The 72,089-nt window shown below is 44.9% G+C and overlaps 1 long non-coding RNA gene across 1 annotated transcript; it reads right to left on the bottom strand.

Annotated features, from left to right (window-relative positions):
• Positions 1-46,056: 46,056 nt before the first annotated feature.
• Positions 46,057-63,054, bottom strand: LOC120991441. Its single transcript, XR_005776669.1, has 3 exons — positions 63,017-63,054; positions 57,887-57,892; positions 46,057-46,176 (listed from the first exon to the last, which is right to left on the bottom strand). It is a non-coding gene; the product is annotated as an uncharacterized LOC120991441 (long non-coding RNA).
• Positions 63,055-72,089: the final 9,035 nt, after the last annotated feature.

Genomic DNA, 72,089 nt, shown 5'->3' with positions numbered 1-72,089 from the left:
GCAGCCATTTTATGCAACGATAGTGCACCAGCATAGGCTATCTGCAAGTCCAGAAATACAGCTTTGGCATACTGGGGTGAAAAAACCCTCTAATATACTGCAAATCTGGGATTAGACAAGCATAAGTGACTGTCACATTTAGGACAGAAATACAGCTTTTTGGTTAGGGTGAAAAAAGCCTCTAATATACTGCACATCTGTGATTACACGTGCATAAGTGACTGTCATATTTAGGACACAAATACAGCTTTTGGGTTACATACTGCACATCTGTGATTACACGTGCATAAGTCACTGTCACATTTAGGACAGAAATACAGCTTTTTGGTTACTGGGGTGAAAAAAGCCTGTAATATACTGCACATCTGTGATTACACATGTATAAGTCACTGTCACATTTAGGACAGAAATACAGCTTTTTGGTTAGGGTGAAAAAACCCTCTGATATACTGCACATCTGTGATTACACGTGCATAAGTCACTGTCACATTTAGAACAGAAATACAGCTTTTTGGTTAGGGTGAAAAAACCCTCTGATATACTGCACATCTGTGATTACACGTGCATAAGTGATTGTCACATTAAGGCCAGAAATCCTGCTTTGGCATACTGGGGTGAAAAAACCCTCTGATATACTGCACATCTGGGATAAGACTTGCATAAGTGAGTGTCACATTTAGGCCACAAATACCGCTGTCATATAGAGTTCAAAAATATATATTTGTGCAATACCCTACATCAGGTTTTTATTGGCGGTTAATTATTTTTAACAGACTTAACCACTTTTTACTTTGCTTTGTAAACGCTAACTATGAGGCTAACATCTAATAAGGGACGCGGTCATGGTCGTAGTGGTGGTGGTGTTGGTGGAGCCTCTGGTGCAGGGAGAGGACGTGGCCGTTCTGCCACAGCTACACGTCCTACTGAACCTACTACCTTAGGTCCCAGTAGCCACCAGAATCTACAGCGATATTTGGTCGGGCCTAATGCCGTTCTAAGGATGGTAAGGCCTGAGCAAGTACAGGCGCTAGTCAATTGGGTGGCCGACAGTGGATCCAGCACGTTCACATTATCTCCCACCCAGTCTTCTGCAGAAAGCGCACAGGTGGCGCCTGAAACCCATGCCCATCCATTTGTCACATCACCCCCGTGCATATCGGGGAACCTGTCTGAGCCTCAAGTCATGCAGCAGTCTCTTATGCTGTTTGAAGACTCTGCTGGCAGGGTTTCCCAAGGGCATCCACCTAGCCCTTCCCAGGGGTGGAAGACATAGAATGCACGGACGCACAACCACTTATGTTTCCTGACTTTCAGAGTTCGGAGGAAGAGGCAGTGGTGAGACCGAGCCAACAAAGTAGCAAAAGCGGGAGCAGGGTGCAAAAGCAGAGCAGCCATCGCCAAAACAGTTCGCCTGCTACTGGCCACCGTCACCAGGGACCGAGCACACCAAAGGCAGCATCAAGGAGTTCCCTGGCATGGCACTTCTTCACACAATGTGCTGACGACAAGACCCGAGTGGTTTGCACGCTGGGCCATCAGAGCCTGAAGTGAGGTATTAACGTTCTGAACCTTAGCACAACCTGCATGACCAGGCATCTACATGCGAGACACGGGCTGCAGTGGAGTAAGCACCTTCAAAACCAAGAAAGGGCTCAGGCCCCTCCTGCTCCCTCTTCTGCTGCTGCCACGGCTTCTTCCTCCGCCTCTGGAGGAACGTTGGCACCTGCCGCCCAGCAAACAGAGGATGTGCCACCAACAACACCACCTCCGTCACCAAGCATCTCCACCATGTCACACAGAAGCGTTCAGCTCTCCATCTCACAAACCTTTAAGAGAAAGCGTAAAATTCCCACCTAGCCACCCTCGATCCCTGGCCCTGAATGCCAGCAATAAGCACCCACACAGTACAGAACCCACACAGTACAGGTAGGATGGGCTTGAACCGGACAACTTTGCATAAAGGGGCGGCACACTGGTTTCCCGCTCTGCAGGGGGTGTCGCCAATTTGCACAGCGATGGCACAGTATTATTTTTTTTAAATCGGAGCTCCGGCGGCCATATTAGTTTCACAGTAACAGTCTATTCACTGACAGCAAGCAGTTATAGTGACACACAAATGTTGAATTTTTCCACTTTTGACACTGCGGTTTTGATGCTGGGGACTATTATAGCACATCCATATACTTTGCAATCAGTTTGAACAGTTCAGGACCCCAAAACAGTGCACAATAAGCAAAAGTCTCTCAAGCAAATAAAGGGGCTTATTCACATGCGACAGTCTCTCAAGTTTGGCGCAAGGGTTAATTGTCCTGTTCGCGATGCCAATAAAAAGTTATGCAGCCAGCCAGTCGCAGGGTGAACATGTGAGGTTCACGGTGGACAGATGAGGGGCCAAATAGTATAACACACAGTTCATAAGTTTACTCACGGTTAGCAGATAGCCTCCCTGGGCTGGCTGCACAGTGTTGAGGTGGACAGCACGAAATCCTCCGGGGCACGCTCTGTGGTAGGAAGCATCAGCCAAGATGGTGGTGGAGGTGCCCTTGATGTTAAGGGTGCTTAGGGTGCTTGTTGCGGCTGAGTCCCTTGATGGTTTTTGTCGTGACGCCAGTACCGTTAATGTTGGTACAACCATAGGTAGTAATAATGAGGTAGACAGTGGTAAGATGCAACTCACAACTTTTACTTTGGATGTTTTTTGGTTGCAGCAGTACAATTATGCAGTCTTTAGATGGTACTGAGGTAATTCTGAAAATCCACAGTTTTAGGCTTGTCAGGTTTTCTTGGTTTTGGAGCAGTGGGTTAGGTGTACCTGGTTCCTTTAGATGCTTTGGATCCTATTCCTTGTCTTTCCCTACAAGCTAAGTATTTTAGACAGGAAAACTCAACTGTCCCTTAGAAGGTTGGTGTGGCTGCCTGAAGCTATAAAACCTCCACCATGCAAAGGTGTCTGTGGCCCTCAGTAATGGCTCTTATCACCGATGAATTCCTAGGATTGCTTGTTTCTTTTCCAGGGAGGCAAACTCTTCTCCTACTGGTCATGGATGCAAGTCTATAGTCCAGCTACAGAAGGAAAACGCTCTTCTGCGCCTAACATCTGAGTAAACACCTCCTAGCAAAGTTGGCTCCACTCACTAATCTGTGTTGCGAAGTCTTCACTCTATCTTTCCTCCCGCTAATTTGATCTGACTACCTCAGATCTGCTCACTTCGTACTACATCCTGGTCTCAACTTCTCTCATCTCAACTCCCTCCATTTCCCAACTGACTAACGAGGCCTGACCTAGGTATTTATAGTACCTGAACTTTATCCCCATCTAGTGGCGGGATGTATAAATTACACCTAATAGGCCTGTTAACAGGGATTTTGCAGTTACACAAATGCAAAGTTATACATTACAACCTAGTGCTCTCAATAATGTAAAAAGTGCTTTTAAGCAGTGCCAATTGTTCCAGATGTATACCCTACACATGTAGAGGCACTTATAACTCTATTTTCATATAGTACTAGACTACTGGTTGCCTACTCTTGACATGTGTATACTAGATTATGGCATTAAAATATATAGATAGAATTATTTAAGATTTAATAAGTGATCAATAAAAGTTATATTTTAATGCCATAATCTAGTATATACATGTCAAGAGTAGGCAACCAGTAGTCTAGTACAGTGGTCAGCAACCCGCGGCTCCGGAGCCGCATGCGGCTCTTTTGAACCTTTGCCGCGGCTCCGGCATGGGCATGAGCAGTGTGTGTGCGGCATGAGCAGTGTGTGTGGCGGGGCAGGCACTGTGCGGCGGCGGCTGGGCAGGCACTGAGATGAGCTCTTCCATTGTGGAAGCGAAGCGCTCATCTCCATAGTGATCTGTTTGCATTGCCGTCCTCAGGACAGCAATACAAACAGAAGGCTGTGCGGATGAGCAGGGCAGGGAGGTGTGTCCCTTTCCTGTTCCTCTGATAGGCTGCCGGCACTACTAGGCCGGCAGCCTATCAGAGGCCGGGCTAGTCGGCGCGATGACTTCATCGCGCCACCGGAGCCGTACAACGCATCGCTCCAAAGAGGTAAGTATAAGTGTTAATTTTTTTTTTTTTTAACTGGCAGTCTGGCACATAATGGTATTATACTGGCACATGATTGGGGAATTTGGGGGGGCCCCTGGAATTACTGGCACATGATTGGGGGGGGTCTGGTATTACTACTGGCACATGATTGGGGGGGTCTGGTATTACTACTGGCACATGATTGGGGGGGTCTGGTATTACTACTGGCACATGATTGGGGGGGTCTGGTATTACTACTGGCACATGATTGGGGGGGTCTGGTATTACTACTGGCACATGATTGGGTAGGTCTGGTATTACTGGCACATGATTGGAGGGGGGTCTGGTATTACTGGCACATGATTGGAGGGGGGTCTGGTATTACTGGCACATGATTGCAGGGGGGTCTGGTATTACTGGCACATGATTGGAGGGGGGTCTGGTATTACTGACACATGATTAGGGGGGTCTGGTATTACTGGCACATGATTGGGGGTGGTCTGGTAAAGGTAAATTAAATATTTTAATTAGCTATTAATTTGCAAAAATATATTTTACATTGTTAAGTGAAAAAGTGGTTTTGCGGCTCCCATTTTTTTTTTTCCTTCGGAAACGGGTCCAAGTGGCTCTTTATGTCTTAAAGGTTGCAGACCCCTGGTCTAGTACTATATGAAAATAGAGTTTAAGCAGTGCCCACACACACGTAGTGGGACGCTGCACTACTTCTCCAGGAGAGCCGTGCCCTCCCTGCACAACCAATTATCGGATAAAATCAGGTGTGCACTGCGCAACGCCATCTGTGGCAGGGTCCACCTAACCACAGATACGTGGACCAGTAAGCACGGCCAGGGACGCTATATCTCCCTAACTGCACACTGGGTAAATGTAGTGGCGGCTGGGCCCCAGGCGGAGAGCTGTTTGGCGCACGTCCTTCCGCCGCCAAGGATCGCACGGCATCATTCTTTGCCTCCTGTGGCCTCCTCTTCCTAATCGGCTTCCTCCTCCTCTTCTACCACCTCCTCATCCGGTCAGCGACAGACCTTCACCACCAACTTCAGCACAGCCAGGGGTAAATGTCAGCAGGCCATTCTGAAACTAATGTGTTTGGGGGACAGGCCCCACACCGCGCAGGAGTTTTGGCGGGGTATAGAACAACAGACGACGAGTGGTTGCTGCCAGTGGGCCTCAAGCCCGTCCTGGTGGTGTGCGATAATGGGCGAAATCTCATTGCAGCTCTGGGACTAGCCGGTTTGACGCACATCCCTTGCCTGGCGCATGTGCTGAATTTGGTGGTGCAGAAATTCATTCACAACTACCCCGACATGTCTGAGCTGCTGCATAAAGTGTCTGCTCTACAGCGTAACTTCGGCCTTCCCGCTCACCGCCTCATATGCGACTTGCCCACCAGGTGGAACTCCACCTTGCACATGCTGGAGAGACTGTGCGAGCAGCAGCAGGCCATAGTGGAGTTTCAGCTGCAGCACGCACGGGTGAGTCACACTGCGGAACAGCACCACTTCACCACCAGTGACTAGGCCTCCATGCGAGACCTGTGTGCCCTGTTTCGCTGTTTCAAGTACTCCACCAACATGGCCAGTGGCGATGACGCCGTTATCAGCATTACAATACCACTTCTATGTCTCCTTGAGAAAACACTTAGGGCGATGATGGAAGAGGATGTGGCCCAGGACGAGGAGGAGGAAGAGGGGTCATCTCTAACACTTTCAGGCCAGTCTTTTAGAAGTGGCTCAGAAAGAGGATTTTTGCAACAGCAGAGGCCAGGTACAAATTTGGCCAGCCAGGGCCTACTACTGGAGGACGAGGAAGAGGAGGATGAGGAGGAGGATGGGGATGAAGCAAGTTCACAGCGGGGTGGTATCCAACGCAGCTCGGGCCTATCACTGGTGCGTGGCTGGGGGGCTACGGAGGACGGAGACGATACGCCACCCACAGAGGACAGCTTGTCCTTACCTCTGGGCAGCCTGGCACACATGAGCGACTACATGCTGCAGTGCCTGCGCAACGACTGCAGAGTTGCCCACATTTTAACGTGTGCTGACTACTAAGTGGCCTACCTGCTGGATCCCTATTGCAAAGACAATGTGCCGTCCTTAATTCCCTCACTGGAGCGTGATCGGAAGATGCGCGACTACAGGCGCACGTTGGTAGACGCGCTCCTGAGAGCATTCCCGACTGGCGCTGGGGGACAAGTGGAAGCACAAGGCGAAGGCAGAGGAGGAGGAAGAGGTCACCAACGCAGCTGTGTCAGCGCCAGCACCTCAGAAGGCAGGGATAGCATGTGGAAAAGATTTTTCACCTCGCCGCAACAACCGGCCCCAACTGCTGATATGGAGCGTGTTAGCAGGAGGCAGCATTTGAACAACAGAGTGGAACAGTACCTGTACACATGCCTACACATACTGACTGATGGTTCTGCCCCATTCAACTTCTGGGTCTCCAAATTGTCCACATGGCCAGAGCTTGCCCTGTATGCCTTGGAGGTGCTGGCCTGCCCTGCAGCCAGTGTACTCTCTGAACGTGTATTTAGCACGGCAGAAGGCGTCATTACAGACAGACGCAGCCGCCTGTCCACAGCCAATGTGGACAAGCTCACGTTCATTAAAATGAACCAGGCTTGGATCCCACAAGACTTGTCTGTACCTTGTGCAGAATAGACATTTATGCCACAATCAAACATACATTCTTGTACTCAAGTCAAGTGCAATGATTCTTTGTTTTCTATTTCTTTATTTGTCCCAATATTTTGGGGGCTACCTACCCCAATAAAAAATAAAAAATAATATTGTTGGCTACCTGTTCCTCCTCCATTGCTGCCTACACCTACAACACCACATTCACCGTTTCCTCAACCTCCGACTCCATATCTACCTCCTTCTCTGAGTTGCAGGTTAATAATTTGTAATTTTTAGCTATTTTATTTCATTTTAAGTTATTTCCCTATCCACATTTGCTTGCAGAGCAGTTGCCATGCTCTTAAGTACATTTTACTGCCTTTTACATCCCTCTAGCCTTTTCAAGGACTATTTTAGAGCCATTTTAATAAAAAAAAAGTGCCAATTTTAGTGCCCTAAATTGAAAAAATACTTATTTTCAATTGTCGGGTGACATTTTATAATTTTTGGCGTATACAAACCCCTGCTGTGCCTGGGTGACAAGGGCCTAAATCTCTCAAAATACTCTGTTCTATTGCTGGGTGACAAGATCCCCCTTTTGAAGTGAATGAACCCCTGTTGTGCCTGGGTGACAGGGGCCTAAATCTCTCAAAATACTCTGTTCTATTGCTAGGTGACATGAACCCCCTTTTGCCATGAATAAACCCCTGCTCTGCATTGCTGACAGGGGCCTAAATCTCTCAAAATCCTCTGTTTTATTGCTAGGTGACGTGAACCCCCTATTGCCGTAAATGAACCCCTGCTCTGCATTGCTGACAGGGGCCTAAATCTTTTAAAATCCTCTTTTCTATTGCTAGGTGACATAAACCCCCTTTTGCCGTGAATGAACCCCTGCTCTGCATTGCTGACAGCGGTCTAAATCTCTCCAAATCCTCTGTTCTATTGCTGGGTGACATGATCCCCCTTTTGCCGTGAATGAACCCCTGCTATGCCTGGGTGGCAGGGGCCTAAATCTCTCAAAATCTTCTGTTCTATTGATGGGTGACATGAACCCCCTTTTGCCGTGAATGAACCCCTGCTCTGCATTGCTGACAGGGGCCTAAATCTCTCAAAATCCTCAGTTGTATAGGTGGGTGACATGAACCCCCCTTTTGCCGTGAATTAACCCCTGCTCTGCATTGCTGACAGGGGCCTAAATCTCTCAAAATCCTCTGTTCTATTGCTGGGTGACATGATCCCTCTTTTGCCGTGAATGAACCCCTGCTATGCCTGGGTGGCAGGGGCCTAAATCTCTCAAAATCCTCTGTTCTGTCGCTGGGTGACATGAACCGTCTTTTGCCGTGAATGAACCCCTGCTCTGCATTGCTGACAGGGGCCTAAATCTCTCAAAATCTTCTGTTCTATTGATGGGTGACATGAACCCCCTTTTGCCGTTAATGAACCCCTGCTCTGCATTGCTGACAGGGGCCTAAATCTCTCAAAATCCTCTGTTGTATTGCTGGGTGACATGAACCCCCCTTTTGCCGTGAATTAACCCCTGCTCTGCATTGCTGACAGGGGCCTAAATCTCTCAAAATCTTCTGTTCTATTGCTGGGTGACATCATCCCCCTTTTGCCGTGAATGAACCCCTGCTGTGCCTGGGTGACAGGGGCCTAAATCTCTCAAAATCCTCTCTTCTGTTGCTGGGTGACATGAACCGCCTTTTGCCGTGAATGAACCCCTGCTCTGCATTGCTGACAAAGGCATAAATCTTTCAAAATCCTCTGTTCTATTGCTGGGTGACATGAACCCCCTTTTGCCGTGAATGAACCCCTGCTCTGCATTGCTGACAGCGGTCTAAATCTCTCCAAATCCTCTGTTCTATTGCTGGGTGACATGAACCCCCTTTTGCCGTGAATGAACCCCTGCTCTGCATTGCTGACAGGGGCCTAAATCTCTCAAAATCCTCTGTTGTATTGCTGGGTGACATGAACCCCCTTTTGCCGTGAATGATTCCCTGCTCTGCATTGCTAACAAAGGCCTAAATCTGTCAAAATCCTCTGTTCTATTGCTGGGTGACATGATCCCCCTTTTTCCGTGAATGAACCCCTGCTGTGCCTGGGTAACAGGGGCCTAAATCTCTCAAAATCCTCTGTTGTATTGCTGGGTGACATGATTCCCCTTTCGCCGTGAATGAACCCCTGCTCTGCATTGCTGACAGGGGCCTAAATCTCTCAAAATCCTCTGTTCTATTGCTGGGTGACATGATCCCCCTTTTGCCGTGAATGAACCCCTGCTGTGCCTGGGTGACAAGGGCCTAAATCTCTCAAAATTCTCTGTTCTATTGCTGGGGGACATAACCCCCTTTTGCCGTGAATGAACCCCTGCTCTGCATTGCTGACAGGGAACAAAATTTAGTGAAAATATCTGTTACTGATCGGAAGATGCGCGACTACATGCGCACGCTGATGATTGCATTCCCACCTGACAGCGGGGCCACAGTGGAAGCACAAGGCGAAGACAGAGGAGGAGGAAGAGGTCGCCAACGCAGCTGGAGCACCACCAGCACATGAGAAGGCAGGGTTAGCATGGCCAAAATGTGGAAAAGCTTTGTCACCCTTGGTGGTGCTGACCTGCCCTGCAGCCAGTGTATAATGTGAACGTGTGTTTAGCATAGCAGAGAGCATTATCACAGGCCGCAGCCAATGTGGACAAGCTTACATTTATTAAAATGAACCAGGCATGTATCCCACAGGACTTGTCCGTACCTTGTGCAGAATAGACATTTATACCAGCCTCAACCATCCATTCTTGTACTCAAGTGCACTTATTCTTTGTTTTATTTTGTTATATGTCCCAATATTTTGGGGGATACTCCAATTTAAAAATAAAAAATAACACAAATCAGTGTTGGCTACCTATTCCTCCTTCACCGCCGCTTCCACCTACACCGCCACGTCAACCTACACCGCCACATCCACCCATCCACCGCCTATTCAACCTCCTACTCCTAGATCCAGATTGTTATTTTTAATTTTTCTGTATTTTATGTTATTTTAGGTAATTTCCCCATCCACATTTGTTTGCAGAACAGTTGTCATGCTCTTAAGTAGAGTTGAGCGAACACCTGGATGTTCGGGTTCGAGAAGTTCGGCCGAACTTCCCGGAAATGTTCGGGTTCGGGATCCGAACCCGATCCGAACTTCGTCCCGAACCCGAACCCCATTGAAGTCAATGGGGACCCGAACTTTTCGGCACTAAAAAGGCTGTAAAACAGCCCAGGAAAGAGCTAGAGGGCTGCAAAAGGCAGCAACATGTAGGTAAATCCCCTGCAAACAAATGTGGATAGGGAAATGAATTAAAATAAAAAAATAAATAAAAAAAATGACCCAATATCAATTGGACAGAGGTTCCATAGCAGAGAATCTGGTATCACGTCAGCAGAGAATCAGTCTCTTCATGCCATAGCAAAGAATCTGGCTTCATGTCAGCACAGAATCAGTCTCTTCATGCCATAGCAAAGAATCTGGCTTCATGTCAGCACAGAATCTGTCTTCATGTCATAGCAGAGAATAAGGCTTCACGTCACCCACCACTGGAACAGGCCACTGTCACACATTTAGGCCCCGGCACCCAGACAGAGGAGAGCGGTCCCGTAACAGAGAATCTGGCCTTATGTCAGCGCAGAATCTGTCTTCATGTCATAGCAGAGAATCAAGCTTCACGTCACCCACCACTGGAACAGGCCACTGTCACGCATTTAGGCCCAGGCACCCAGTCAGAGGAGAGAGGACCCGTAACAGAGAATTTGGCTTGATGTCAGCACAGAATCTGTCTTCATGTCATAGCAGAGAATCAGGCTTCATGTCACCCACCACTGGAACAGGCCACTGTCACACATTTAGGCCCAGGCACCCAGGCAGAGGAGAGAGGTCCCGTAACAGAGAATCTGGCCTTATGTCAGCGCAGAATCAGTCTTCATGTCATAGCAGAGAATCAGGCTTCACGTCACCCACCACTGGAACAGGCCATTGTCACACATTTAGGCCCCGGCACCCAGACAGAGGAGAGCGGTCCCGTAACAGAGAATCTGGCCTTATGTCAGCGCAGAATCTGTATTCATGTCATAGCAGAGAATCAGGCTTCACGTCACCCACCACTGGAACAGGCCACTGTCACACATTTAGGCCCAGGCACCCAGGCAGAGGAGAGAGGTCCCGTAACAGAGAATCTGGCCTGATGTCAGCACAGAATCTGTCTTCATGTCATAGCAGAGAATCAGGCTTCACGTCACCCACCACTGGAACAGGCCACTGTCACACATTTAGGCCCAGGCACCCAGCCAGAGGAGAGAGGTCCCGTAACAGAGAATCTGGCCTTATGTCAGCGCAGAATCTGTCTTCATGTCATAGCAGAGAATCAGGCTTCACGTCACCCACCACTGGAACAGGCCACTGTCACACATTTAGGCCCAGGTACCCAGGCAGAGGAGAGAGGTCCCGTAACAGAGAATCTGGCCTTATGTCAGCGCAGAATCTGTCTTCATGTCATAGCAGAGAATCAGGCTTCACGTCACCCACCACTGGAACAGGCCACTGTCACACATTTAGGCCCAGGTACCCAGGCAGAGGAGAGAGGTCCCGTAACAGAGAATCTGGCCTGATGTCAGCGCAGAATCTGTCTTCATGTCATAGCAGAGAATCAGGCTTCACGTCACCCACCACTGGAACAGGCCACTGTCACACATTTAGGCCCAGGCACCCAGGCAGAGGAGAGAGGTCCCGTAACAGAGAATCTGGCCTGATGTCAGCGCAGAATCTGTCTTCATGTCATAGCAGAGAATCAGGCTTCACGTCACCCACCACTGGAACAGGCCACTGTCACATATTTAGGCCCAGGCACCCAGGCACCCAGGCAGAGGAGAGAGGTCGCGTAACAGAGAATCTGGCTTCATGTCAGCACAGAATAAGTCTTCATGTCATAGCAGAGAATCAGGCTTCACGTCACCCACCACTGGAACAGGCCACTGTCACACATTTAGGCCCCGGCACCCAGACAGAGGAGAGGTTCATTCAACTTTGGGTTGCCCCGCAATATAATGGTAAAATGAAATTAAAAATAGTATTGAATGAGGAAGTGCCCTGGAGTAGAATAATATATTGTTAAGGGGAGGTAGTTAATATCTAATCTGCACAAGGGATGGACAGGTCCTTGTGATCCATGCCTGGTTCATTTTTATGAACGTCAGCTTGTCCACATTGGCTGTAGACAGGCGGCTGCGTTTGTCTGTAATGACGCCCCCTGCCGTGCTGAATACACGTTCAGACAAAACGCTGGCCGCCGGGTAGGCCAGCACCTCCAAGGCATAAAAGGCTAGCTCTGGCCACGTGGACAATTTGGAGACCCAGAAGTTGAATGGGGCCAAACCATCAGTCAGTACGTGGAGGGGTGTGCACAGGTACTGTTCCACTATGTTAGTGAAATGTTGCCTCCTGCTAACACGTTCCGTATCAGATGGTGGTGCACTTAGCTGTGGCGTGGTGACAAAACTTTTCCACATCTCTGCCATGCTAACCCTGCCCTCAGAGGAGCTGGCCGTGACACAGCTGCGTTGGCGACCTCTTGCTCCTCCTCTGCCTTTGCCTTGGGCTTCCACTTGTTCCCCTGTGACATTTGGGAATGCTCTCAGGAGCGCGTCTACCAACGTGCGTTTGTACTCGCGCATCTTCCTATCACGCTCCAGTGTAGGAAGTAAGGTGGGCACATTGTCTTTGTACCGGAGATCCAGCAAGGTGGCAACCCAGTAGTCCGCACACGTTAAAATGTGGGCAACTCTGCTGTCGTTGCGCAGGCACTGCAGCATGTAGTCGCTCTTGTGTGCCAGGCTGCCCAGAGGTAAGGACAAGCTGTCCTCTGTGGCAGGCGTATCGTCATCGTCCTGTGTTTCCCCCCAGCCACGCACCAGTGATGGGCCCGAGCTGCTTTGGGTGCCACCCCGCTGTGAACATGCTTCATCCTCATCCTCCTCCACCTCCTCCTCATCCTCGTCCTCCTCCAGTAGTGGGCCCTGTCTGGCCACATTTGTACCTGGCCTCTGGTGTTGCAAAAAACCTCCCTCTGAGTCACTTTGAAGAGACTGGCCTGAAAGTGCTAACAATGACCCCTCTTCCTCCTCTTCCTCCTGGGCCACCTCCTCTTCCATCATCGCCCTAAGTGTTTTCTCAAGGAGACATAGAAGTGGTATTGTAACGCTGATAACGGCGTCATCGCCACTGGCCATGTTGGTGGAGTACTCGAAACAGCGCAACAGGGCACACAGGTCTCGCATGGAGGCCCAGTCATTGGTGGTGAAGTGTGTCTGATCCGCAGTGCGACTGACCCGTGCGTGCTGCAGCTGAAACTCCACTATGGCCTGCTGCTGCTCGCACAATCTGTCCAGCATATGCAAGGTGGAGTTCCACCTGGTGGGTACGTCGCATATGAGGCGGTGAGCGGGAAGGCCGAAGTTACGCTGTAGCGCAGACAGGCGAGCAGCGGCAGGGTGTGAACGCCGGAAGCGCGAACAGACGGCCCGCACTTTATGCAGCAGCTCTGACATGTCGGGGTAGTTGCGAATGAACTTCTGCACCACCAAATTCAGCACATGCGCCAGGCAAGGGATGTGCGTCAAACCGGCTAGTCCCAGAGCTGCAACGAGATTTCGCCCATTATCGCACACCACCAGGCCGGGCTTGAGGCTCACCGGCAGCAACCACTCGTCGGTCTGTTGTTCTATACCCCGCCACAACTCCTGTGCGGTGTGGGGCCTGTCCCCCAAACATATGAGTTTCAAAATGGCCTGCTGACGTTTACCCCGGGCTGTGCTGAAGTTGGTGGTGAAGGTGTGTGGCTGACTGGATGAGCAGGTGGAAGAAGAGGAGGAGGAAGCTGAGTAGGAGGAGGAGGAGACAGGAGGCAAAGAATGTTGCCCTGCGATCCTTGGCGGCGGAAGGACGTGCGCCAAACAGCTCTCCGCCTGGGGCCCAGCCGCCACTACATTTACCCAGTGTGCAGTTAGGGAGATATAGCGTCCCTGGCCGTGCTTACTGGTCCACGTATCTGTGGTTAGGTAGACCTTGCCACAGATGGCGTTGCGCAGTGCACACTTGATTTTATCGGACACTTGGTTGTGCAGGGAAGGCACGGCTCTCTTGGAGAAGTAGTGGCGGCTGGGAACAACATACTGTGGGACAGCAAGTGACATGAGCTGTTTGAAGCTGTGTGTGTCCACCAGCCTAAATGACAGCATTTCATAGGCCAGTAGTTTAGAAATGCTGGCATTCAGGGCCAGGGATCGAGGGTGGCTAGGTGGGAATTTACGCTTTCTCTCAAATGTTTGTGAGATGGAGAGCTGAACGCTGCCGTGTGACATGGTTGAGATGCTTGGTGACGCAGGTGGTGGTGTTGGTGGTACATCCCATGTTTGTTGGGCGGCAGGTGCCAACGTTCCTCCAGAGGCAGAGGAAGAGGCCGAGGCGGCGGCAGCAGCAGCAGAAGAGGCCGAGGCAGCAGCAGAAGAGGCCGAGGCGGCAGCAGCAGAAGGGGCAGCAGGGGGAGCCTGAGTGACTTCCTTGTTTTTAAGGTGTTTACTCCACTGCAGTTCATGCTTTGCATGCAGGTGCCTGGTCATGCAGGTTGTGCTAAGGTTCAGAACGTTAATGCCTCGCTTCAGGCTCTGATGGCACAGCGTGCAAACCACTCGGGTCTTGTCGTCAGCACATTGTTTGAAGAAGTGCCATGCCAGGGAACTCCTTGAAGCTGCCTTTGGGGTGCTCGGTCCCAGATGGCGGCGGTCAGTAGCAGGCGAAGTCTCTTGGCGGCGGGTGTTCTGATTTTGCCCACTGCTCCCTCTTTTGCTACGCTGTTGGCTCGGTCTCACCACTGCCTCTTCCTCCGAACTGTGAAAGTCAGTGGCACGACCTTCATTCCATGTGGGGTCTAGGACCTCATCGTCCCCTGCATCGTCTTCCACCCAGTCTTGACCCCTGACCTCCTGTTCAGTCTGCACACTGCAGAAAGACGCAGCAGTTGGCACCTGTGTTTCGTCATCATCAGAGACGTGCTGAGGTGGTATTCCCCTGTCCTCATCATCAGGAAAAATAAGTGGTTGTGCGTTAGTGCATTCTATCTCTTCCACTCCTGGGGAAGGGCTAGGTGGATGCCCTTGGGAAACCCTGGCAGCAGAGTCTTCAAACAGCATAAGAGACTGCTGCATAACTTGAGGCTCAGACAGTTTCCCTGATATGCATGGGGGTGATGTGACCGACCGATGGGCTTGGTTTTCATGCGCCATCTGTGCGCTTTCTGCAGAAGACTGGGTGGGAGATAATGTGAACGTGCTGGATCCACTGTCGGCCACCCAATTGACTAATGCCTGCACCTGCTCAGGCCTTACCATCCTTAGAACGGCATTGGGCCCCACCAAATATCGCTGTAAATTCTGCTGGCTATTGGGACCTGAGGTAGTTGGTTCACTAGGACGTGTGGCTGTGGCAGAACGGCCACGTCCTCTCCCAGCACCAGAGGGTACACTAACACCACCACGACCATTTCCACGTCCGCGTCCCTTATTAGATGTTTTCCTCATTGTTCCCGTTCACAACAATTTTGAGAATGGCAAATTTGGGAATGCTTTTTCAACCCAGAACAAAAAGTCTGCTTTTACGGTCACTACAAATAACTTGACCAGCTAAAACTGTGCAGATTTGGTTGAATAGAGATGTGAGACCTGTTTTTTTTTTGCGCTGTGTGACAGTTATAGGTTTAATCACAGAATGACACTTCTATCAGCACGCTAGCGTGTGTCTTAGGTTTTTCTGAATCACACTATCAATACCTTCAATGTAAGATTTTCTTTTTGGGATAGATTTCAAGTAGGCCTCAAATACCACAAACTAGTAATTTTGAGAATGGCAAATTTGGGAATGCTTTTTCAACCCAGAACAAAAAGTCTGCTTTTACGGTCACTACAAATAACTTGACCAGCTAAAACTGTGCAGATTTGGTTGAATAGAGATGTGAGACCTATTTTTTTTTTGCGCTGTGTGACAGTTATAGGTTTAATCACAGAATGACACTTCTATCAGCACGCTAGCGTGTGTCTTAGGTTTTTCTGAATCACACTATCAATACCTTCAATGTAAGATTTTCTTTTTTGGGATAGATTTCAAGTAGGCCTCAAATACCACAAACTAGTAATTTTGAGAATGGCAAATTTGGGAATGCTTTTTCAACCCAGAACAAAAAGTCTGCTTTTACGGTCACTACAAATAACTTGACCAGCTAAAACTGTGCAGATTTGGTTGAATATAGATGTGAGACCTGTTTTTTTTGTTGCGCTGTGTGACAGTTATAGGTTTAATCACAGAATGACACTTCTATCAGCACGCTAGCATGTGTCTTAGGTTTTTCTGAATCACACTATCAATACCTTCAATGTAAGATTTTCTTTTTGGGATAGATTTCAAGTAGGCCTCAAATACCATAAACTAGTAATTTTGAGAATGGCAAATTTGGGAATGCTTTTTCAACCCAGAACAAAAAGTCTGCTTTTACGGTCACTACAAATAACTTGACCAGCTAAAACTGTGCAGATTTGGTTGAATAGAGATGTGAGACCTGTTTTTTTTTTGCGCTGTGTGACAGTTATAGGTTTAATCACAGAATGACACTTCTATCAGCACGCTAGCGTGTGTCTTAGGTTTTTCTGAATCACACTATCAATACCTTCAATGTAAGATTTTCTTTTTGGGATAGATTTCAAGTAGGCCTCAAATACCACAAACTAGTTATTTTCAGAATGGCAAATTTGGGAATGCTTTTTCAACCCAGAACAAAAAGTCTGCTTTTACGGTCACTGCAAATAACTTGACCAGCTAAAACTGTGCAGATTTGGTTGAATAGATATGTGAGACCTGTTTTTTTTTGCGCTGTGTGACAGTTATAGGTTTAATCACAGAATGACACTTCTATCAGCACGCTAGCGTGTGTCTTAGGTTTTTCTGAATCACACTATCAATACCTTCAATGTAAGATTTTCTTTTTGGGATAGATTTCAAGTAGGCCTCAAATACCACAAACTAGTAATTTTGAGAATGGCAAATTTGGGAATGCTTTTTCAACCCAGAACAAAAAGTCTGCTTTTACGGTCACTACAAATAACTTGACCAGCTAAAACTGTGCAGATTTGGTTGAATAGAGATGTGAGACCTGGTTTTTTTTTTGCGCTGTGTGACAGTTATAGGTTTAATCACAGAATGACACTTCTATCAGCACGCTAGCGTGTGTCTTAGGTTTTTCTGAATCACACTATCAATACCTTCAATGTAAGATTTTCTTTTTTGGGATAGATTTCAAGTAGGCCTCAAATACCACAAACTAGTAATTTTGAGAATGGCAAATTTGGGAATGCTTTTTCAACCCAGAACAAAAAGTCTGCTTTTACGGTCACTACAAATAACTTGACCAGCTAAAACTGTGCAGATTTGGTTGAATATAGATGTGAGACCTGTTTTTTTTGTTGCGCTGTGTGACAGTTATAGGTTTAATCACAGAATGACACTTCTATCAGCACGCTAGCATGTGTCTTAGGTTTTTCTGAATCACACTATCAATACCTTCAATGTAAGATTTTCTTTTTGGGATAGATTTCAAGTAGGCCTCAAATACCATAAACTAGTAATTTTGAGAATGGCAAATTTGGGAATGCTTTTTCAACCCAGAACAAAAAGTCTGCTTTTACGGTCACTACAAATAACTTGACCAGCTAAAACTGTGCAGATTTGGTTGAATAGAGATGTGAGACCTGTTTTTTTTTTGCGCTGTGTGACAGTTATAGGTTTAATCACAGAATGACACTTCTATCAGCACGCTAGCGTGTGTCTTAGGTTTTTCTGAATCACACTATCAATACCTTCAATGTAAGATTTTCTTTTTGGGATAGATTTCAAGTAGGCCTCAAATACCACAAACTAGTAATTTTGAGAATGGCAAATTTGGGAATGCTTTTTCAACCCAGAACAAAAAGTCTGCTTTTACGGTCACTACAAATAACTTGACCAGCTAAAACTGTGCAGATTTGGTTGAATAGAGATGTGAGACCTGTTTTTTTTTTTGCGCTGTGTGACAGTTATAGGTTTAATCACAGAATGACACTTCTATCAGCACGCTAGCGTGTGTCTTAGGTTTTTCTGAATCACACTATCAATACCTTCAATGTAAGATTTTCTTTTTTGGGATAGATTTCAAGTAGGCCTCAAATACCACAAACTAGTAATTTTGAGAATGGCAAATTTGGGAATGCTTTTTCAACCCAGAACAAAAAGTCTGCTTTTACGGTCACTACAAATAACTTGACCAGCTAAAACTGTGCAGATTTGGTTGAATATAGATGTGAGACCTGTTTTTTTTGTTGCGCTGTGTGACAGTTATAGGTTTAATCACAGAATGACACTTCTATCAGCACGCTAGCATGTGTCTTAGGTTTTTCTGAATCACACTATCAATACCTTCAATGTAAGATTTTCTTTTTTGGGATAGATTTCAAGTAGGCCTCAAATACCACAAACTAGTAATTTTGAGAATGGCAAATTTGGGAATGCTTTTTCAACCCAGAACAAAAAGTCTGCTTTTACGGTCACTACAAATAACTTGACCAGCTAAAACTGTGCAGATTTGGTTGAATATAGATGTGAGACCTGTTTTTTTTGTTGCGCTGTGTGACAGTTATAGGTTTAATCACAGAATGACACTTCTATCAGCACGCTAGCGTGTGTCTTAGGTTTTTCTGAATCACACTATCAATACCTTCAATGTAAGATTTTCTTTTTGGGATAGATTTCAAGTAGGCCTCAAATACCATAAACTAGTAATTTTGAGAATGGCAAATTTGGGAATGCTTTTTCAACCCAGAACAAAAAGTCTGCTTTTACGGTCACTACAAATAACTTGACCAGCTAAAACTGTGCAGATTTGGTTGAATAGAGATGTGAGACCTGTTTTTTTTTTTGCGCTGTGTGACAGTTATAGGTTTAATCACAGAATGACACTTCTATCAGCACGCTAGCGTGTGTCTTAGGTTTTTCTGAATCACACTATCAATACCTTCAATGTAAGATTTTCTTTTTGGGATAGATTTCAAGTAGGCCTCAAATACCACAAACTAGTTATTTTCAGAATGGCAAATTTGGGAATGCTTTTTCAACCCAGAACAAAAAGTCTGCTTTTACGGTCACTGCAAATAACTTGACCAGCTAAAACTGTGCAGATTTGGTTGAATAGATATGTGAGACCTGTTTTTTTTTGCGCTGTGTGACAGTTATAGGTTTAATCACAGAATGACACTTCTATCAGCACGCTAGCGTGTGTCTTAGGTTTTTCTGAATCACACTATCAATACCTTCAATGTAAGATTTTCTTTTTGGGATAGATTTCAAGTAGGCCTCAAATACCACAAACTAGTAATTTTGAGAATGGCAAATTTGGGAATGCTTTTTCAACCCAGAACAAAAAGTCTGCTTTTACGGTCACTACAAATAACTTGACCAGCTAAAACTGTGCAGATTTGGTTGAATAGAGATGTGAGACCTGGTTTTTTTTTTGCGCTGTGTGACAGTTATAGGTTTAATCACAGAATGACACTTCTATCAGCACGCTAGCGTGTGTCTTAGGTTTTTCTGAATCACACTATCAATACCTTCAATGTAAGATTTTCTTTTTTGGGATAGATTTCAAGTAGGCCTCAAATACCACAAACTAGTAATTTTGAGAATGGCAAATTTGGGAATGCTTTTTCAACCCAGAACAAAAAGTCTGCTTTTACGGTCACTACAAATAACTTGACCAGCTAAAACTGTGCAGATTTGGTTGAATATAGATGTGAGACCTGTTTTTTTTGTTGCGCTGTGTGACAGTTATAGGTTTAATCACAGAATGACACTTCTATCAGCACGCTAGCATGTGTCTTAGGTTTTTCTGAATCACACTATCAATACCTTCAATGTAAGATTTTCTTTTTGGGATAGATTTCAAGTAGGCCTCAAATACCATAAACTAGTAATTTTGAGAATGGCAAATTTGGGAATGCTTTTTCAACCCAGAACAAAAAGTCTGCTTTTACGGTCACTACAAATAACTTGACCAGCTAAAACTGTGCAGATTTGGTTGAATAGAGATGTGAGACCTGTTTTTTTTTTTGCGCTGTGTGACAGTTATAGGTTTAATCACAGAATGACACTTCTATCAGCACGCTAGCGTGTGTCTTAGGTTTTTCTGAATCACACTATCAATACCTTCAATGTAAGATTTTCTTTTTGGGATAGATTTCAAGTAGGCCTCAAATACCACAAACTAGTTATTTTCAGAATGGCAAATTTGGGAATGCTTTTTCAACCCAGAACAAAAAGTCTGCTTTTACGGTCACTACAAATAACTTGACCAGCTAAAACTGTGCAGATTTGGTTGAATAGAAATGTCAGGTCTATTTTTTAGGCGCTGGGTGACAGGCTCAACTTGCCCCTGATGTAATATATGGCCAAAAAATAACCACACTGTTGATGGTTAAATGCACTTGGGTGACACAGGCTCAGCCTGCACCAGATGTAGTATACGGCCAAAAAATAACCAGACTGTTGATGGTTAAATGCACTTCTTTGACACAGGCTCAGCCTGCAGCTAATGTAGTATATGGCCAAAAAATAACCAGACTGTTGATGGTTAAATGCACTTCGGTTACACAGGCTCAGCCTGCAGCTGATGTAGGATATAGCACAAAATAACCACACTATCGATGGTTAAATACACTTGGTGATAGCTCGTGCTGGCGCACCACAAGTCACAAAATGGCCGCCGATCACCCCAGAAAAAAAGTGATCTAAAAACGCTCTGGGCAGCCTCAAAAAAGTGAGCAAGTCAATAATAGCACTTCAATGATCCACAGCTGCAGATCGATCACAGAATGAAGTCTTTTGGAGGAGTTAATCTGCCTAATCTCGCCCTAACGTCGCAGCTGCAACCTCTCCCTATACTGATCATAGCAGAGTGACGTGCGGCGCTACGTGACTCCAGCTTAAATAGAGGCTGGGTCACATGGTGCACTGGCCAATCACAGCCATGCCAATAGTAGGCATGGCTGTGATGGCCTCTTGGGCCAAGTAGTATGACGCTTGTTGATTGGCTGCTTTGCAGCCTTTCAAAAAGCGCCAAGAAAGCGCCGAACACCGAACCCGAACCCGGACTTTTATGAAAATGTTCGGGTTCGGGTCCGTGTCACGGACACCCCAAAATTCGGTACGAACCCGAACTATACAGTTCGGGTTCGCTCATCCCTACTCTTAAGCAAATTTTGATGCCTTTTGCAGCCCTCTAGCCCTTTCCAGGACAATTTTAGAGCCATTTTAGTGTCCAAATGTTCGGGTCCCCATTGACTTCAATGTGGTTCGGGTTCGTGGTAAAGTTCGGGTCAAGTTCGGGTCCCGAACCCTAACTTTTTTTTCAAGTTCGGCCGAACCTGCTGAACCCGAACATCCAGGTGTCCGCTCAACTCTAATTGTTAACACTGTACTATAATGCAGACACATAACTTGGCAGGATTAGGCCAGACAGTAGCAGGTAAATAGTAAAGCAACAATATAAGGCCTACAAATCGAAGGCCCAAACTCTGCAGGATCATTACAGACAGCAGCATGTAAATGGAAACTCTGTAGTATAAGGGTCACACATTGCTCGCCTCAACTCTGCAGGATCAGAACAGACCAAAGCAGGTAAATGGTAACACCATAGTATAAGGTCTACAGCTAGCTCGCCTAACTCAGCAGGACAGGCAGCAGCATCGGAAACTAAAGGTAATGGTTTAGTATAAGGCCTGGACAAATCACAGCATGATCAGGACAGGCAGAAGCAGGTATATGATAACGGTCTAGTATAAGGCCTACACAGAGCTCTGCGTAACTCATCAAGATAGACACCAGCAGCAGCAGGTTATAGTGTAGTATAAGGCCTAGACATATCTCAGCATGATCCGGACAGTCAGTAGCAGATGATAATGGTCTAGTACAGGGATCAGCAACCTCCGGCACTCTAGATGTTCTGAAACTACAACTCCCAGAATGCTCCATTCACTTCCATGGGAGTTGTGAGAACAGCCGAACATGTTTGCATGCTGGGAGTTGTAGTTTCACAGCAGCTGGAGTGCCGAAGGTTGCTGTTCCCTGGTCTAGTATAAGGCCTACACAAAGCTCGGCCCAACACTGCAAGAAGGACAGCAGCAGGTAATGGTGTAGTGTAAGTCCTAGACATATCTCAGCATGATCATGACAGAAAGCAGTAGCAGGTATATGATAACGGTGTAGTATGAGGCCTACAGAGAGCTAGCCCAAACTCTGCAATACAGACAGCAGCAGGTTCTAAGTTTGCAGCAGGAATGTGTTCCTAGGAATGGCCCCCCCACCAGACGGGAGCAACACCAAAACTAAATGAAGACACCTCTGACCGCAGCAGGTTTTAAGTTTGCAGCAGGAATGTGTTCCCAGGAATGCCCCCCACCCCCCTCACCAGACCGGGCAACACCAAAAATAAATGAAGACACCTCTGACTGCAGCAGGTTTTAAGTTTGAAGCAGGAAAGTGTTCCCAGAAATGGCCCCCCAACCTGACCGGGGCAACACCAAAAATAAACGAAGACACCTCTGACTGCAGCAGGTTCTAAGTTTGAAGCAGGAAAGTGTTCCCAGGAATGGCCCCCCAACCTGACCGGGGCAACACCAAAAATAAACAAAGACACCTCTGACCGCAGAAGGTTCTAAGTTTACAGCAGGAATGTATTCCCAGGAATTGCCCCCCCCCCCCCCAGAGCAACACTAAAAATAAAATAAAACACATGTAACAACAGCAGGTTCATTATGTACAGCAGTAATGTGATTGCATGGATAGTGAATGCAATGTTTATAGTTGAAATTATTTTAGGGAAAGTTATTTTACATTTTGAATGCACTATAAAAATGAGTAACAAATAAACTATACACGCCGCCCGCACCCTTCTGCTCTCAGTTTCCATATCAGGCAAACCTAGTCTGTAGCAGAACACTGATGTAACACAGTCTGCCTCACCATTTGCTAATTCCTCCGAGCCAGAGGGCAGCATGAGTGGCGTGGTTTTAGCAGCGGCTCTGTCATCCTCCTTTTGTCTGTGAAGAGGCATAGTTACTGTGGATCACACGACCCATACACAATCAGCACCGCAGACACGCTGGGCTCCAGCCATCGACAGCACCCAGCAGTCCTCTGCCCGTCAGAGCACAGAAGCCAGTGAGGAATTTGCTTGCCTTGAATTTGCTTGCCTTGGGCCGGGTGTGGAAGTATCCCCGCCTCTGCCCCCGGGGTCATTTCCCCTTCCCCTCGGTAATGACTCTGTCACGGTCCCCGGCTACTGTTGGGGTCCTCAGCGGCTGCCTCTAGTACGTAGCAGGGTTCGTCTATCGCAGGTCATGCTGCAGAATAAGCCTTTAGCTGAGAGGCTTGGCTACACACGGGGAGTAGTGTCACACAGCCCGGGGCAGACTTCACCAGGAAGAAGTTGAAAGGCACAGGGGAGCACCTATACTGTCATCCAGCACAGCGGATTTTGTAGTCTGTTTGGAAGGCATCATGTGTTCTGGAGTTACAGAGAACTGCCAGTAAACTTACCCCACATAACGAATGCAGCTGTGGACCAAGGGGAACTGACCCTGGTGGCAGAGCCAGGGACACTTCCGCACCCGGGCCAAGGCAAGCAAATTCTTCACTGGCATCTGGGCTCTGACGGGCTGGGTGGTGCCGATGTCCTAAGCCCAGAGTGTGTGCAGCACCAATTGTGTATGGGTGGGGCGAGCAGAGGTACACATGCCTCCTCACAGACAAAAGGAGGATTAGAGAGCCGCTGCTAAACCCCCCCACTCCTACTGCCCAGTGGCTTGGAGGAATCAGCACACGGTGAGGCCGGCCACGTTAACGTAGTGTTCTGTTACAGACTAGATGTGCCTGATATGGAAACTGAGAGCAGACTAGTTTACATATCGAGCGCAGTGTCCTGAGATTACAGAGGAATATAAGGTACACTATACTAGGGCTTAAAAAATTTATCAATTGAATAGAGTCATCTAAATAACAAAGACAATGTGCTTAAGTTCACTTGACATGTAATATAGACTGTTTATTATAATGTTTAGCCACAATTTTCTGTCGCCCGTTACTGTAAAAACACCAGATTTAAAAAAATGAAAAAGTCTAAATACATGATATATAACAAATAATCAATATAGAAAGTAATTGAAACATAAATACGTAAAATTAAAAAAAAACATTCAATAAGTAATTAAATTAATCTACATATACATGATTACACCAATTCATCAGTACATAAAAATGACAATAAATAAATAAAAAATTTAACATACTACAAATTATAAAATTTCATTAAATTAATATATTATTATCCAAATACATGATTAAAATAATTAGTTTAAATATAAATATATATACACACAAATCCCTGCAGAAAATGCACCAAAATGATACGCAACTGACAATACTAGCTAATTCCTCAAGCCGATGTTAAAAGCTGAGAACTTTGCCAATATCTCCCAGTCAGGAACATATCAGAGCCCCTCATCCACCTGTTTAGGCCTTTTTTCAGTGAGTTTTTTGTCTTTATGTGTATAGAATGTGCCACTTCATTTTGTTGGTAACATTCTTTTGCACCTGGTAGCTTCTGTGTCACATGGTCTGTTGTGGGTGCGGCTCACAGCTATATCCTACCTCACAGTGCATTGGTGATATCACTATGGAGGCGTGTGAGAGTCTGACTGTGAGTTAATTTCTAGCATGGTTCAGACCCTGTTCACACACCACGGGCAGTTGAGTAGTAGGACCCCATGCGTGCTGAGACACCATGACGTGGTGGTAGGGTGGTCATCGACAAGACGGGTTCGCTTGTCGGTGACCACCCTACCTGCCGCGCTGAATGTCTGCTCAGACAGTACATTGGAGGGTCAAGAAAGTAACTCCAGCGCATACTAAGCGAGCTCACGCATGTGTTCAGCCTGGCAACCCAGTACTCCATGTGGTCATCGGTGTTCATGCTGTCGGTATAACCAACGGACCCCATGTAGTCTGCCACCATGCATGCCAGCCGCTGGTGGTGACTGCTGCTGCTGGTACTGGGTCGCGTAGACTGGTAGAACAACCTCATCTCACCCATAAGGTCACCTGCTTGGCTGGTGCTGCTGGGGCCAGCCACCTGTGTGGTGAGATGGCGGGGATAACTGGAGCATTAGGCTGAGGGTCTGCCTGCTCTAGCCGGTTGATCAAACAGACCCGCAGTTGATCCATCTGGGCCTGCCTCTGGCTGGCTGGAATTAACTGCTCCAGTTTCACCTTGCAGCGAGGGTCTAAAAGGGTGGCCACCCAATAATCATCCCTCCCCTTAATTTTTCTTATCCGGGGGTCGCAGCATGTGGGCAGCCTTGGGGAAGAGGACAGCCCGCTGTGACTCTTCATGGCTGCCTGGGACCATTACCTCTTGGTCCTCCTGCTGCTGCTGTTGCTGCTGCTGCCGATGGGAGCTGCCCCACCCCTGGACTAACGGTGCCCCAGCACCGATTCTCCCTCTTAACCAGGCCCAGACTCCTGGATGTCGACAAATTCTTACTCCTCCTCCTCCTCATCCTTGTCCTGGGCCTGGTCGGTGGAGCATTGTTGCCTCTTCTTGCTCCACCAAGGCACTCTCCCCAGCCTCAAGCATGCGATCTAGTGTCCTGTCCAGCAGGAACACTATGGGGAGCACGTCATTGAGGCCGACATACTCCCCGCTGACCATCTTGGTCACCTGCTCAAATGGCAGCAGACGTGCCCCACACTTGCGTAGCTACGGGGACGCTTGCTGGGGGGCTCAGCAGCTGTGGAGACAGTGGCTTGCGGGAGTGCAGAAGTTCTCCCCTGGACACCCTGGGGTGGCACCACAAACTCTGATGCCACTAATCCCTCCCGCCACCTAAGAGTGACACTCAATGGGCTGTGAAACTGATGTATTGTCCCTGCCCATGTCTGCTGGTCCAAGTTTCCATTGTCAGATGCACCCTGTCGCTGACAGGGTGATCCAGCAAAAGGGATACATTCTGCACAATGTGCTGGTGTAGGGCAGGGACACCGGTCCTGGCAAAGAAATGGCGGTTGGGGATACGCCATCTGGGTTGGGCCTGAGTTGGACTCTTGCCAGGAGCCCATTGAGTGAACGCACGCATAGGTTCCCGGGGGCGTAGGGCGCGGTGCGTTCAAAGGTGTCGGCAACCGACGGCTGGTGCCAGATGGCAGAGGAGGAGGAGTGGCAGAGGAGGAGGAGACAGAGGAGGGTGCAGTGGAGGGAAAGGTCTGGTTGCCGGTACCAGTACCTCTAGGAGAGGGAGTGGGGGATTGGGAATGAATCGGTGGAAGGGGTTGGGGTGGCTGCAGTGCAGTGGCAGGAGCTGCTGTCCCCTGCACACTGCTGGTGGTGCTGCTACAACCACCCTGCATCTGTTCCCACTCTCGCCAATGGTTGGCTCGCATGTGCTGGGTAAGGGCAGTGGTACCCAGCCGAGCCACAGACCTCCCTCTCCTCACTCTGGCATGGCACAGCTGACATGCCAATTGTGACATCGTCTGCTGCCAGTGTGAAGTAAGCCCAAACAGGCGACTTCCGCACCGACCTCCTGTCAGATGAGTTGGTGCTGACTTGCGCCTGTACGGGCTCAGTGCGCACAGGTGGAGCTGGCTGCTGCTGCCTACTCCTGCTGCCATTACCAGTGGAGCCCCTGACACTGGGCTCCCTGGTGACCTGGCGCACAATTTATCTCGAGTGCCTACCTTCATCGGTGCTGCTGTCACCTGACAAAGGAAGTGGCACCCATTCTGGGTCACCCTCATCTTCATCCCATATAATGTCAGACCGAGGGCCAACCAGTGATGGACTGAGGGGAACAGAAGACGTGGAGCCCCTGACCGGGCTTCACTGTCCCCTCGCTGACGCCTGGGTCTGACTAGGTGCAAGGATTGTGTGGCTGACACCACCCACACTAGTTGGAAGGGAAGTCACTAGGGTATTGACAGGCGTTACCCCCTCCTCCTCCTCCTTCTCCATCCCTTCCAAAAGGTCCTGTCCATCAGGAGGAAAAAACTGCAATTCAGCCTCCTGCATTGCCTCCCTCAAGACGTCACTCTCCGTGTTGATGTCTTCAAACAGGAGCAGGGTAGATTCTTGGGGGCTGGGGGTTGGTCCTGCAGGAGGCGGAGTGCTGCAGGTGCTGCTGCTGGGAGCCGGGGCAGAGGAATCCGTGGCACTGGAATGTGCCACGAGAGCCACCACTTGCCTCGGCATCTTGCGAACTAATCGGGCGGCTGCCACGCCCAAAGAACTCACAGATCAGGCAGACGCCCCTGACACCTGTGCCCGCCTGTCCGTGACTAGAGGAGCGGCCCCGTGCTGGCAGCGGTACAGCACCGGAACCAACTCCGCTAGTACCCCTACCACGACCACGGCTGCCTGCACTGCCTGGTGCACTCATGCTGCTGATATATTCCCCCCAAAAAAAAAATTATAACAAAAAAGTGAATTTGTCCAAACTTTATTGGGGTGGGGGCGATGGGGAAAAATGAAATATACCAAAAAAATAAAAATAAAGATAAACAAAATTAAAATTTTTTACACACACTAAAGAGACACAGACACTAACTAGACAAAAAAATGAAATGAAAAAACTACACAAAACAAAGAAAAACTAAGATTCTAAAACGTTATTTTTCTTTTTTCTTTTGTTTTTTACACAAAGGACGCAGACACTAAGTACTAAAACACAGAGACTTTTTTAAAAGATCCGTCTGCATAAAAGCTTACAGGGGGCTGTGATCTTCACAATTAACCCCTCAGGTGCTGCACCTGAGGGGTTAATTGTGCATATCATAGCCCCCTGTAAGAGATCAGGTGCTGCCAGGCAGGAGGGGGCAGACCCCCCTCCCTCCCCAGTTTTTTATTCATTGGTGGCCAGTGCGGCCCCCCCTCCCTCCCTCCCCTGTATTACATTCATTGGTGGCCAGTGCGGCCCCCCTCCCCAGTATTATATTCATTGGTGGCCAGTGCGGCCCCCCTCCCTCCCTACCCTGAATTACATTCATTGGTGGCCAGTGCTGCCCCCCTCCCTCCCCAGTATTATATTCATTGGTGGCCAGTGTGGCCCCCCTCCCTCCCTCCCCAGTATTATATTCATTGGTGGCCAGTGCGGCTCCCCTCCCTCCCCAGTATTATATTCATTGGTGGCCAGTGCAGCCCCCTCCCTCCCTCCCCTGTATTACATTCATTGGTGGCCAGTGCGGCCCCCCCTCCCTCCCTCCCCTGTATTAAATTCATTGGTGGCCAGTGCGGCCCCCCTCCCTCCCTCCCCTGTATTACATTCATTGGTGGCCAGTGCGGCCTCCCCTCTCCCCCCTCCTAATTAAAATCCCCCCCATCATTGGTGGCAGCGGAGAGTTCCGATCGGAGTCCCAGTTTAATCGCTGGGACTCCGATCGGTAACCATGGCAACCAGGATGCTACTGCAGTCCTGGCTGCCATGGTTACTAGCAATTTTAGAAGCATTATACTTACCTGCGCTGTCTGTGACCGGCCGGGCGCTCTTCCTACTGGTAAGTGACAGGTCTGTGCTATAAGCAATGCGCCGCACAGACCTTTCACTTACCAGTAGGAGGAGCGCCTGGCCGGCCACAGACAGCGCAGGTAAGTATAATGCTTCTAAAATTGCTAAGTAACCATGGCAGCCAGGACTGCAGTAGCGTCTTGGCTGCCATGGTAACCGATCGGAGCCCCAGCGATTAAACTGGGACTCCGATCGGAACTCTCTGCTGCCACCAATGATGGGGGGGGGGGGAGAGGGGAGGCCGCACTGGCCACCAATGAATATAATACTGGGGAGGGAGGGGGGCCGCACTGGCCACCAATGAATATAATACTGGGGAGAGAGGGAGGGGGGCCGCACTGGCCACCAATGAATATAATGCATGGGGAGGGAGGGGGTCTGGCCCCTGCTGCCTGGCAGCCCCTGATCTCTTACAGGGGGCTATGATATGCACAATTAACCCCTGAGGTGCGGCACCTAAGGGGTTAATTTTGCGGATCACGGCCCCCTGTAAGAGATCAGGTGTTGCCAGGCAGCAGGGGGCCGTTATGTCCACAGTTCTTAGTATATTCTAACCTTACATCACAAAAAGTGTAATAGCAAGTGATCAAAAAGTCATATGCACGCCAATATAGTGCCAATAAAACCGTCATCTCATCCCGCAAAAAATGAGACCTTAGCTAAGATAATCGCCCAAAAACTGAAAAAACTATGGCTCTCAGACTATGGAAACACTAAAACATGATTTTTTTTCGTTTCAAAAATTAATTCATTGTGTAAAACTTGCATAAATAAAAAAAAAAAGTATACATATTAGGTATCACCACGTCCGTGACAACCTGGTCTATAAAAATACCACATGACCTGTCAGATGAATGTTGTAAATAACAAAAAATAAAAACGGTGCCAAAACAACTATTTCTTGTTATCTTGCCTCACAAAATGTGTAATATAGAGCAATCAAAAATCATATGTACCCTAAAATAGTACCAACAAAACTACCACCCTATCCCTTAGTTTCTAAAATGGGGTACATTTTTTGGGAGTTTCTACTCTAGGGGTGCATCAGGGAGGCTTCAAATGGGACATGCTGTCAAAAAACCAGTCCAGCAAAATCTGCCTTCCAAAAACCGTATGGCATTCCTTTCTTCTGCGCCCTGCCGTGTGCCCGTACAGCGGTTTACGACCACATATGGGGTGTTTCTGTAAACTAGAGAATCAGAGCCATAAATATTGAGTTTTGTTTGGCTGTTAACCCTTGCTTTGTAACTGGAAAAAATTATTAAAATGGAAATTCTGCCAAAAAAGTGAAATTTGGAAATTGTATCTCTATTTTCCATTAATTTTTGTGGAACACCTAAAGGGTTAACAAAGTTTGTAAAATAAGTTTTGAATACCTTGAGGGGTGTATTTTCTAGAATGGGGTCATTTTTGGGTAGTTTCTACAAACCGGATTCCAAAAAAGTTGGGACACTATACAAATCGTGAATAAAAACTGAATGCAATGATGTGGAGGTGCCAACTTCTAATATTTTATTCAGAATGAAGTGATGAGCATGTGAGATGTGATGGCTGATTTGGCCCGAACACTGATTAGCCACTTGGATGGAATATAAATATCATATTTCGTATTGAAGCCAATGTATTTGTCTCAAAGGCCCAGTTGGTGGCTGTTATGCCGAGCACGGTGCCGTAGGCTCGGTGGTCCTGTCAAACAAATCCGGTTTGCGATTGTGCATACATACATAAAGCAGGCAAGTTATCATTTGCTTTGCGATCAGGCCGTGCGGATATGAGCCTAGAAGTTGCTATGTAACTAGTGACGCTTAGACGCAGGTCTTTACCTCACTTCCGGTTAGCCCACACCATGTGACTCCAGCTTCCGGTCCGGTGGAACGCATGCGAGCGGCGTGCGTTCCACATGCAGCAACATGCACCTCTATGGATACGGACAGGTGAAGCAGGTAATCAGGGGGGCGTACATTCACTGGGAGGTGAGGTATATAAAGAGGGGATAACAACTGTTGAGTGCTCACCCAAATCATTGCTGTTTGTGGTGAGACACCGGCTGTCATGGGACACTTCCCATGGTACAGCAAGGATAAGAACTACCGACTATCCTGAGTGAAGATACGAGGCCAAAACCACCTTGATATTTAGTAAGTAACCTGAGTCTGTTGAAAATTATCTTATATGCGGTACTCAGTAATACGTGTGACCTGTATTTAGTGTATGTTTGTGATTTTATTTTTAGTTGCCCCTGAATGCATGTGTGAAGTCCCCTGATGATGTCTCAAAAGCAAGACAGAAACATGGCATGTAGGGCTTTGTAATTAGGGCCATATAGAACACTAGACCCATACTGAGGGAAAGGTTCAGTGTGGGGTCACCCCTGTCGGGGCGGGTGCTCCATGTGTGTTAGGCAGGCGCTGACAGTAGCCCCTAACCCTCAATGAGGTAGGAAAGATACGATAGGGCCTATTAGGAGCTATTTACAGTGCCAATACCAACACAAGCACCCTGGTCGCGCTGGTTCCCGGTATCATCTAACACCAGGACCTCTTCCATTGGTTGTGGATCTTGCAAAAGATGTGGTAAGATCCACCCTTTTTCATTTATTTGAATTGGTATAGTGGAGGTATATGTTGTTGTCCATCACCTTGTAAAAATCAATATTTTAAATGACCTAGTAAATGCTATGTTTTAAGAATCCCAGTTTACAAAACAAATCTGTTATATATTTGGGTGTATCCAGATACCACCACAGATTTATCCAGTGTGGTGATATAATTAATTTTATTTAGAATAGAACATAAATCACGGAACAAAAGTTTAAACTGAGAAAATGTACCATTTTAAGGGAAAAATATGTTGAATCAGAATTTCATTGTGTCAACAAATCCCAAAAAAGTTGGGACAAGGCCATTTTCACCACTGTGTGGCATCTCCCCTTCTTCTTACAACACTCAACAGACGTCTGGGGACCGAGGAGACCAGTTTCTCAAGTTTAGAAATAGGAATGCTCTCCCATTCTTGTCTAATACAGGCCTCTAACTGTTCAATCATCTTGGGCCTTCTTTGTTGCACCTTCCTCTTTATGATGCGCCAAATGTTCTCTATAGGTGAAAGATCTGGACTGCAGACTGGCCATTTCAGTACCCGGATCCTTCTCCTACGCAGCCATGATGTTGTGATTGATGCAGAATGTGGTCTGGCATTATCTTGTTAAAAAAAGCAGGGTCTTCCCTGAAAGAGATGACGTCTGGATGGGAGCATATGTTGTTCTAGAACCTGAATATATTTTTCTGCATTGATGGTGCCTTTCCAGACATGCAAGCTGCCCATGCCACACGCACTCATCCAACCCCATACCATCAGAGATGCAGGCTTCTGAACTGAGCATTGATAACAACTTGGGTAGTCCTTGTCCTCTTTGGTCCGGATGACATGGCGTCCCAGATTTCCAAAAAGAACTTTGAATCGTGACTCGTCTGACCACAGAACCGTCTTCCATTTTGCCACACTCGATTTTAAATTATCCCTGGCCCAGTGAAAACGCCTGAGCTTGTGGATCTTGCTTAGAAATGGCTTGTTCTTTGCACTGTAGAGTTTCAGCTGGCAACGGCGGATGGCACGGTGGATTGTGTTCACTGACAATGGTTTCTGGAAGTATTCCTGAGCCCATTCTGTGATTTCCTTTACAGTAGCATTCCTGTTTGTGGTGCAGTGGGGTTTAAAGGCCCGGCGATCATGGCCATCCAGTATGGTTTTACGGCCTTGACCCTTACGCACAGAGATTGTTCCAGATTCTCTGAATCTTCGGATGATGTTATGCACAGTTGATGATGATAGATGCAAAGTCTTTGCAATTTTTCGCTGGGTAACACCTTTCTGATATTGCTCCACTATCTTTCTGCGCAACATTGTGGGAATTGGTGATCCTCTACCCATCTTGGCTTCTGAGAGACACTGCCACTCTGAGAAGCTCTTTTTATACCCAATCATGTTGCCAATTGACCTAATTAGTGTTAATTAGTCTTCCAGCTCTTCGTTATGCTTAAATTTACTTTTTCCAGCCTCTTATTGCTACTTCTCCCAACTTTTTGGGGATTTGTTGACACCGTGAAAATTGGAATCAACGTATTTTTCCTTTAAAATTATACATTTACTCGGATTAAACTTTTGATCTGTAATCTACATTCTATTACAAATAAAATATTGACATTTGCCATCTCCACATCATTGCATTCAGTTTTTATTCACAATTTGTTTAGTGTCCCAACTTTTTTGGAATCCGGTTTGTATTATGTAAGCCTCACAAAGTGACTTCAGACCTGAATTGGTACTTGAAAAGTGGGTTTTTGAAAATTTCTGAAAAATTTCAAGATTTGCTTCTAAACTTCTAAGCCTTGTAACATCCCAAAAAAATAAAATGTCATTCCCAAAATGATCCAAACATGAAGTAGACATATGGGGAATGTAAAGTAATAACATCTGGCTCCAGGAGCCATCTGGCTCCAGGAGAAGTATATGGTGGGTTCAGCATGCATGTTGGTACTTGCATCCCTGGATCCGATGAAAGCTGTAATGGCACCGGACGGGGTTACAAGCAAAGTGTACTTGGCTTGCATGCTGACCTGCATTCCCTGGATTTTATGTGGCTGTCATGGCCCATGGACAGGTAGGAACAAGAGTTAGGGACCACTCATGAGACGACCTTGACGCGGTGAGTGGCTTACTATGCTTTGGCCAAAATATAAACCAATGTCTCATCCAGCATGGAGGGCAGAGTGCTGGATGTAGTGTGCGATCACATTTGCATTTTCCGTTTGTATATGTATTTCGCCATAGTGATCTGCACCTACAGGCAGGTTGTGCTGACCCAACCCCTTATTTTTTTCTTTGTAGTATATATTGGAGGTGTGGCGATCTCCTTGGAGTCATTGCACACCTGACCAGTTAATCTGTCCTTGAGGCTGGTTTTAAAGTCAGTATAAAACTGAGTCTGCTTGTATAGAACCTACCATTAGCCATCTGGCTCCAGGAGAAGTATATGGTGGGTTCAGCATGCATGTTGGTACTTGCATCCCTGGATCCGATGAAAGCTGTAATGGCACCGGACGGGGTTACAAGCAAAGTGTACTTGGCTTGCATGCTGACCTGCATTCCCTGGATTTTATGTGGCTGTCATGGCCCATGGACAGGTAGGAACAAGAGTTAGGGACCACTCATGAGACGACCTTGACGCGGTGAGTGGCTTACTATGCTTTGGCCAAAATATAAACCAATGTCTCATCCAGCATGGAGGGCAGAGTGCTGGATGTAGTGTGCGATCACATTTGCATTTTCCGTTTGTATATGTATTTCGCCACAGTGATCTGCACCTACAGGCAGGTTGTGCTGACCCAACCCCTTATTTTTTTCTTTGTAGTATATATTGGAGGCGTGGCGATCTCCTTGGAGTCATTGCACACCTGACCAGTTAATCTGTCCTTGAGGCTGGTTTTAAAGTCAGTATAAAACTGAGTCTGCTTGTATAGAACCTACCATTAGCCATCTGGCTCCAGGAGAAGTATATGGTGGGTTCAGCATGCATGTTGGTACTTGCATCCCTGGATCCGATGAAAGCTGTAATGGCACCGGACGGGGTTACAAGCAAAGTGTACTTGGCTTGCATGCTGACCTGCATTCCCTGGATTTTATGTGGCTGTCATGGCCCATGGACAGGCAGGAACAAGAGTTAGGGACCACTCATGAGACGACCTTGACGCGGTGAGTGGCTTACTATGCTTTGGCCAAAATATAAACCAATGTCTCATCCAGCATGGAGGGCAGAGTGCTGGGTGTAGTGTGCGATCACATTTGCATTTTCCGTTTGTATATGTATTTCGCCACAGTGATCTGCACCTACAGGCAGGTTGTGCTGACCCAACCCCTTATTTTTTTCTTTGTAGTATATATTGGAGGCGTAGCGATCTCCTTGGAGTCATTGCACACCTGACCAGTTAATCTGTCCTTGAGGCTGGTTTTAAAGTCAGTATAAAACAGAGTCTGCTTGTATAGAACCTACCATTAGCCATCTGGCTCCAGGAGAAGTATATGGTGGGTTCAGCATGCATGTTGGTACTTGCATCCCTGGATCCGATGAAAGCTGTAATGGCACCGGACGGGGTTACAAGCAAAGTGTACTTGGCTTGCATGCTGACCTGCATTCCCTGGATTTTATGTGGCTGTCATGGCCCATGGACAGGTAGGAACAAGAGTTAGGGACCACTCATGAGACGACCTTGACGCGGTGAGTGGCTTACTATGCTTTGGCCAAAATATAAACCAATGTCTCATCCAGCATGGAGGGCAGAGTGCTGGATGTAGTGTGCGATCACATTTGCATTTTCCGTTAATAACAATTTTTGTAGGTATTACTATGTATTATAGAAGTAGAGAAATTGAAACATGGAAATTTGCAATTTTTTTCAAATTTTTGTTAAATTGGGTATATTTTTATAAATAAAAATAAAAAATGTTGACTTCTTTTTACCAGTGTCATGAAGTACAATATGTGACGAAAAAACCATCTTAGAATGGCCTGGATAAGTCAAAGTGTTTTAAAGTTATCAGCACTTAAAGTGACACTGGTCAGATTTGCAAAAAATGGCCTGGTCCTTAAGTTGAAAATGAGCCCGGTCCCTAAGGGGCTAAACCCTGAATATAACTGCAGTATTTAAATGCACATATGCTGTGCTGGTTGACTGAACTTGCACAAAATGGCCGCCGACGCCCACCTAACTAACAGACGATTAAAAGTTCTTTTTTTTGTGTCACTGTGCTCAGGGCATGGTAAACAAATGGTGCACTGCACCCACAAAATAAAGTCGCTGTAGATCGCAGAGTTAACAAGCACTTCTGATAACAGATTCGTTCCTATTCTCTCCTTCACAGCAGCAGCATCCTATCCCTACACTAGCAAGAGCAGAGTGACGTTCAGCGCTTCGTGACTCTAGCTTATATAGAGGCTGGGTCACATGCTGCACTGGCCAATCACAGCCATGCCATTAGTAGGCATGGCTGTCATGGCTTCTAAGGGCACAAGAGTTAAACGCTTGTTGATTGGCTGCTCTGCAGCCTTTCAAAAAGCGCCATTAAATCGCAGAACACCGAACTTGAACCTGAACTTTACAGTTCGGGTTCGCTCAACCCTAAACTCCACCTTGTATATGCTTGATAGGCTGCTCCAGCAGAAACGTGCAGTTAACGACTACCTGTACGAACTCTGCGGCAGGACAGGATCTGGGGAGCTTGTTTTTTTCTCACCGCGCCAGTGGCTGCTCATGCGCGATGCATGCAGACTTCTGCTGCCGTTTGATGAGATCACCAAACTGGTCAGTCGCAGCCAGGGCGCCATCAGTGACATCGTACCTTACACATTCCTTCTGGGGCATGCATTGCGTCTTGTCATTGATCCAGCCATCGAGAAGCAGAAGCAGGAAGATGAGGAAGTTGCAATGCTGGATGAATTCCCAGGGGGGCTACTCCATCTCAGACAAGTCAACAGGAGTCTGAAGAGAAGTCAGAGGAGTATGGTGCCGTTCATCACTACCTGCAGGCCCTCACCTACAACTTTCTAGAGGGTCAGCTCACCAGCAGGCCTTCATCTACAATCTATTACAGGGTCAGCTTGTGACGCGATGTCACGTCCCTGTCCGGATCTTATTAAAAAATTACTGTCAGTTTAGAAAAATGAACCACATCTAATCTGGGAACAGGACTTCCATATATGGTCGTTCCTGTAGCTCTTTGGAGACCACAGACTCTAATCACCCCCTGCTGAGATCACCTCACACCTTGGAAAGCTTCTAAGGACAGACCCCAGCCCATGCGTCTCCTGCCCACCTTTGAAACCATGAAAGCTAAACAGATGCTAGTTGGCCCTTCCTTACAGCCTGCTCAATTTACACATCAGAAGCAGAGATAGCTGGGAGGGGGGAGCGCATAGGAGAGACATGTGAACCGTGCTCTGAGAACCCCAAAAAGCATATTGGGGCTATATGGAATTATGACCCAAAAATGTAGGTACCCTCAAAGTGCACCTCTCACCCAGAGGAACCAGGAGAGTCCAAACTTGGCAGCTCTGGGGTCTTACCAGACTGGGAAATGGGTTACTAGTCACCTGGAGGGGAGAGAGGTGGGGTGTCACCCATAGAATCGTCCATAAATTCATGGGGGACCCCGCACAAGTGCCCGGTTTTTCATATTTATTACGCCGGCAAAGTTATGGGCCTCTTTTGTAAAATTAGTGAAAAGTGGCCTGGCCAGCAGCAGGGAGGGTCGAACAAGCCCTCCCAAAACCCTCCTTCAGGAACACCCACCGTGCAGCCCTTGGCCAGCGATTGGCTGGGCCAACCCCCCTTACCCTCCCACAGAATGGGGCATAAAGGTCAGTGCACAATGGGAGAGGAGAGCTTTTTGCCCTGTGGTCACATCGCCGATAGGCTGTCCGTTGGAACGTAAGTTTGTGCCTGGATTTTGCATAGGCAAAATCCAAGATAGTATTTCTCTTTTTATCCCTGTTTATTTTCCACACGATTCCAGCTTGCTATTGTAATATTTTTCTGTAAATTTTTGTATGCATTGTTTGTTTCACTTCTGTGTCACTTATAGTAAAATATATTTTCATATCTTTTAAATTGTCTCTCTCTTATTGCTCTAAGCCCCACTGCAACAAAGTACTCGTACGCCCTGAAGAGACCTACCTGTTTTATAGTAGACTGATATTAGAGACATAACTGTTTCATGACTCGATTGGGTTAGCTTGTAGCGTGATAGTGGGGCTGATCTGTGAGTGGTCCGAACCCCTATCCCTACAATTATAGAGTCGTTCACTCACGAACGTGGTGGCAGCAGAAAATAAGGGGGGTGCAGGATTGACTGTTTGGGTAATTCTGAATCTCCCCCCTGTCGCGGTCCACCCTCGGTTGGGCTTTTCTCCACGCTGGGGCGTCCTGGCGGTCAGAAGTCTGATTTAAACGGGGGTGGTCGTGACAGAATTGGTGGCAGCTAAGTGGGATTGCAGCTTGCTTAGAGCGTCAGTGTGTGGGTTAAGCGATTAGCCTCACACTGAAAAAACCTAACCATTTTTAAGAAAGAGACACAGTGCATTTTTTGTTTATACATACATAGCAGCTGGAAGTGTACCCCAACCCCTCTTTGTTTTTCTTTCCTTTATTTTATTTGGCAACAATGAGTGCACCACAGGGCCCTCAAACCAGAGGTATGCTGAAGTTATTGGATGGAGGAAACTCAGATGCCACTGAGTTGGATAACCCCTCCCAGGCTGAGGGTGACGAACTGGGAAACGGACATCCTGCTGAGCCTTGCAGTTCTCTAGCTGAGCATAGCTCTGTTTCTATGCCATCCCTAAGTGTTATGGACCAGCTACTCCACACTAACCCGGACTTGTATTTTCGGCTGCTGGAGGCGCGTCGGGCGGAACGTGAGGCTGCCCAACGTCATGAACTGGCAATGGCCCAATTACAGCTTCAAAGGCCGGACCGGGCTGCTGCTTCCACAGGACCATCCCTGGTGGTCAAGCCAAAACTGCCTGTGATGGAGTCAGAGAACTATGACATTGACATCTTCCTGCATGCTTTTGAGACCTCATGCCATCAGTACCAAGTGCCAGAGCCACAGTGGGCGGGACACCTTATGTCTACGCTGAAGGGAAAAGCCATATGAACTCACCAGCAGGCCTGCACCTCAAATCTTTTACAGGGTCAGCTCACCAGCAGGCCCTTGCATATAATGTTTTACAGGATTTGCTCACCAGCAGGCCTTCACCTACAATCTTTTACAGAGTAGGCTCACCAGCAGGCCCTCGCATATAATTTTTTAGAGGGTTAGCTCACCAGCAGACCCGCACCTAAAATATTTTACAAGGTCAGCTCACCTGCAGGACCACTCCTAAAATCTTTTACAGGGTCAGCTCACCTGCAGGCCCACACCTAAAATCTTTTACAGGGTCAGCTCTCCTGTAGGCCCTCACCTAATTATACCTAATAGGTCATTTGCATGCATGCTGCTTTGCTTGGATGTTGTAGCCGTGCGATCGGCCCCAAGTTATCTAGAGTCACCAAAGCGGCAGCAGGCCCTTGCCCATAATGTTTTAGATGGTCAGATCAGCAGGCCCTTGCTCCAAATGTTTTGTTGAGGGTCACCAGCAGGCCATCAATCATAATTTTTCAAGGCTGTGTATGATGCCCTCCTTTAAGTTGAACAAAGGGTGTATTGGAGTGCAAGTTCCTTGTAATTTTTGGCAACCTTTTCACTCAGTGCATAGGCCTTATGAGTGAAGAAGTCCCACTATATTAACAATTGTACCATAATGTGAATGAGGCCCTCCTTTATGTGATATACAGGTTGTATCGGAGTGCCTCTTCCTTGTAATTTTTGGCAGCACTTGCACTTTATATACAATTAAATATATAGGAAAGAATGTTTCCTAACAATGTTTCCTCTAAAATCGATTTTATCTTCGGTTTGGTGTGCATTATTGTCAGTCTGTAAAAGTGGCGTACTACTCGGACAACATGATCAGCAGCGACCTGGGAGTCCAAGATGCATCCAGACATCCTCCGCATGCTGTTCTTGAACCATTTTGGTGGTGTTTCCATTAATTTCTGACCTTTTCCTTTTCAGAGCAGGGGGTGCCTGGTTTAATGCTCGGGTTCTCCCATTGACTTCCATTATACTCGGGTGCTTGTTAAATCACCTGAGCATCCCGATGTGTTCGGCCCGGGCACCTTTGGTGCTCAATCAATACTACTGCTTACAGTGCCAGGAAGTGCATGTAGGCAATGTCATCTAACAGTGCACATGGCCTGGATGAAGACAAGGAAGTGGTGAGTCCTGGATCTGCAGAGTTGTAGTGCTGTCTGAGACTGATAGAGCTTGGGGGTCTGATTTGGGGGGTCTGATCTGAGGGTTGATGAAGAATGAGGGTCTGATTTGAGGGTCTGATGAGTATTGGGGGTCTGATCTGAGTTCTGATATATATTTTTTCTTATTTTCCTCCTCTAAATCCTCGGTGCGTCTTATAGTTCGGTGCATCTAATAAATAATGAATTTATTATTTTTTTGTATACACACATAAAAATAAAACTATAAATTAAATTGAAAAGGAAAACATACAAAAATAAATATTACAATTATGTGAACAAATTTGCTAAACAGTGACTGGTTATTTAGGATCTAAACACTGGCCATTATTTGTTAATATTAGTTAATATACAACATAATGTGATTTAGATAGCAACAACGATTGCAGACATTCATGTACACTTAGGCCTCATGCACACGACCGTTGTGTGCACCCGTGGCCGTTGTGCCGTTTTCCATTTTTTTTCGCGGACCCATTGACTTTCAATGGGTCCGTGGAAAAATCTGAAAATGCACCGTTTTGCAGCTGCATCCGTGATCCGTGTTTCCTGGCCGTGAAAAAAATATGACCTGTCCTATTTTTTTCACGGCCAACGGTTCACGGACCCATTCAAGTCAATGGGTCCGTGAAAGAACACGGATGCACACAAGATTGGCATCCGTGTCCGTGATCCGTGGCCGTAGGTTCGTTTTTATACAGACGGATCCGAAGATCCGTCTGCATAAAAGCTTTTTCAAAGCTGAGTTTTCACTTCGTGAAAACTCAGAACCGACAGTATATTCTAACACAGAAGCGTTCCCATGGTGATGGGGACGCTTCTAGTTAGAATACACTGCAAACTGTGTACAAGACTGCCCCCTGCTGCCTGGCAGCACCCGATCTCTTACAGGGGGCCGTGATCAGCACAATTAACCCCTTCAGGTGCGGCACCTGAAGGGGTTAATTGTGCTGATCACGGCCCCCTGTAAGAGATCAGGGCTGCTAGGCAGCAGGGGGCAGACCCTCCCCCCCCTCCCCAGTTTGAATATCATTGGTGGCCAGTGCGGCCCCCCCCCCTCTATTGTAATAATAGGTTGGTGACCAGTGCGGCCCCCCCTCCCTCTATTGTAATAATTCGTTGGTGGCACAGTGTGCGCCCCCCCTCCCTTCCCTCTATTGTAATAATTCGTTGGTGGCACAGTGTGCGCCCCCCATCGGACCCCCTCCCTCTATAGCATTAACAACATTGGTGGCCAGTGTGCGGCCTCCCATCTCCCCCCCCCCCCTCATCATTGGTGGCAGCGGAGTTCCGATCGGAGTCCCAGTTTAATCGCTGGGGCTCCGATCGGTAACCATGGCAACCAGGACGCTACTACAATCCTGGTTGCCATGGTTACTTAGCAATAGTACAATAGTAGAAGATTCATACTTACCGGCTGCTGCGATGTTCGTGTCCGGCCGGGAGCTCCACCTACTGGTAAGTGACAGGTCTGTGCGGCGCATTGCTAAATGAACTGTCACTTACCAGTAGGAGGAGCTCCCGGCCGGAAGCAGACATCGCAGCTCCCAGGTAAGTATGAATCTTTTACTATTGTACTATTGCTAGTAACTCGCTACCACCAATGATCGGGGGGGGGGGGGGAGATGGGAGGCCGCACACTGTGCCACCAACGATTTATTACAATAGAGGGGGGCGCACACTGTGCCACCAACGATTTATTACAATAGCTGGAGGAAGGGGGGGGGGGCACACTGTGCCATCAACGATTTATTACAATAGAGGGAGGAAGGGGGGGGTCGCACACTGTGCCACCAACGAATTATTACAATAGAGGGAGGAAGGGGGGGGCGGGGGGCGCACACTGTGCCACCTTCGAATTATTACAATAGAGGGAGAAAGCGGGGGGGGGGGCCGCACTGGCCACCAATGATATTCAAACTGGGGAGGGGGGGGGTCTGCCCCCTGCTGCCTGGCAGCCCTGATCTCTTACAGGGGGATATGATAGTACAATTAACCCCTTCAGGTGCAGCACCTGAGGGGTTAATTGTGCTGATCACGGCCCCCTGTAAGAGATCGGATGCTGCTAGGCAGCAGGGGGCAGTCATGTACACAGTTTGTAGTATATTCTAACTAGAAGCATCCCCATCACAATGGGAACGCCTCTGTGTTAGAATATACTGTCGGAAATGAGGTTTCACGATCTAACTCATATCCGACAGTATATTCTAACATAGAGGCGTTCCCATGGTGATGGGGACGCTTCAAGTTAAAATATACCATCGGATTGGAGAAAACTCCGATCCTATGGTATATTAACTCCAGACTTTACATTGAAAGTCAATGGGGACGGATCCGTTTGAAATGGCACCATATTGTGTCAACGTCAAACGGATCCGTCCCCATTGACTTGCATTGTAATTCAGGACGGATCCGTTTGGCTCCGCACGGCCAGGCGGACACCAAAACGACTTTTTTTTCATGTCCGTGGATCCTCCAAAAATCAAGGAAGACCCACGGACGGAAAAACGGTCACGGATCACGGACCTACGGACCCCGTTTTTGCGGACCGTGAAAAAAAACGTCCGTGTGCATGAGGCCTTAAAGGGAGTTTCTCAGTTTTGATAATACCATAATGTTGCCTGCACTAGGTAGAAGCTGAGGAGAGCAGCCCAAACATACGATTTGTGCAGATGTTGTGATCAGGATTAGTGATGAGCCGCAGGGGCAATATTCGAATTTGCGATATTTCGTTAATATTTGGAGAATATTTGTCATATATTCGTCATATATTCGCAAATTCGAGATTATTTTCTTGATTGCAAAAAAATCAGCAATGTAATATTTGCATAATGCGTGCAAAATACAAGCATGGGACACTATAGCTGCATTTTTCAACCGGCTAGAAGTTTCCTGAGACTGGAGAAAATGGTTGGCACGGCAGAACATTACAATAGCTTTATATGCAGATAGAGTGCTCCAATATATTTGCGACTGTGAAATCGGCACTAATGATGCAAATATTTTGGATCAATACGTGCAACTTCACATTTTAACAGGTCTGACTACTTATTAGTGATTGGTGCACTAAGTATTGTTGTGAACTTGTGACATCACAGCACTATGTATGTATGTATTTAGCATACATGCATACATACATACAGCACTATATATGTAGCATGTATATATGTACAGCAAAACCTATATCACTATCTAACCTACACTGACTATCTCCCACTAACTATCTGTATTATATATATATATATATATATATATATATATATGCTAACTAACTAACTAACTAACTATCTAATGTAATGACACAGGAAAGCAGAGAGCACAGCTATAACACTGCTGTCTCTTTCAGATAAGCAAAATACTCCATACAAGGGCTGCTGGGGAGGTTCTTATATAGTAAGGAATAGTCAACTTTCCTATTGGTTGCTAGGGATGTTGCTAAGCTCAGAGAAAGACATTGCAGCCTTCTCATTGGCCCACAAGCAAGAAGGGAAAAAAAAATCTAGAATATTCGAAATTACGAATATATATCAATATTTTCTAAATATTCTCGAATTCTCAAAGTGACGATATTCGTGATTAATATTCACGATTCCAATATTCGCGCCCAACACTAATCAGGATTAGTGTGAAATTAGGTTTTATACTGCTAGTTTTTGTAGGCATCCAACTAGGAGACCACAACAGCTGTCACTCAGAGCATAGGGAAGGGGCTGTGAAACAGCTCAAAGCAGAGAGCACTTCACAGTGAAGCTGTCTCCAACAGTGACATACTTCCCATTGAGACAGACCAAGTGACTGCTTTGGGATAAGGGGAAGGGATTTGATTGTAACTGTATAAGATCCTATGCACTGAGCTTCCCCTAGTGGTACCTGAATACAGACAGTTTTATCATATACAATATCAAGGGAAGCAGAGGACATAAAACAATGTAGGGGATATTTATTAATGTACAGTATTTTTGCCAGTTGTCTGGTATAAATATACTGAGAATTTCTGACAAAGTAGAAAAGGCAGAGCACTTTTTTTTATTTTTACATTTTTTGTAACAAAAATTTCAATTACTTAATAAATTATGTAATTTTTTTCTAAGTTTTTAATATAAAATAACATAATGAATGTGACATTGTTTGTTAACACCATCAACCATGCGTTTACCCATAGCTATGTATAATGTCAGTGTCATTCTGACATTATTTGCTATTGCTGTAATTACATTAAAAGGGTTTAAAAAGGGTGGAGAGAGGGAGAGAGAGGGAGAAAAGGAGAGAGAGGGAGAAAAAGAACAAAAAAAAAAGAGAAAAAATCTGAGTCCGAATAAACCTCAGCATGTCATATTCCAATTTTCAGGCCAATAGGAGCACTTTTGATTCATGTAGAATCGATTTAGCCACAAATCGAATTGTTTGAAAACTTCAAATCGAACATGAAATGTATTTCAAGAAATTGACTCATCTCTATTATGAATATAAATAAGTCATAACATTGATCAATCCATATATTTAAAAGCGTTACCAACCTAAGTCTTTGAACCATAAATTTGAACATATGTCACAATGAAATTTTTATTCAGACTCATATGGCTGTTTTTCTTGAAGGTACCAGGCAGCAAGGAATATTTATGCCATTATAACTATAAAAAATAACACACATAAACAGAAGCAATGCATTGTACAGGGTGGGCCATTTATATGGATACACCTTAATAAAATGGGAATGGTTCCTGTTTGTGGCACATTAGTATATGTGGGGGGGTGAAACTTTTCAAGATGGGTGGTGACCATGGCGGCCATTTTGAAGTTGGCCATTTTGAATCCAACTTTTGTTTTTTCAATAGGAAGAGGGTCATGTGACACATCAAACTTATTGGCAATTTCACACGAAAAACAATGGTGTGCTCGGTTTTAACGTAACTTTATTCTTTCATGAGTTATTTACAAGTTTCTCTTTGTTTACAGCCATTGACATGTCGCCGAGGTTAACACGTGAGGAACGGATAGAAATTGTGTTGATGTCTGGTGAACGCAGTAACCGGGTCATTGCAGCTGATTTCAATGCAAGCCACCCTACGAGACCACCCATCTCCCATGCTACAGTTAGCAAACTGCTTGCTAAGTTTCGTGAAACTGGTTCAGTGTTGGATTTGCCAAAATGTGGACGCATGAAATCTGTCTCTAATGAAGAAACATCAGTGGCTGTCCTAGCTTCATTCAGCAAGAGCCCACAGCGTAGCACTCGCCGCATGTCACTGGAGAGTGGCATTAGTCGAACATCCCTTCGGCGGATATTAGCTACTCACAAATGGCACCCTTACAAACTCCAGCTACTGCAGCATCTCAACGAGGATGACCCAGATTGGCGCACTGAATTTGCAGAATGGGCAAAACAAAAATTGGAACAGGACCCTGAGTTTACGCAGAAGATTTTGTTCAGTGATGAGGCAAACTTTTATGTAAATGGTGAAGTTAACAAACAAAACCACCGCTATTGGTCTGACACTAACCCACATTGGATAGATCCCTCCAAGACTGTTGGAACAAAAAAATTGATGGTATGGTGTGGTATATGGGGTACAAAGATAGTGGGGCCATTCTTCATCAATGGAAACCTCAAGGCCACTGGATATGCAAAATTGCTACATGATGATGTGTTTCCCTCTTTATGCACTGAAGCTGGCACGTTCCCTGAGTTTTTCCAGCAAGATGGTGCACCACCATATTATGGGTGTCAGGTCCGAGCATTCCTAGATGAACAGTTTCCTGGAAAGTGGATTGGTCATCGTGGGCCAGTTGAATGGCCCCCAAGGTCTCCCGATCTGACCCCCTTAGACTTTTATCTTTGGGGTAATCTGAAGGCAATTGTCTATGCTGTGAAGATACGAGATGTGCAGCACCTGAAACTACGGATACTGGAAGCCTGTGCTAGCATTTCTCCTGCGGTGTTGCTATCAGTGTGTGAAGAGTGGGAATAGAGGGTTGCATTGACAATCCAACACAATGGGCAGCACATTGAACACATTTTTATAAGTGGTCAGAAACTTGTAAATAACTCATGAAAGAATAAAGTTACGTTAAAACCAAGCACACCATTGTTTTTCTTGTGAAATTGCCAATAAGTTTGATGTCACATGACCCTCTTCGTATTGAAAAAACTAAAGTTGGATTCAAAATGGCCGACTTCAAAATGGCCACCATGGTCACCACCCATCTTGAAAAGTTTCCCCCCTCACATATACTAATGTGCCACAAACAGGAAGTTAATATCACCAACCATTCCCATTTTATTAAGGTGTATCCATATAAATGGCCCACCCTGTATTTCATCCCCTTGGGTATGTATGATTCCCTTTAGTTAGCTGATATTCTTATCCTGAGAAGCACCAAGAGTAGAATTATACCAGATTTTTGCTGGATCTGGCAGGGTTCAGCAAAAACGTTTCCTTTACTGATAATACAACCATTTTATATCCATTACAAATGAATCCGGTTGTATTATCTTTAACATTGCCAAGACGGATGCATCATGAACCTTATTGAAAGTCAATGGGGGATGGATCCGTTTTCTATTGTGTCAGATTGTGTCAAGGAAAACGTATCCGTCCCCATTGACTTGCATTGTGGGTCATGACGGATATTGCTCCGTATCCCAGGACGGAAAGCAAACCGCAGCGTCCCCTCCACCAATCCCCATGCCAAATTCTTCGCTTTCGACATTGCATACATCACCAGAAAACAAAACATCCAGACCTCTTACATCCAGTGATGTCTCCTTTGATGTAGATGTTCTCTTTCCTTATCTTCTCCATTCAGACCAGACCACCATGATGATTTTTCAGCCATCTCTTGTCTCTGAAGTTTGACAGACATTTTAATTTCCTACTTTCCCATTGTCAGAGTAATGAACTTTTCAGATACAAAGCAATCAACAATCACATATCAGGTCAATAGGACAATTAAACAGACACAATCACAAGAGCTGTATCTGCAGAGATATGGGGTCCGCCTCAAAAGAGCTTTATTTTAGTAGGAGTAACTGGGGGGTTTCAAGGAGGTTACAGTACATATGATTGGACCTTTACAGATTACATAGTTACACGTGATACATTTGTCATTATGTTATAGTCATATAATTAGATAATAAGAAATTCGAACAAGTATATAGGTAAAAGTTCATTTCTCCAGGCAATGGAAACATACACCGGACATCTGGTACATTATCCTTGGAAAACATGTCAAAATATCCTGAGACCACAGTTTTATACCAGCATGAAAATGCATTTTTAATTGTCTTATCGTGCTACTAATCAGATTGGAAACTACACCCTTTTCCGTACATGTTACACATGTCTAGTCACATCTACAGATGGCCCTCAAAGTGTGTTCCCAATGTCATAATGAATGTTATACAGCAGAGGAATATGATAAGATTCACATTACATTCAATCAGAATAAAAACAAAACTTATCTATACTAGAATATAGGTTCATGTTTATGTATATGCATGGATTACAGTTATCTATATATATATATATATATTTATGCAATTTTGAGCGTGGCATGGTTGTTGGTGCCAGTCGGGCCGGTCTGAGTATTTCACAATCTGCTCAGTTACTGGGATTTTCACGCACAACCATTTCTAGGGTTTACAAAGAATGGTGTGAAAAGGGAAAAACATCCAGTATGCGGCAGTCCTGTGGGCGAAAATGCCTTGTGGATGCTAGAGGTCAGAGGAGAATGGGCCGACTGATTCAAGCTGATAGAAGAGCAACATTGACTAAAATAACCACTCGTTACAACTGAGGTATGCAGCAAAGCATTTGTGAAGCCACAACACGCACAACCTTGAGGCGGATGGGCTACAACAGCAGAGGACCCCACCGGGTACCACTCATCTCTACTACAAATAGGAAAAAGAGGCTACAATTTGCACGAGCTCACCAAAATTGGACTGTTGAAGACTGGAAAAATGTTGCCTGGTCCGATGAGTCTCGATTTCTGTTGAGACATTCAAATGGTAGAGTCCAAATTTGGCGTAAACAGAATGAGAACATGTATCCATCATGCCTTGTTACCACTGTGCAGGCTGGTGGTGTAATGGTGTGGGGGATGTTTTCTAGGCACACTTTAGGCCCCTTAGTGCCAATTGGGCATCGTTTAAATGCCACGGGCTACCTGAGCATTGTTTCTGACCATGTCCATCCCTTCATGACCACCATGTACCTATCCTCTGATGGCTACTTCCAGCAGGATAATGCACCATGTCACAAAGCTCGAATCATTTCAAATTGGTTTCTTGAACATGACAATGAGTTCACTGTACTAAAATGGCTCCCACAGTGACCAGATCTCAATCCAATAGAGCATCTTTGGGATGTGGTGGAACGGGAGCTTGGGTGTCACGGGGTTCCGAAGGTGCACTCGGTCCCCCATTGCCCGCAGAACTGTTGCTTAGCTTTTGGAATGAGGTTCTGTGTTTGACCTCCTTCCCAGGGCGGCTTTACTAGCTGGGTGGCTCCCTGCTCCTAGACTGCCTTGAGCACCGAGCTGATCACTCGGTGCTCGACTGGTTGGTCTGTCGGTCATGTGACGCTGGCCACGTCACATGACCCTCACTCCCCACTATAAATACAGGCAGCCTGCTGGCTACAGGTTGCCTGTTAATTTCTAGGTTCCTGGCTATTTGTTGGACTGCTGAATACTTACCTGATCCTGTTCCCTGACCATCCTTTTGCCTGCTCCTCCTGTACTGCGCTTCCGTCCTGGTATTGTGACCTCGGCTCCCACCTGACTACTCTCTTAGGACTCCTCTTGTACTTCTCTGCTCTCCTGGTATTTATGACCCCGGCTTCTCCTGACAATTCTCTGCTTGCTCCATTTGTACTTTGCAGCTTTCCTGGTATTGACTCGGTCCGTTCACGTCCTGTTATTTGTCTGTCTGTCATCCCTGCACTTACTCCAAGTTAGGGATTGCCGTCCAGTTGTCCCCTGTCATTAGGACTCGCGAGGCAAGTAGGCAGGGCCAGGGGTAAGGGTGGAGCGCAGTGGTCACTTCCCTCCCCCCTGTGTGTGTGTGTACGCGACTGTTACATTGGGGATGTGCATCCCTCAAATCTCCATCAACTGCAAGATGCTATCCTATCAATATGGGCCAACATTTCTAAAGAATGCTATCAGCACCTTGTTGAATCAATGCCACGTAGAATTAAGGCAGTTCTGAAGGCAAAAGGGGGTCCAACACCATATTAGTATGGTGTTCCTAATAATTCTTTAGGTGAGTGTATATATATAACATTGACCATTACTCTCACATTACTCCCCTCTTTTTATCATCATTCCATTGTCTGTATAGATCTCCCTATCTCCCTTCTAGGAGAAGACAGTTTAGAAGCTCATCCTTCCTACACAAAGTGGAAGAATACTAATTTTTACAGATTGTGGGATGTCCCACATCCATCCAGATAACCTTCTTAAATAAACCATCTTCACTATCTATTCTGCTAAATCTACACAACCAGTGGAATCCTTTCTTGGAAGCACATTATGAGAGCTTAAGGCAATTGGCTAGTCGTTAGTTTCTTCCTTCTTTCGATTTAATAATTCAGTCCCACAGTAAATACAATAAGTTAAGTCCTCCACATCCTTCTGTCCGCAGTAGGTACGACTGTATGAGGTAGACGAGTTTAGTACCGGACTCACAGTTGCAACTGTAGCATCAGCAGATGCTGAAGGTGGAGTCACCATAACCATCCCTTATGTGGGAGTACCCTCAGGTTTATTCTCAGTTGTTGCTCTAGATTTTCCTGTAAAACATTTAGACTTTAATATTTTCTGAAGAATCAGTAGGAAAAGTTTAATCACAACAAAAATCACTAAGAAGAGGAAACAACCTTGTAGTAACATATGGAATATTCCAGAAAACCAACCACTTAGGCCACAGAATTAATTAGTGTAATAAGCCATGATAACCAATCAGGTAATGCAATATCAGGAAGGGCTTGATGTGCATCACGGAACCCCTCTTTTATTTATTTAGCTTGTTGTAAGTCATGTGCTACTCTAAACACACCATTAGGATCAATATAATGAAAACATGAAGGGCTTACTATCTGACACTCCTTGGGCTGCTGTGAGGTAATCTAAAACAATTGCATGTTGATTTGTAACAATAATCAGCTGCTTCAGATACACTGAGTTTACCTCTACAGCATCAAACAATTCAGTGATATTTTCAAACAATTCACCAAGATCATCAATTTTCCTAGCATTTTTAAGAATTTTAGCTGACATGACATAAGTGTTCAAAGAGTTTATGAACGGAAAGAACATTCCAATCTTTTCTTGCAGTGGATGGTTCACCATGAATCAATTTACATGAATGTTTAAAATGAGGTCTCACAGGCATACAGTTGCAAGAAAAAGTATGTGAACCCTTTGGAATGATATGGATTTCTGCACAAATTGGTCATAAAATGTGATCTGATCTTTATCTAAGTCACAACAATAGACAATAACAGTCTGCTTAAACTAATAACACACAAATAATTAAATGTTACCATGCTTTTATTGAACACACCATGTAAACATTCATAGTGCAAGTGGAAAAAGTATGTGAACCCCTAGACTAATGACATCTCCAAGAGCTAATTGGAGTGAGGTGTCAGCCAACTGGAGTCCAATCAATGAGATGAGATTGGAGGTGTTGGTTACAGCTGCCCTGCCCTATAAAAAACACACACCAGTTCTGGGTTTGCTTTTCACAAAAAGCATTGCCTGATGTGAATGATGCCTCGCACAAAAGAGCTCTCAAAAGACCTACGATTAAGAATTGTTGACTTGCATAAAGCTGGAAAGGGTTATAAAAGTATCTCCAAAGGCCCTGCTGTTCATCAGTCCACGGTAAGACAAATGGTCTATAAATAGAGAAAGTTCAGCACTGCTGCTACTCTCCCTAGGAGTGGCTGTCCTGTAAAGATGACTGCAAGAGCACAGTGCAGACTGCTCAATGAGGTGAAGAAGAATCCTAGAGTGTCAGCTAAAGACTTACAAAAGTCTCTGGCATATGCTAACATCCCTGTTAGCAAATCTACGATAAGTAAAACACTAAACAAGAATGGATTTCATGGGAGGATACCACAGAGGAAGCCACTGCTGTCCAAAAAAAAACCAATTGCTGCACGTTTACAGTTTGCACAAGAGCACCTGGATGTTCCACAGCAGTACTGGCAAAGTATTCTGTGGACAAATGAAACCAAAGTTGAGTTGTTTGGAAGAAACACACAACACTATGTGTGGAGAAAAAGAGAAACAGCACACCAACATCAAAACCTCATACCAACTGTGGTGGGAGCATCATGGTTTGGGGCTGCTTTGCTGCACCAGGGCCTGGACGGAATGCTATCATCGAAGGAAAAATGAATTCCCAAGTTTATCAAGACATTTTGCAGGAGAACTTAGGGCCATCTGTCCTCCAGCTGAAGCTCAACAGAAGATGGATGTTGCAACAGGACAATGACCCAAAGCATAGAAGTAAATCAACAACAGAATGGCTTAAACAGAAGAAAATACGCATTTTGGAGTAGCCCAGTCAGAGTCCTGACCTCAACCCGATTGAGATGCTGTGGTATGACCTCAAGAAAGCGATTCACACCAGACATCTCAAGAATATTGCTGAACTGAAACAATTCTGTAAAGAGGAATGGTCAATAATTACTCCTGACTGTTGTGCACGTCTGATCTGCAACTACAGGAAACGTTTGGTTGAAGCTATTGCTGCCAAAGGAGGTTCAACCAGTTATTAAATCCAAGGGTTCACATACTTTTTCCACCTGCACTGTGAATGTTTACATGGTGTGTTCAATAAAAGCATGGTAACATTTAATTCTTTGTGTGTTATTAGTTTAAGCAGACTGTTATTGTCTATTGTTGTGACTTAGATGAAGATCAGATTACATTTTATGACCAATTTGTGCAGAAATCCCTATCATTCCAAAGGGTTCACATACTTTTTCTTGCAACTGTAGTTGGTATAACAGGAACGTCCCTTTTCACTAACATATGTCCAGGTAAATGTTGAAAAGGGATGTCTTCAGGTTTCCAGGTCCATGTGGCAGGCTCAAGTCTGGCTAGAGTGCAAGTTCCTACAGCTCCTTGTGGAAGCCACTTAAAATCCTTGTTACCACATACTATATAAACATCATCAGCTAACTAAAATTGGTTATTTCTAATTAGTGCATCAGCAATGGAAATCAACATTGTTGTATCATCATATATGCACCAGGACTCAGGATTATTATTGTTAGTAACAAGGAAACAGTACATTAGTGGGCTGCAATACTTGTAAGTGATATGAGATTTCTTGGGATCTATGCTCATTTCAGCTGCACCATCTCCCTTAAAGCTTTCTATGTCTTCCTCTGTCTCACCAAATATGGGCTCAACAGCACCTAATTGTCTACATTGGGTCCTATTCCCTGATGGGAATTGGACAGTATAATTCCAACTCGGATCATGCAGTTCCCTAGCCAGATAATATTTAAGTTCATTGGTTCTCCGATTTAGGGTTAGATCTTGGCCAGAAAAGCTTAGTTTAATCTCTTCACTAGGCACCTCTCCCACTTCTATGGTTGCAACAGGTCTTCCCTTCCACCCGTCTTCACGCAAGTCATAGTCATACCAAGTCCCTATTTTTTCTGATATGTTTACCTGCCACCATGGATATTTAATCCATCCTGTCACAGGTACTGGCATAATAGTATTTCCATGATTAGATTCTATTTTCAGGGTAAGTAAATCCCAGCAGGGTAATTCTAACAGTTCCTTTTCTGAAAGAGGATTTGATATATATGGCATGGAATTAGCTGAGATAGGTGAATGGCTGCAGATCCAACAATCAGATAGGTCCTTCATATGAGCAACTACTTTATGATATTTAACAAACTTATTGTCCCATTCACTATTATCTTCTTCATCCGTATCAGCAAAGCATTGCATAACAATACATAGAAACAAATACTTTCCTAAAATCATGGTTGTTTCATCAACTTCTTGCAGTGGGAAGTGTGGATCCAAGTTGGTCTCCCTTCCAGCTATACAGAGGTTGGTGTAGTCAGCTGGACTTGGACTGGACCATCAAAGCGAGGATCTAAGGCCTTCCTCACATGTCTTTTCACAGTAACCAAATCTCCAGGGTTTAGCGAATGAGTTCCTTTCAATGAAGAAGGATCTGGAATAGAACTTAAAACACACTTATAAGTAAGCTATAACCTCCTGTGCAATGCTCCTACATAATGTGTCAAATCTGAATGCATAGTCTGGAGCTGCTGAGGAAAGTACAGACCCGTCCTTGGTGCTGAGACAAACAATACCTCATAGGGACTCAACTGTGAGGTGTTACTCTGACTGTGTACTAAGCTATAGGTAAACACTCTGTCCTTGGCTTACCAGTCTCAGCCATGGCTTTCTAGATTTTTAGTTTCAAAGTTCCGTTCATGTGCTCAACCTTTCTGCTGCTTTGTGGTCTGTGAGGAGTGTGGAACGCCTGCTCTATACCTACTTCTGAACTAAAATGAGTTCCTCTGTCAATATTAATCACCTCAGGAACTACAAATCTACATACCACTTCAAACAAAATTTTCTTAGCAGCTGTTTTCGCATTAGCTTTAGCAGTAGGCCAGGCTTCTGGCCACCCTGAAAAGAGGTGTACACATACCAGAACATACTCATATGTGCCTACCATTGGAAGCTGAATGAAATCAATCTGCAGTTTCTGAAAAGGGTATAATGGTTTCGGAGTGCACAGACCATACACCCCTGGACAAACTTTGCAGCAGCATTGTTGAACCCTAGGGCCACCCATCCTTGATTTACCAAACTTACCATTGCTTCCTTGGACTGGTGGGTTGGGCCATGTGATAATTCACACATCATGGGGTATAACACCCTTGGAAGGCACAGATCAGCATTTATGGCATACAAATCTTCCTGATTCTTCTTGGCCCCTCTTCTTACCCACTCTTCTATTTCATGTTTAGGAGTTTGTTCCTGCAATTTCTGGAGAACATCCAGAACCACCTCCCCTGCCTGTGGTACTATGTCCACCATATGGCCTGTCGTGAGGAGGAGCAGCAGAGCAGCCTGCCTTGCAGCAGCGTCTGTCCGACAGTTTCCTTCTACCTCTTTTGTTTGTTCCTTGGTATGAGCCTGTGCCTTGACAATGGCGACCATTTTTGGTAATTCTAATGCTCTAAACAACTGAGCTACCGATTCTGCATTTTTGATAGACTTACCAGAGGATCCCACAAAGTCCCTGCTTCTCCAAATGGGTCATGTGCTATGCCAAAACCATATCGGGAGTCAGTGTAAATGTTTACAGTCTGACCTTAAGCCATTATACATGCCTCAGTGAGTGTTTTTAACTCTGCTTCCTGTGCAGAACATCCAGGTGGGAGTGATCCTTGTTTCACAACTTCCTCCAAGGTAGTCACAGCATATCCTGTATATGGCTTTCCATCAAGGTAGTACCTGGATCCATCTACAAAAAGCTCAAAATCAGCATTAGGTATTGGTATTTCAGTCACATTGTCAAGTTCTTTTGTTTCAGTTTTCATTAGTTCAAGACAATCATGGTCATCACCTGGACTACCATACTGCTCTACCTGATCAGACTCTGGGAGTAAGGTAGCAGGATTAAGGATGGTACACCTTTTGATTGTTATGTTTGGAGGAGTAAGAAGTGTTGCGTCGTACCTTGTTAGTCTTACCATTGATAAATGGCGAATCTTTGCCTGTGACAATAGTTCCTGGACTGCATGAGGTACGTAAATTGTCAGCGCATGGTCCAGAACAATGTCAGCAACCTTCCCAGTCAGCAATGCACAGGCTGCCATGGCCCATACACAGGAGGGGGCACCCCTGGCTACCACATCCAGTTGTATTGAGTAATAACCTATAGGGCGGTGCTTGCCACCATGTAACTGGGTCAAAACACCCTTTGCATGTCCGGTATTTTCATGACAAAATATGTTGAAATCAATCTCATAATTTGGTATTCCCAGGCATGGGGCTGATATGACAGCTAGTTTCAACTTCTTAAATCCCTCGACTGCTTCCACAGTGAGCGCATAAAGTTGTCCTTTATTGCAGGCTGCCAAAACATCAAAGAGTGGCTGCATGAGTGATGAAGCAGAGGGAATCCACTCTCTGACATAGCTGACTAGGCCCGCAAATGTCCTCATTTCTTGGACTGTAGTAGGCCCATTCAGCTGAGCAACTGCCTTTTTACGTTCTGGTGTTATATGTTTTGTCTGTTGGGAAATGGAATGGCCTATAAATACCACTTTCAATTTGGCAACCTGCAGTTTGTCTCTGGAAACCCAACACCCTTCAATATGCAAAAACAGCAAAAGTCAATATGTTTCTTTAAGAAGGATTGTCTTATTGGTGGTACAGAGAAGTAGATCATCTACATACTGAAGTAGTTGAGTGTTCTCATCCTCAGGGTGCCAAGAAAGGAGCACTCTTGCCATAGCTTCAGAAAACTCAGAGGGAGATGTTTCACCTCCCTGGGGTAATCTGGTCCAGCAATATTGCTTTCCATTGAAGGTTCTGGTGTTCTGGTGTTATATGTTTTGTCTGTTGGGAAATGGAATGGCCTATAAATACCACTTTCAATTTGGCAACCTGCAGTTTGTCTCTGGAAACCCAACACCCTTCAATATGCAAAAACAGCAAAAGTCAATATGTTTCTTTAAGAAGGATTGTCTTATTGGTGGTACAGAGAAGTAGATCATCTACATACTGAAGTAGTTGAGTGTTCTCATCCTCAGGGTGCCAAGAAAGGAGCACTCTTGCCATAGCTTCAGAAAACTCAGAGGGAGATGTTGCACCTCCCTGGGGTAATCTGGTCCAGCAATATTGCTTTCCATTGAAGGTGAAAGCCCGAAGCAACTGGCTTTCCTCCTCCACAGGAACCTAAAGGAAAGCATTTGCCAAATCAATGACAGCAAAGTAAACAGAGTTAGAAGGAATCTGATTAAGCAAAGTGAGTGGGTTTGGTACAATAGGTGTATCTACAATCATTAGTTTGTTAATTTCTCTGAGATCATGTATCATTCGGTATGCTTGGGGTTTTCCAGGCTCGGGCCTTTTCCTTATAGGAAAAAGTGATGAATTATAAGGGGATCGGTATTCCCTTACAACTCCCATCTTGAGATATTCTTCTGCCTGTACTGCTATTGCAACAGTTTGCTCTTTGCTCAGCAGATACTGTTTCATTTTGACAAGCACCACACCAGCCTTCAATTTAATATTAAGAGGGTTTACCTAGAGTAGGCCAACATCTGTTTTACTTTTCACCCACAGCTCTGGAGACACTCTTGTAAGCATATCCTCAACCTCCTTGTCTAGGGTGGGGTTCTCACCTTGTAAATCATCCTAGTCAAGTGGGTTCTAATATAGCACTTAATGCTGTCAAGACGGGCTCCATAAGGGGCCCTGTTACCGATACCCCATTTTTCCCAAATCTGATAACTGCATTGATTGCATTCAATATATCTGTCCAAGCAAATTCGCAGGGCAATAGTGATGATTGAGCACCAAAGTATTCGGTGTTCGGCCGAGCACACAAGTATAATGGAAGTCAATGGGAGACAACCAGGCACCTCCTGCTCTGAAGAGGAGAGGGTGCCTTGTCCATTGGAAAAAGTCAGAAACTGACAGAAACACCACCGAAATGGATCGGGAACAGTGACTCCCAGGTCACTGCTGGGAACCATGTTGTCTGAGTTTTACGCAACTTTTACAGACTGACAAAAAGCATTGACAAGCAAGAGGCACTCCGAAACAGCCTGTATATCGAATAAAGGAGGGCATCATTCACATTGTGGTACAATAGTTCAGTTAGTGGGACTCCTACACTCAGAAAGCCTATGCACTAAGTGAAAGGGCTGCCAAAAATAACAAGGAGCCGGCACTCCAAAACACCCTTTGTTACACATAAAGGAGGGCATCATACACACCCTTGAAAAAATATAAGTGATGGCCTGCTGGTGACCCTCAAAAACATTTGGAGCAAGGGCATGCTGATCTGACCATCTAAAACCTTAGGGGCGAGGGCCTGCTGCCGAATTGTTGACTCTAGATAACCTCTTGGAAATTGCCCATCCCCGTGACGGCGCCGATCCTTTTGTATGTGTGCCCTATCAACCTTTGCTGTTCTTTTCTGCGCCTACCATGTTGATCACGGGTAACGGGGAATCAGGGTTCGATGCCGGAGAGGGAGCTTGAGAAAGGGTTACCACATCCAAGGGAGGTCAATGGCTGAAATCTGATTGGCTGTTGTTGCCTTGCCCCTTTTTTTCCCTAATTGGGAACCAGCCAGAGAGGGTGGGTCAAGTTATTAAAGCACAAAGGAAGGCAGCAGGCGCACAGCAATTACCCACTCCCGACAATACAGAACTCCTAAGCGTCCCTGTTATTGGAATGAGTACACGTTCCGTTAACTAGCATCTATTGGAGGGCAAGTCTGGTGCCAGCAGCCAACTTGCTCCCAGCCTCCACAACGTTCACCCAGTGTGCCATCATGGTGAGGATTGTGTTGACCAGACTCTTGGCTACTGAGAATGGACTTGTAGGTGAGGGCCTGCTGCCGCTTTGTTGACTCTAGAAAACTTCTAGGCAATCGCAATCCCCCATGACGGCGATGATCCATTTGGATGTCAGCCCTATAAACTTTGGACCTTCTGGTATAGCACCATTTTGCTTGTCCTCTCCACCAGAGGAATGAGAGATGAGAAGTTCTGTTTGTAGCGGGAGCAACCAGTAATCCATGTTGTCTAAAATGCGTAAAACGCGCAGGTCGTGGGAAAGGCAGCCTAACATGAAGTCAGCCATGTGTGCCAGAGTACCAACAGGCAAGACTTCGCTGCCATCATCAAAACGTGAGCTGACCCTGTAAAAGATTGTAGGTGAGGGCCTGTAGGTGAGCTGACCCTGTAAAACATTATATGCGAGGGCATTATATGCAATGAATAAGCATGATGGAAGAGGAGGAGGAGGAGGATGAGAAAAGGAAGATTCAACCATATACAAAAGGAGGGCCTCATTCATATTGTGGTACAATAGTTCAGGTAGTGGGACCCCTACACTCATAAAGCCTATGCACTAAGTGAAAGGGCTGCCAAAAATTACAAGGAACCGGAAAAACACCCTTTGTTACAAATAAAGGAGAGCATCATACACACCCTTGAAAAATTATGATTGGTGGCCTGCTGGTGACCCTCAAAAACATTTGGAGCAAGGGCTTACTTATCTGACCATCCAAAACATGAAGGGCGAGGGCCTGCTACTGAGCAGTAATATCATCAATACGTACTTGTAGTGGGTTTGTTTGCTTTAGAGCACACGGCTTTCCTCACAACTAGTGTAGAGCGTCAGGGTCTATATTCGAATTTGCGATAGTTCACGAATATTTGGGAGAATATTCGGCATATATTCGTGAATTTGCGAATTCAAGATTTCTTGATTGCGAAAAATTGGCAATGTAATATTCGCATAATGCATGCAAAATACAGTCGTGGGTCACTTTTGCTACATTTTCCTAACTGCTAGAAGTTTCCTGAGACTGGATAAAATGTTGGCATGGAAGAACATTAAAAATGGCTTTATATGCAGTTAGAGTGCTCCAATATATTCGTGATTGTGCTAATCGGCACTAATGATGCAAATATTTTGGTGCAATACATGAAACTTCACATTTTAGCAGGTCTGCATTTATGTATGGACAGCAGAACCTATCAGACTGCACTGCAACAGCTACACTATATCAGGATATAACCTACACTGACTATCTGTATTATATATATAAGCTATCTAACTATCTATCTAATAAAGTGTGGAAAGCACAGAGCACTTTAAAAAACTGTAGAAAATGGCTGCTGGGGAGGTTCTTATATAGTAAGGGGTAGGCAACTTTCCTATTGGTTGCTAGGGATGTTGCTGAACTTAGACAAAGGCATTGTAGCCTTCTCATTGGCCCACAAGCAAGAAGGGAGGTTACTGCTGAAAAAAATAATAATCTAGAATATTCAAAATTACGAATATGTCACTGTATTCTAAATATTTGCGAATTCTCGAAGTGCCAATATTCGCGATTAATATTCACGAATCGAATATTAGCGCCCAACACTACTCCCAACCCGACTCCCATTACTTGATCAGGGCTCAGATATTTCTCTGGTATGTCATGCTTTTAAAATCGTATGGCTCGCCCCCGTGTCAACTAAACAGTCAACATCCCTACCATCAGGTAGTATCAATTTTACTAGTGCTTTTAGATCTGGGAGGGGTGGAATATTTACTACCGTGTGATCGCCTTGTTGGGGGCTGCCTAATTCCTAGTCCTGCAGTTCTTGGTCGACAGAGACCAGCTGGATTTGTGCTCCTCTGGGACTCATCTGGTCATTTTGACCGCTCTGAGTTTTCTGTCTTCTAGAGGGACAATCTCTCTTCATATGTCCCTGTTCACCGCAACCAAAACACAATCCTTTTTGCTTATATTCCTCCACATTCACAGTCATTCCTTTCCCACTGTCGCTTCTCAAGGTTCCTCCCTTCCCTGCATGGCCCCCATTCCTCCTGTCTGTTGCTGACCAGTGTACGCAGCAATCAAAGCAGGGACTAATTGTTTTACAGCTTGTTTCTTTTTCTTTTAGTTTAACTGTTCTTCTAAGCTGCGGATAACGACCAATGACTTGTCAAGGGAGGTATGCATAGATTCTGGATGTATACTCATTAATTCTGTTCTCAAATCATCTCTTAACCCATTAATGGAACAGGTTCCGATTATTCGGCCATCTCTGCTGTTAGGAATCGGATCACTTACATCAAAATCTTGATCTGAAAATATGGTTACCAACCGAGCATGATACTTATCAACTGTTTTATCAGAAGCTTGGAAAGCTTCTGGCAGTCCTGCTCCCAGCTGGTTACTTAATTCTTTAGCAACCACCTTAAGTCTTTTCAAGAACATCTCTCCTGATTTTTTTTAACCTTGCATCATCATTCTCTGGACAGCTTCTATGTCACCAGCGATGGGAACCTTTTTTTTTATCTTTTCTATGAAAGGGACCCCCGCTGCTGCACTACATAATGCATATACACTCACCTAAAGAATTATTAGGAACACCATACTAATACGGTGTTGGACCCCCTTTTGCCTTCAGAACTGCCTTAATTCTACGTGGCATTGATTCAACAAGGTGCTGATATATTTAGAAATGTTGGCCCATATTGATAGGATAGCATCTTGCAGTTGATGGAGATTTGAGGGATGCACATCCAGGGCACGAAGCTCCCGTTCCACCACATCCCAAAGATGCTCTATTGGGTTGAGATCTGGTGACTGTGGGGGCCATTTTAGTACAGTGAACTCATTGTCATGTTCAAGAAACCAATTTGAAATGATTAGAGCTTTGTGACATGGTGCATTATCCTGCTGGAAGTAGCCAGAGGATGGATACATGTTCTTATTCTGTTTACGCCAAATTAAGACTCTACCATTTGAATGTCTCAACAGAAATCGAGACTCATCAGACCAGGCAACATTTTTCCAGTCTTCAACAGTCCAATTTTGGTGAGCTTGTGCAAATTGTAGCCTCTTTTTCCTATTTGTAGTGGAGATGAGTGGTACCCGGTGGGGTCTTCTGCTGTTGTAGCCCATCCGCCTCAAGGTTGTGCGTGTTGTGGCTTCACAAATGCTTTGCTGCATACCTCGGTTGTAACGAGTGGTTATTTCAGTCAACGTTGCTCTTCTACCAGCTTGAATCAGTCGGCCCATTCTCCTCTGACCTCTAGCATCCACAAGGCATTTTTGCCCACAGGACTGCAGCATACTGGATGTTTTTCCCTTTTCACACCATTCTTTGTAAACCCTAGAAATGGTTGTGCGTGAAAATCCCAGTAACTGAGCAGATTGTGAAATACTCAGACCGGCCCGTCTGGCACCAACAACCATGCCACGCTCAAAACTGCTTAAATCACCTTTCTTTCCCATTGTGACATTCAGTTTGGAGTTCAGGAGATTGTTTTGACCAGGACCACACCCCTAAATGCATTGAAGCAACTGCCATGTGATTGGTTGACTAGATAATTGCATTAATGAGAAATAGAACAGGTGTTCCTAATAATTCTTTAGGTGAGTGTAAGTCATCCCATACAGCATCGTAGTAGCGCTGAATTTTTGTCAAGCCTTTATAAAAACCATTTGGATCTTTATACGGATCAGGTAACTTGTCTATCATCATGAGCTGCTCTCCCTGGTTCCAGGGTTTATACCAATCTACTTGTTGAATCGTTCTATCTGGAGCACCCTGGTCATTGCAGGCCCTGGTTACCTGAATCAATACAGGAATGGGGGAATGGGTATCGATTTTGGAGTATTTTCTACACAATCTAAGCATCTTGGGCTTTCACTATGCTTGTGAGTCTGCCCACACTTATAAATCAATTTTTCCAATTACAAATCCATGGTGGGTCTCTTAATATCTGCTTTTTCCTTTACTACACATCATCCTCTTCCAGGCTCCTGAGGATGGGTTTGTAGCATACTAGGAGAAGAGTCTGATGACTCCTCTGGTCTCCAGCATGCTTTTGCGAATTCATCTTGTGGAGTATGACAATCCACACATTGGTTTCTATTTAAAGGATTGCATTTTCCACAATATGTACATTTCCACCCCTCGTCATCTTCCCTAAAGTAAGGAGTGGAAGGTGTTGATGGTTGTGGGGATCTCCACTGCATCACACTGGTATACGTAGGCGGCAGTCTGGTATGTGTTTGGTCTAGTTATGTCATATCGCCATATTTTATACTGTTACTGGGCATTGTAAAATCTGATCCAGATCCAGACAATTCTGGATACACTCTATTACGCACACTCTGTGTGTCTGAGGAGGGTGGGGGAGCAGTTGTAGGAGGAGTGCTGGGCTCTACGCTGAAACTTATGCTCCTAGGAACCTGCCTTACTATCCCCCCACCCCTAAATTCCTCCTCATCCTATTTTGGATTATATGGGGATCATGCCTAACTGAGGTACTCAGAATTTCTTTCACCTGCTTCTCATAGCCCTGTTCATCTATCCACTCCCTTTCCTTTACCTTGAATCTTCTCCACCTGTCGAGATCCAAACACCCGACCTCTGACATTTCTATATATCTGTAAGCGGTATGTAGGAACTGAGAGGTATATATGGAGAAGAAGCTATTACTTCCCTGGCCTTCAAACAAATTCTATACCACAGGTAAATGCACACAAAGATATATAAGGACAAGTAACTCCTATGTATTCCTTATATATCAGACCAGCATAATTGGCAAATCACTATCTCAGTGTCTAATATACCGTTATTCTGCAGCTCTAAGTTAATGTATAGTGTGTTCGTACGTACCTTATATGGACATACGTATTCTGCCTGCTTCAAAAGCAGCCACAGCTTCTGGAGAATGCCCAACGTCCAGACTTAACTTCTCAGGTTAATATAAGCGAAAAGTTCCAGTAGCGGATGTAAGACAAGCAATACAGACTGGCTTCTGACTCGATGTCCCCGTTTCTGTTTTTTTTAAACCAAGAAATGCAAAAGCCCTTATCCCGACTCAATCCTCCTCTTGCCAAGAGCAGCCATTTCACTCACACCCCTGATCAGAGTTACTGAGATTCAGTTAACCCTTCACAGGACACAGGACGCCAGTAGACAAAACAAAACAAGATTCACGTCATCAAACACACGCCTTCTACAGTTTTGAGCAGGTTAGTAACAAAGTACAATAACAGTACAATAACCAATAACACAATAAAAAAACATCGATATGGATCAATTCATTTGATTATTCTCTACCTAAATGATATCCGAAACCTGCAAGGTGGACTGATCCTGAAGCACCACCCATACCCTTAGGAAAGTGAGTGAGTCAATGGCTCACTTACCTAGGATTTGCGTTCCTCAATCCGTGGGTGCCGCTTCCTTGCGGTTCAGTCCCAAACCAGCCGGTTTGGATATCTCGCTGGGGCCTCCAAGAAATGTCAGAGTAATGAACTTTTCAGGTACAAAGCTGCCGATTACACAGACACAATCACAAGAGCTGTATCTGCTGAGATATGGGGTCCGCCTCAAAAGAGCTTTATCTTATATCCTTATGATAGTAGGAATAACTGGGAATTTTCAAGGAGGTTACAGTACAAATGATTGGACCTTTACAGATTACATAGTTACACGTGATACATTTGTCCCTATGTTATAGTCATATAATTAGATAATAAGTAATTCGAACAAGTATATAGGTAAAAGTTCATCTCTCCAAGCAATGGAAACGTACATCGGACATCTGGTACATTATCCTTGGAAAACGTTTCAAAATGTTCTGAGACCACTGATTTATACCGGCATAAAAAAGGCATTTTTAATTGTCTTATCGTGTTACTAATCAGATAGGAAAATACACCCTTTTCTGTACATGTTACACATGTCTAGTCACATCTACAGATGGCCCTCAAAGTGTGTTCCCATGGTCATAATGAATGTTATACAGAAGAGGAATATGATAAGATTCACATTATATTCAATCAGATTAATAACAAAACTTAACTATACTAGAATATAGGTTTATGTTTATATATCTGCATGGATTGCAGAGTTATATAAAATAACATTGACCATTACTCTCACACCATCATCCTCCCACCTTCTGAACACATCATCCTGCCACCCCAAATATTATGCACGCTGTGTTCCCCAACACTATACGGCAGAAACAGTCCCCCTGAAAATACTAGTACCACAGGTAGTGCCCCTTTCAATATTCATTGGCACAGCCGCACACAGTGCCCTAAAAAATAACTGCGCCCAGCAAATATTGTCCCTGACACTAATAGCGTAAACATAATATTCCCCAAAAATAATTGTGCTAAGGTGATACTATGGCAGTGTACCCCACAGTAATAGTGCTTCCACCAATAGTTATACATTTAATTCTTTGCCAGAGCTCACTTAGTAGAAATAATGCCCCCAATAGCAATAATGTCCCCATTGTGCACCAGAAGCAATAATGCTCCCAAGTGCCCCTACTGGTATTTATGTTTCCCATAGTCCCCCAATAATAAAGCTTACTATAATGCCCCCCAGTAGTAATAATTGTCCTTATAATGTGACAGTAGAAAAATACCCCCTAATGTGTGCCAGTACAAAAATGCCCCCATAAAATGAGCTCCAATACAAAAAATTCACCCTTATAATGTGTGCCAGTGCAACAATTGCCCCCTAATAACGTGAAATAGTACAAAAATGACCCCATTCTGTGTGTCTGTACAAGAGATATCCCCTCTTAGTGCCCCTAGTTGAGCTAATGTCCCCATAATACCCCTATAATGTGTGCCAGTATAAAATACCCCCATATAGTGCCCCTAGTAAATGCCCCCATAATGCTCCTCTCAACCCTTGCCCATAGTGCCCTCCTAATGTGCTAGTATAAAATTCCCCTTTATAGTGCCCCCAGTAATTGCCCCCATAGTACTTCTCCACATCATCCACATAATGTCGCCCATAATGTGTTCCAGTATAAAATGCCCCATCTAGTGCCCCTAGTAGATGCCCCCATAGTGCCCCTCTTTCTCCTTTCCCCATAATACCACCCATAATGTGTGCCAGTATAAAATGCCCCTATGTAGTTCCCCCATTAGATACCCTCATAGTGGAGACACTCATTTCCCATGGCCCCAATGCCCCCCACTGATCTTGGACTGCTTCTAGGGGAATCCAGACCCTTTGGACCCTCCCCTGTGGGTGCACCACTGACAGTATATACAGACTCAAGGTTATGATGTGCCCTGCTATGAAGACACCAAGGGTCCTGATCTGTAATAGTTTACATGTGCAGTAATTAAAAGCAGCATACACTTATGTATCCTTGTTATTTTATTGACTTAACATTAATGTGAAGACCTTGTTTGACTTTGCACTAAATAAAGCTTTTTTCTCTTGGCATATCAATTGGCGAGTGCTGCACTGGTTTTTGGATACAAGTTATGGGACGAGCAACCCTCTTTAGCACTGCCCCCCACTGTTGAGACCTTCTACTTAGCACAGTAATTACTACAGTAACACCTCGAAAGCTAAATATTTAATTAATCTACCTCTAACCTTAGACAGTGGATCCATCAAAAGAGAAGATCAAGGGGAGAAGATGCAAAACTAGTGGCTCGTGTATGAACTGATATACACCGCCTTTGTGGTGTATTTAAGTCGCAGTTTTTGTTGAACATCTGTGACATAGCAAGGGGTTTTATTTGAGAAGTCAGGCATTTTACTCCCAACATGGGGGCGGCTGGGCTGATTTCAGCCAGGTGGGATCAAATACCGGACTGGAGTTTAAGTGCCGGTCCGGGTTTTGGCAGCACCTGAATGTCCTTTAAATAGGCAGCTGGCTCAGTAGCTGAGTCTCTGTTTTGGGATCTAAAGCATGGTGCTGTGCTGGAAGGCTGAGAGCCGCATGAGAGCTGTATGCTGGGAAACAGGCCCCATAAAGCCTGCTGTGAACTGCAGGGGATAAAACAGCTAGAAAGGTGACGTGACTGTTCTATGGACTTTTCATTGTGTGAATTTAACACCAAGACTGTATTAAGTCGTTTTTATTTTGCCTTTTGTGTGAAATAAACACTGACATTTTGATTTCCGAACTTGTTCTGCCTCTGTACTGCGTCCTCTTACCCTGCCTACCAGAGCAAATACTCAAACACCATTCTGCAGCAAAATCTGTGACTTTTGACAGTTCATGCCACTTTTATGACAGATTGAGAAAAGCGGTCATGGCGTGGGTGGGGAATTTTTTGTTGTACATAAAGGCTTAAATCTATGCCAGCAAGGGAGCTTGCACCTCCACATAACTTTAGCACATCCTCCAGCAGTACAGACAGACATAAAACTGGTGTGGAAAATGCCGCTTTTCATAAATAAGCCCCATCATTTTTGACTCATTTGATTTTACCCCAAAACACGTTTTTGAATAGTTCAGACCAGAGCACATTTGTTCCGCTTCCAATTTTTATACATCAGTTACAGCATTCTGCTCTCAAAATGATCATGATTATTCAGTGCTGTAAAACATGGAACACACTGGAAAACATTAGCATTCTGATCACAATCATATCAGTGTTAGTTCAAACTGTATTGATTTAAATGTGGGCACCTAAAACCAAATCTAAATTATTACTATTTATATAATGTCACTAATCTTTTTTCATGCCAAGTCTTCCTTAAGTGAACTTCAAACAAGTCAGAAGAAAATCACATAGGGCTCGAGAAAGTACAGGGTAACACAGACACATTGATGTGCTGGAAATTTTTCAAGGTCAGAAATTTCTAAATCATAGCATATGTCTTTTGGCTTTCAGGGGAAAAATAAGCTTAAAAAGGATCATTTAAGAATGCCATAAAGAAGCCTATACTTGGCCCAGGAACAACATTTAAATCTGCAATGAATGTGATTAGAAAACGGCGAGTCAAGCATTTAGTATAAATAATGAATGCTACTAAAAGAACATACTAAATATTGCTTTACCAGATTCAAATGAGCAATGAGCAATACTATATCACATAGGATAGTATATTTCATTTATAGCCTTCCTTAACCCATTCCCTCATATGCATTTCAGGTCTTAGTGACCAAGCATTTTTTTAAAAAAAATTGATCATTGCTTTCCAAGAGCTATACCTTTTTAAAAATTTATTTGAAGGACAAGTTGTTCTTTTTAATGTCACATTCTGGGCTACATTCTGTGCTACCGAATTTTTGAAAGCTGAAATATTTAAATTATCTGTTAAACAAACTCCAGCTAGGACTGCTGCACTGCCACAGAGGACCCCCAGAAATGGCAGATGGGTTACTGTAGGTTCTGGAAGACTTAGAGTGGTGGATAGAAGACATGTCCCACAGTCAGTGGTTCTCCATAATTCATTTGCAGCACTCTCAGAATGTAAGGACAACATGGATATGGACTCAAGCACAGAGGGTGTGAAACCATCGACTCCTATGTCTAATGTATGCAAGACTGCAGCCAAGGACAAAAAAGATAAAGTGAAGTCTCAAAGGAAGCAGCTGTTGCTGGGTGATTCAATCATAAGAAGTGTGGAGCTTAAAGAAAATGGTTTTGTGAGATGTCTCCCTGGGGCTACTGCTAGAAGAGATAGAAGACGTATTATTAATATTGTTAAGCAAGCAAAGCAGGAAGGGGACGTGGATGTTCTTGTCCATCTAGGGACAAATGACCTGGCTTGCAATGAAGTGTCAGAGGTGAAAAAATCTTTTATCACACTTGGTAATGACGTACAGGATTTTGCATCCACCATTTCATTTTCTGAAGTTCTGCCTGTGCATAATGTTCAGAATGATAGGCAGAGGCGCATAAAGGAGTTCAACATATGGCTTGGTAAATGGTGTCAAGAGCAAGGATTTGGCTTTGTTTCTCATGATAGCTCTACTTGGAATAGAAAGGAACTGTACAAAAAGATGGTTTGCATCTTTCTTTTAAAGGAACAAATGTACTTAGTGAACAACTCCAAGAATTTGCGAAAGAGTATTTAAACTAGGAAGGGGGGGCAAAAGAGTGAAAATAAAAGAGTCCAATTGCCCCCCGAAACAATGCCAGAACAGGTCAGAAGCACAGAGGTTAAGAAATGATAAGCTCAGAGTCCTGTCTACAAATGCTCGCAGTTTAGGTAAAAAAATCAATGAACTTGGGTCAATAATGGCATCTGAGAATGTAGATTTAGTGGCTGTTACGGAGACATGGTTTAATGAAAGAAATGACTGGGACATAACCATACCAGGGTACTCTTTATACAGAAGAGACAGAGAAGGCAAGAAAGGAGGAGGAGTGGCCCTGTATGTGAAAGATAGCATTAAATCTAACCTAATACAAGTTGGTGAGGCCAACATAGAGTCAGTTTGGGTTACGTTGCAGTTTGCTAACCATGCAGTAACTCGTGTAGGTGTGATATATAGAACACCTGGTCAAGTTAAAGAACTAGATGATCTACTAGTTGAAGACATAGCTAAAATGACAATGAAAGGAGAAGTTATCATTATGGGAGATTTCAATCTTCCAGATATAAACTGGAAAACCAAAATAGCAAGTTCTACCAGGAGTACAGATATTCTAAATTCCCTACTGGGGTTATCTCTACAACAAGTGGTTGAGGAGCCAACCCGGAGGGAGGCCATTTTGGATTTGGTATTCACAAATGGGGATTCGGTATATGATGTCATTGTAGGCGAAACCTTGGGATCTAGTGATCACCAGTCAGTGTGGTTTAATATAAGAACTGTAAAAGAGTCCCACCACGCAAAAACAAAAGTTTTAGATTTTAGAAAAACAGACTTTTCAAAAATGAAATTAGTCATAAATGAGTCCTTATCAGACTGGAACGGATTACATGGAGTCCAGGAGAAATGGGACTACTTAAAAGGTGCATTATTGAAGGCAACAGAAAAATGCATTAGACTTGTCAGTAAAAGCAAAAAAAGGAAGAGACCACTGTGGTACTCAGCAGAAGTGGCCCAAATCATTAAAAATAAAAAGCTAGCATTTTGTAATTATAAAAAAAACCAGAGCAATGAAGATAAGGAAATCTACAAGATTAGGCAGAAAGAGGCCAAGCAAGTTATAAGAACTTCTGAAGCGCAGGCAGAAGAAAAACTAGCTCAGTCTATGAAAAAAGGGGATAAGACATTCTTCAGATATATAAATGAAAAAAGGAAATTAAAACAAGGAATAACTAAATTAAAAACAAAGGACGGAAGGTATGTAGAAGAGAATAAAGCCGACTGCCTTAATGAATACTTCTGTTCAGTTTTTACAAAAGAAAAAGGAGAAGGACCTCCACTAGAAAGGAGGACTAATAAATCGTTTGATGCATGTATCTTTACAGAGGAAGATGTTCTAAGTTTGCTGTCTAAAGTGAAGACAAATAAGTCACAGGGGCCTGATGAGATACACCCAAAATTATTAAAAGAGCTTAGTGGTGAGCTGGCAAAACCGTTAACAGATTTATTTAACCAATCATTAGTAACAGGAGTCGTCCCGGAAGATTGGAAATTGGCAAATGTCGTGCCCATTCACAAGAAAGGTAGTAGGGAGGAATCGAGCAACTATAGACCAGTGAGTCTGACATCAATAGTAGGCAAATTAATGGAAACCCTATTAAAGGATAGGATTGTGGAACATCTAAAATCCCATGGATTGCAAGATGAAAAACAACATGGGTTTACTTCAGGGAGATCATGTCAAACAAATCTTATAGATTTTTTTGACTGGGTGACTAAAATAATAGACGGTGGAGGTGCAGTAGACATCGCATATCTAGATTTTAGTAAGGCTTTTGACACTGTCTGTCACATAGTAACATAGTAACATAGTAACATAGTACATAAGGCCGAAAAAAGACATTTGTCCATCCAGTTCGGCCTGTCATCCTACAAGTTGATCCAGAGGAAGGCAAAAAAACCCTGTGAGGTAGAAGCCAATTTTCCTCACTTTAGGGGAATAAAAAATTCCTTCCCGACTCCAATCAGGCAATCAGAATAACTCCCTGGATCAACGACCCCTCTCTAGTAGCTATAGCCTGTAATATTATTACACTCCAGAAATACATCCAGGCCCCTCTTGAATTCCTTTATTGTACTCACCATCACCACCTCCTCAGGCAGAGAGTTCCATAGTCTCACTGCTCTTACCGTAAAGAACCCTTTTCTATGTTTGTGTACAAACCTTCTTTCCTCCAAACGCAGAGGATGTCCCCTCGTCACAGTCACAGTCCTGGGGATAAATAGATGATGGGATAGATCTCTGTACTGCCCCCTGATATATTTATACATAGTAATTAGATCTCCCCTCAGTCGTCTTTTTTCTAACGTGAATAACCCTAATTTTGATAATCTTTCAGGGTACTGTAGTTGCCCCATTCCAGTTATTACTTTAGTTGCCCTCCTCTGGACCCTCTCCAGCTCTGCTATGTCTGCCTTGTTTACAGGAGCCCAGAACTGTACACAGTACTCCATGTGGGGTCTGACCAGTGATTTGTAAAGTAGTAGGAATATGTTCTCATCACGGGCATCTATGCCCCTTTTGATGCAACCCATTATCTTATTGGCCTTGGCAGCCGCTGCCTGACACTGTTTTTTGCAGCTTAGTTTGCTGTTTATTAAAATTCCTAGATCCTTTTCCATGTCAGTGTTACCGAGTGTTTTACCATTTAGTATGTATGGGTGACTTGCATTATTCCTTCCCATGTGCATAACTTTACATTTCTCAGTGTTAAACCTCATCTGCCACTTATCTGCCCAAGCCTCCAATCTATCCAGATCCCTCTGTAGTAGTATACTGTCCTCTTCAGTGTTAATTACTTTACACAGTTTAGTGTCATCTGCGAAAATTGATATTTTACTATGCAAGCCTTCTACAAGATCATTAATAAATATATTGAAGAGAATAGGGCCTAATACTGACCCCTGAGGTACTCCACTAGTGACAGTGACCCAATCTGAGTATGTACCGTTAATAACCACCCTCTGTTTTCTATCATTGAGCCAGTTACTTACCCACTTACAGACGTTTTCTCCGAGTCCGAGCATTCTCATTTTATATACTAACCTTTTATGAGGTACAGTGTCAAATGCTTTGGAGAAGTCCAGATACACGACATCCATTGATTCGCCGCTGTCAAGTCTAGTACTTACCTCCTCATAGAAACTGATTAAATTAGTTTGACATGACCGATCCCTCACGAAGCCATGCTGATATGGCGTTATTTGCTTATTTCCGTTAAGATGCTCTAACATAGCATCTCTCAGAAAACCTTCAAACAGTTTACCCACAACAGATGTTAAACTTACCGGCCTATAGTTTCCAGGCTCTGTTTTTGGACCCTTTTTGAATATTGGCACCACATTTGCCATGCGCCAATCCTGTGGGACATTCCCTGTCAGTACAGAGTCCGCAAATATCAGAAATAAGGGTCTGGCTATGACATTACTTAATTCCCTTAGGATACGGGGGTGTATGCCATTCGGTCCTGGCGATTTGTCTATTTTGATCTTTTTAAGTCGCTGTTGTACTTCTTCCTGGGTCAGACAGGACACTTTTAATGGCGAATTTATTTCAGCATTCAGCATTTCATCTGACAGTTTATATTCCTCAGTGAATACATTGGAGAAAAAAATATTTAACAGCTTTGCTTTCTCCTCGTCGCTCTCTGCGACTCCCCCCTCATTACTCTTTAAAGGGCCGACACCTTCAGATTTATACTTTTTAACATTTATATAATTGAAGAACATTTTAGGGTTAGTTTTACTCTCTTTGGCAATTAATCTCTCGGTCTCTAGTTTGGCCGCTTTTATTTGTTTTTTACATGTTCTGTTTTTTTCCTTATAGTTTTTCAGTGCTTCCGTGCTACCCTCCTGTTTTAGTGTTTTATATGCTTTCTTTTTGTCATTTATTGCTTTCTTTACAGTTCTGTTTATCCACATTGTTTTCTTTTTGTTCCTTAACCTTTTATTCCCATACGGTATGTACCTCTCACAATGAGATTTTAGGATGTTTTTAAAGATATCCCATTTTGTGGATGTATTTTTATTTTTGAGGACTTTGTCCCAGTTAGTTAGGCCTATGGCCTCTCTTAGTTGGCTAAATTTAGCTTTTTTGAAGTTTGGTATTTTTGTTCCTCCCTGTAGAAACGCTCTTTTGAATGATAATTGGAAGGTTATTACTTTATGGTCACTATTTCCCAGGTGTCCCCCAACCTGCACGTCTGTTGTTCTGTCAGGTCTATTGGTTAATACTAAGTCCAGTATGGCCGTCCCTCTAGTCACGGAACCATGAACCAGACGTACAACAAGAGATAAGTGAAAATAAGAAGGCTTTATTGAAAATAAAGCTGTAAAGCAAAAGTCCAAACGGATGGCGAAACCGAAGCAGAGTCTTTGCGAAGCCAGAGGTCAGGAACCAGAAGGGTAGTCAGACGAAGCCAGGATCAGGAACCAGCAGGGTAGTCGGACGAAACCAGGATCAGGAACCAGCAGGGTAGTCGGACGAAACCAGGATCAGGAACCAGAAGCAGTAGCAGTCTAGAAGCATGTGAACACAGGAGGACCAAGCAAGGAACTGAAGCCACAGACCTCCTATATATATGAGCTAGGCATCCAGCTCCTCCCAGTGGGAAGGAGGAGCCGCAGGGTGAGAGGCTACAAGAAACCCAGAAACCAAGATGGCCGTCAGCACATGTCAAACGAAGGAGAACAGCAAGAAGGTAAGACCATGACAGTACCTCCCCCTCAAGGGCCCCTCCTCCGCGGAGTAAAGAACGGTTTCTGAGGGAAGCGTGCGTGGAAGGCTCGGAGCAAGGGAGGAGCATGGACATCTGCGGAGGGAACCCAGGAACGCTCCTCTGGACCATAACCACGCCAATGGACCAAAAACTGCACCCGACCGCGGACCAGGCATGAGTCCAGGATATTGCTCACCTCATACTCCTCACGATTGCCCACTTGGACCGGACGTGGCCGAGGAACCGAGGAAGTGAAACGATTACACACCAGTGGCTTCAACAGGGAGACATGAAACACGTTGGAGATCCGCATGCCAGGAGGAAGCGCAAGGGCATAGGCTACCGGGTTTACCCTGCGAAGCACTCGGAAGGGACCAACAAAGCGAGGCGCCAGCTTGGGAGTGGGCACTCGAAGGTTGAGGTTGC

Source organism: Bufo bufo, chromosome 2 (assembly GCF_905171765.1).
Source record: "Bufo bufo chromosome 2, aBufBuf1.1, whole genome shotgun sequence".
Taxonomy (NCBI): Eukaryota; Metazoa; Chordata; class Amphibia; order Anura; family Bufonidae; genus Bufo; species Bufo bufo.
The sequence above is the reverse complement of the archived record's forward strand: the minus strand, read 5'-3'. Positions and strand labels throughout refer to the sequence as shown.